Source organism: Echeneis naucrates, chromosome 21 (assembly GCF_900963305.1).
Source record: "Echeneis naucrates chromosome 21, fEcheNa1.1, whole genome shotgun sequence".
Classification (NCBI taxonomy): domain Eukaryota; kingdom Metazoa; phylum Chordata; class Actinopteri; order Carangiformes; family Echeneidae; genus Echeneis; species Echeneis naucrates.
This window is the reverse complement of record NC_042531.1, coordinates 9659577-9723957: the sequence shown is the minus strand read 5'-3', so window position 1 is coordinate 9723957 and position 64381 is coordinate 9659577. Positions and strand designations below refer to the sequence as shown.

The window sequence follows — 64381 nt, the reverse complement described above, 5'->3', positions numbered from 1 at the left end:
AATTGTCCGGAGGGGATTTTTAATGTTGTACACTGAGAAAATGTTACACCAGGAGATTATATTTACACCGTGTGCCAAGTCTTCCAGGGTTATGGGCTGGGACTCAGCTGCTGGGAAGACGCAGAGAGAGAGAGAGAGAGAGAGAGAGGGGACAACTTGATCACACTGCAACTGATGGTGTCGTGAGAGATGCTTTGCCTGACAGCAGCACATCTCCCTTCTGCGGCTTTCACAGTCCTAAAAGGGCTGCAAAGAAAGTGTGAGAGCACTGACCTAAAAAAAAAAAAAAAAAAAAAAGGAAAAAAGTTTTCTTTCCTACAAAACTCTTAAAATTCATTATTTGTGGAGTGTAGGGTGACTAATGTTAAGTGTGGCAGTGAATGAGGTACACAGGTGAAGTATATCATCACTTTTTTGGTTTTGTTTTTGTTTTTTTTGCTCTAGTAGAACACATAATTCAAAAGTGCACATTTTCATACTGTTGCTGTACTGACCCTGGATAAATGTGCCAGAGGTTTGGTGAGGACCTCGTTCCCCCACTGACAATCTGATGGGTGGACTCCCTAATGAAATCGGCCTCCAGAGAAAATAATCACATCTGAACTGGCCTCTATCACTGAACGGAAACCAGCCATGCTCTCCTTTAATGCACTATGGGTGAAAAATACAATGATGTTTAATGATGCTCAGGTTCAATGAGATAAATTACTCTTTTGAAAAGTAACATATTGGTGAAATAACAGGAAACTGTAATGACTGCCTGCTATCACCAGGTCAGGGAAAGACAATATGTCATTATGTTCGGAATAGGATTCAAATTTCCCTTGGTGAAAAGGAGCCGGGGGCAGCACGGCGCCATAGTGGTTAGTGCTGTTGCCCCACAACAAAAAGGTCACAGGTTTGGTTCCCGGCCTGGGGCCTTTCTGTCCGGAGTTTGCATGTTCTAGGTTCCCTCTGGGTCCTCCAGTTTCCTCCCACCATCCAAAGACATCATGTTTAGCTTGACTGGTGGCTCTAAAGTGCCCGTAGGTCTGAGTGTGATTGTGAGTGGTTTGTCTCTGTCTGTCTCTAAAATTGCTGCAGGCACAAATACATGCCCAGAGACATTAGCATAATTTGCATGTTATAGCAAAATTGTCAAGCATATGCCGTTCATGATGTTATCAGGTCTTCCGAAGAACTTCTTAACTGTGATTATAGAAAAGAAAGATGACAAGCCTTCTCATGTAAAAAGTTCATCTATGTCACACTGGCACAAACATGACGATCGCTGCCGTTCCCATCACAGTGTTCACCTCATTTGTTTCTCCCAAGCAAAAAGCTGTGTGCCAGTACTGGGAGAGCATGTAGATAAAACCCATTTGGCCAGCAAGTAATCACTCACAACAATGCCCGAAGCCACAGTCCGCAGCGTATCAATGTGCGACAAGTTTGCTAATGGTTTCAAATCTCTTCTGAGAATCTTTTCCTGTTTGTCAAAGTAAATACAAAGCCACATTGAAACATTCTCATTTGGAGGTCACCAAACCTGTAAATGAATAAAATATGAGAAGGTGCATTTATGTGTAATTAATATTGACATTGTGTTTGGGAAAGACACAGCAGGGAAATTATGTTCAAGGCTGATGGAGAGTAATCAACCTGCAAATGGACGCTATGATGCATTACTTCAATATAAAACTTGAATGAACTACTCTTCACTTTGGTATAATTGCCTTTGGGAGCAGTTATAGTTTCAAAGATAACAAGTGTTTACAGAGCAACCATTAAAGGTTGTCCATCCGCTGACTTTTTCAATATATTGACTTGTTCACTGCACACCTTTTCAGGCAACAGCAACATCTCGTCTGTCTTCTCAATACGGAAGCAAATTCTTACAGCTCCACTACAGGAGCAAACAGAGAGAAGAATCTGCAGTAATAGCAAAGGCTATAAAACTGGTCACACCGAATATAATGAATTATTGAGAAACTCTCATCAGTTCAAGCCAGATGGACTTCTATCTATTGCAGCAGTTAACTCTCCATTACAAGCATTTAAATCCTGTTAAAACCTTAACCTAAATCAAATTCTCTTTTTTATTAGCCAAGTTATCTTTCATTCTGCCATACTTTTCTAAATATGATCAACATATCAAACTTAATTTCTATCTAAACTACATGACTGAAATATCCAGCAAATTAAATAAAATATCCAAAAACAGTACAAGTACAGTAACCGAAAAATATTCGTGGCATAATTAATAACTTGAAATTTGTTAAATATCATGAAAAAAATGTCTGTAATATTAAATATCTGACAAATATACCCCAGGGAAAATGTTTCAACAATATTAGTGTACAAAGTGGAGAAATAATCATAACCATAATCCATTAATTGAGTCCTTGCACTGTGGATTTATATATATATCTATAAAAAAAATTAAAATCTTAAGATTTCAAAGGGGACACAGATGTAAAGCACGCACACATTCACATGCCAGACCACGTGCTTTCATCTTGGACTCGGGAGAGTCAACAGGAGAGCAGCTGCTTGGAGGTGATACCATTCAAATAACATAAGTCGCCTGTCATCCATGGAGTAGATAATTTCCCTCAGGTAAACTCAAGTGCTCTTCTTTCTTAATCTGTCAAGTAACATAGCAGTGGCCCTTTGGAAAAAATGTGACTTTGAACATTTGTGATAGGAAGAAAATTCCCATTAATGCCATTGATTAACTGAATTGGTTGTATTTCCAGCCGTCTACTTCTGTCAAGCTCGAAAACAAAGCCACTCATGAGTGAGTGAGTTGTTCGTTTGCAAATAGAACACCTGCAGTCAAGCTTTGTACTAATTGTTCTGCAGGCTGACGCTCTGTACTGCTTTCTCTGTGCTGTATTATCATTGCAGGTAAAACTTGACCATACCTGCAGCAGGTCATTGGGCGTGTCATGGACACAGTGCGGCTTCCCCTCAGAAGGACCGTTTTACATGATCACACTCTAATACAGCACCACGAAGGGCGTATGTGGACAGTGAATTTATGCTTGTAAAGGGCTCATCATTATGTTGACTTTCTTCCGGTGACAAATTATTCAGAGGTTGAATACTGTGAAGCTCGAAACCATGAAAAGTTAGGCAGGGGAAAATGATACACTAGATGGCAGCATAGCACAGATGAATGTATGAACTGCTATCAGTGAGGTTACAATAACAATTGACTTAAGGGGCTCTCTTCCGGTTGAAACACGCTTGGCGGGCCACGTTGCTCAGTGAAAGAGCTACAGACATGCATGTAAAAAGGAGAAAATGAGGTTCTTCCCTGTGATGTGTTCCCTGCTGCCAGGCGGTGAGCGAGCGTTTACACCGGTGCTGGGCCAATGTTTGCTTTGAGAGCGTGATCCAGCGCTGCAGAGTTTCCTTCCTGCCATACCTCTGTCATCTCTTTGCTTTAAATGTGCAGGACTCAAACGATTAACCCCTGAGTGTTCACCACTCAGCTGATGGTTTCCTCACCGTGCATCCGTTGCAGAGAGGAACAGACTTGCAGTGACCCAATTATCTCTGGAGGCTGAGTCAGGAGGGTGTGCATAGTTGTTCTTTTGTTTTTTCCATTCCCAGAGTTAGGTTTTTGTTGCTTTTATTTTTCCCCCCTCCACATTTGGCTACTCCTCACTCTTTTCACTCTTAACTCTGGCAGAGATGAGGGGCAGCAGAGGCAGCACATTTTGTCGCCCCGTCCACCATGACCAACTGTGATCACTCAGTCCATTTCACACTCCAGATTTGAAAAAGTAACACCAGCTCTTCTCTCATTCTATTTTTCTAATCACCCGTTTTTTGCTGATGGACTTGAGGAGATAACTGTGTGTGAATCATACTTCCTGCCCACTCCAGCGCCCCCCCCATTTGTGTGTGGTGCTGTTTTGTGCCTGCCCTCTTGCCTGGGGGCCTTGGGGCAATAAATTACATGAGCTCAATGCTGCTTGTATGTTCATCACTCCCCTTGAACCAGTGGAGTTGGAGGCCAACTTTTCATCTCTGTCTGTTTTGACTCATAAGCTCCGGTGATGCTGTGTATTTGCAGAACCTCCAACGGACACTGACTTTTATGAAACTCCAAGATCTGATGATTGTTTTGGTTAATTCCATGGAGAAATTGTTAAATTAAAGGCCGTTTGTGAGCTTCAATGAACGCTGACATAATCAAACACTGAGCACAAGCACACTTTGTCCCTTGCTGGCATATGTTTTCAACTCAAGCAGGATTTAGTTTTATAGGCAAGTTGCATCGATTACACTCTTTCGATAGCCTTTGGGGATAGCGGTAAACAGCGTTCTTTTCCCTGCAGTTCCCCAACATGAAACATTGTTTTCCACTTGTTCTCAATTACTAAACCAGATGTTGATTCCAGATCTTATGGAAACATCTTATGTGCTGTTCCCTTCACTGTGAGCACGAAGAATCAGGACCAGTTGTACTCTTCACATTCAAAGGGATCAGGTTCTAGATTGAGCTACATTTATTTTAAGACCATCTGTTTGCATATGTTTGTGTGTGAAGACACTTTTGACGTTAGTCAGTGGGGTTCCTTATGACCTTATGAGTTGAGAATTGAAGCATAATCTGATTCTGCAGCAATGTTGAATATTCACTGTTGTTTTACTTCATGGTAACATGATGCTGCATTGACTCCCTCATCATTATTATGGGGACTCCTTATTATCCATAATGTACAAACACAACGTCGCCACATTGAAGGATAAAGATATTTATTTTCAGGATTTTTTCTGGCCTTAATTCAAAAGGACAGCTTGAAGAATGACAGGAAATGGGGGAGAAGGAATGAGGAATGGCATACATCGGCTGGAACCAAATCAGTATCCCCAACGAGGACCTTGTTGCATCTCACCTTTTCTTTAAGATGAATATTGACTAATCTGTTTCTTTTAGTCAATTTAAAAAACTGAATTCAATTATGCTTAGCCCAAATTACTTACTTCATGGAAATGAATATTTTGTATTGTTTTGTATTATTTCGCAACTCTACTCGTTTTATTTAATCTCCGTTTAGGACCCCCTTCCGTACTCAGTCATGTAAAATTCAAACTGCTGCCAACTACACTCTGAGTATGCCTTAAGCAGCCTCTCCTTTTAAGTCCATTCACAACCTCTGCCATTTTCTCAGTGGTTTGTAACCATGGTGGCTGTTGTGTTTGGTGCAGCGCTTCAGCAGCTTTGCTTTATTTGCAATTAGACGCTGCAGGATTACCTTAGTTTGCCTCTCTGACTGTGCCTGTTCTTGATTAGAAACACAACATAGATTAGACAGGTGAAAATGACTGGCTGTAAGTCCTTACATTGCCGCTTTGGTTTGAATAACACCAAAGGAAGGCAGCTGTGCTGTACTGTATCCGATGGTTTAAACCAGTCAAACTCTCTATGAATCAGGACGATGACAGCTCCAAACAGCTTCCCCTGGGGCCACATTAAGAGCCGGACAGCTACAGCTGCTCCAGGTGCCCGTTTTTATTCATGAAGCTTTTCCAGCTTCAATTTCACCTGCCAATTATTTAAATACTCGATGGCATTTCAGCCATAAAGATGTTGTCAGGGGTGATCTTGTCTTGTGGTCTTTTCTGTAAAGTAACACGACCATATGTACTGAATAATGTCAGATGAAAAGGCTTTGTCTGATGTGTTTTGTTTTGCCATGGGCCAGCCTAATAACAGTTGCGTGCCTGCTGTCTGCCAGCTGCCGTGCCTGCTGTAATAGCCAGCACGGTGCTGGAATGTTCCCATCCAGAACCTCTACACACACACACACACACACACACACACACACACACATGCAGCTCATGCACACTGTCAGAACGAAAGCCAGCGCAGAGCAATAGTCTCACCTTTAGTTTATGCAGATGCAGTTTACCAGTGATAAACTGTGGACGCATCGGCCAAGTGTTCGGCACACATGAGGAGAATAATTAAAAAGTTGTTGGACAGTTGCATTACTGACACTGAGGGATAAAACGTAGACATTTATGATTCAATGTAGGTCATCAGATATACGTCTTAAAACGTGAAGTGAGCGGGGCTTTTCCAGAGTAGAACTTTGCTGGAGCTGCAGATCTGTATTTTTGAGGATTTGAGCAGTGCAGCTTTTAAAAAATGAAACCAGATTTAGCGGCACCCACAGAATCACTTCCCAAAACTGGCTCGAAGAGGAAGTGCATACTGTGCAAGAATAAGGATAAAAAATGTATATATTTGAAAACAGGACGATGTTTGCTTTGTAACTCTGAATCTGACCAGTTCAATATTTGTCTTACAGAGGCTTTTGTGTTTGCAATGTTGGGCAGATGCCCTGTTTGACCATGAAACAACCCATTGAGAATTGCCCACTTGGCCACTAATGAAAAGACTGGGTTGGATTAGGGGGTGCTCAGACCTCCTTGGAAACCGGATACCAGTGCACTGGATTGATGATGACTGGCATTGTTTCTGTAAAGGGCCCATCTTTGTGAAAGACCTCCATTTATCACACGTCTCCACAGAGGTAATGCCAAGCATGAGATATGTCTTTAAAATCAGAGACCTTGCAGGAAAAATGGTTACTTGTGCAGTTTTCACAAACGCTGTAAAGCTCTAGTTCCAATCCACGTGTGCATATAACAAGAAGCCAGTAATATAAATTACCTTTTTTTTTTGGGGGGGGGTTGAACAGATCTTTAACAGATGGGATGGAAGAACTCTAACATTTGAATTTACTTTTAGTATTTAGATCATTCAGATTAAACGTTTTATTTTTGCCCATTTTCCTCTGAGAAAATGATGCCAACTCCAGTTTTCGTGTGTGTTACGATCGGCTTCCAAGCCGCAACAAAAAAAAAGAGGGTGATGCACACGCACTGATCAAAATTTACAAAACTACAGTATTTTCTTGTGCTAAAGGTTGAAAAAAGAAGTGGTGTGTGTGTGTAGGTATGCGGATGTGCTGGATCTTATGTGTGGTGCATGTTGTCTGTGTGTAACAAAGGATAAAAGAGGAACACAAAAGGAAAGCGGCGGCTGTGGTGGAGGCTAAGGAGAAAGCTGGTGTCGGGGTAGGCGGTCCTAAATGTCTTGTGCACCAGCCAGCTGCACCTGATTTCCAATCAGCACCTGAAATCAAACACACACACCAACACCAACAACACCAGAATAGAGCCCAAAGGCCCCCAAGGCCGTAGTGGTGTCTAACGTACGTTTGACTCACAGTGTTGAGCTTTTGTTTTTCTAAAAATGTTATTTCCAGTGAGCTTTGAAAAACACCAAAACATTTTTTTTTAACAAACTTACCAATGTTCTGAGGGTATCATCCAGACACCTGCATGATGGAAAGAGTGATTGTTATACCTAACCGCCATGTTTGCCAATGCAGAAACAAACACAGATGGTAGGTGTTGCATCGAGTTCCTTGACAGTGTAATTTCTCACAGAGCAGCAGTAGTGTGTGATGGTCATGTATTCTTCTACAGCTGCTGTCAGTGTGACACACAACCTGAAAGCACGTCCTTCTCCATAACAGCAGCCTGCAGGAAGAGATGCCTTCATCTATCTGCCTTTCTATCTATCTATTCTCTGCTTTGTCTGCACGATTGTTATCAAACTCAGGACGACTCCAGTCAACTTGCTGATAGGCGCTGCAGGAGTTGGGTGGATGGATGGAGGGGTGGGGGCGGGGATGGGCCGCCTGCTCTCCGTCCGTCCTCCCGTCAGTCTATAATCCTCTCTCCCTCTCTGCTGAGGACGTCACTCAGGGCTGTCTCCAAAGGGACGCGGCGTCGAGTGGTTGAGCAGCCGGGCGGCCAGCGCGCATCCCAGGACCGCGACGTCAGTGAACGCAGCTCGGAGGGGCTCAACTTTTCCGTCGGTCATCTGAACTTTTTTTCTGGAGGAGAACTTACGAAACCAGAAGAGAGAAAGCAACCAACAACAAAAAAACAAAACAATGGGTAAGCAGCTTTTATCGAGGGCATAGTTGGACCGATGCGTCGCGATTTCCCGATGACAGCAAACGCTTCACGCTTTTGTTATTGTCGCACTAACTCTCCTAACTCGCCTGAACGTAAACTTTTCCTACTGCTGCTCATAGAAATAGGCTGCTGCCATGACCCGGTTTGACGAGAATCTGTATTAGAGAAGGGAACTGAAGCAACCTGAGGAAAGCGATTAGAGAGATTAAGTCCATCAGGATTCCTTCAGTCCGGGTGTTAAGTCCAGATCAGCCTGGTAGCTCCTACTGTCACTCCGTCCACGTCCTTACGCATGAGTGACTATTGGCTGTTATTGATCATCATTGTGACTTAGAGGTGAAAGGTTGTTTACTCATCAAGCAGGCAACATGTTTTAGTCAGATGCTGTGTGTGAGTGGGCTGAGCTGACACGGTCTCATCTCTAAATCAGCCCCCAAGTGTTAGCCATCTGTGGCCCACCCTCCGGTTAGAGGTGCACTGGAGGATGCCATGGATGTTTAGTCACTTTGAGACCTTAAAGCTGCAATGAAGTGTGAACCAGATGGGAAATTACACTCAAGTTTCGCTTCCCATCTGTGACTCATCCCCTCCTTGGGAACGGGGACCATTTAAGAGTGAGGAGGCTCAGAATGGCATCTTCAGCTCTCTGTTTTGGCTTTGGGCAGCATTTTGAGGGATTGTGTGTTGTTTGCGGCGGTGCAGCTGAGGCCAGGGAAAAACACAGTGTGAGAATGTGTATCAGTGCTCATTAATTCGCTCTGAAGCTCTCACAGAGGCGTCTTTGTGTTCCTAATTTGGAGCCACTCTTTTGTGCAACTTCAGTGGCTCTTAATATAGAGATGGAGAAGTCCAGTGAATTGCAAGTTTCAGAGCAGATGCTGTGTGAACAAATTCCCCACAGATCCTTTCCCACTTTCTCACAAAGGATATAACTCTGCATGGCAGTAGACCTTTGTGCATTGTCCACTCGCCAAAGCTCCTATTCTATATTCAAAAATTCTTTATGGGCCTTTCAGGAAATATTGTGTTGCCTGGGGCTACGTTGTTGCTGTAAAGGCCATCTTTTTGTTGTGTCAGAGAGAGAGAAAGGGATGTTTCACTGCTTTGCTTTGATTTGCTATTTTTCATTTGAAATCTCTTTGAAAACAGATTAGCTGTGTGTATGAGCCCAAAATAAACAGGATGTCTCCAAGATGATTGTGTGCGTGTGTGTTTAGCTGTGAAGAAGTAAAGACGTCATTCAGACATTCTGTAACGTATGTCTGATTAGATTTTTACGGTGACCTTTCACCTTGCAGAGGGGGTGCTGTGTGTTTTTCCGAGAGGTTCTCCTCTGTCCTTGCAGTGAGCGATTTAACAGTGCATTGGCCTGTGTTTGGGATGTGGGAGGATAACTTGGCCCCGGTCCACTGAGCTCAAATCAGAAGGAGACAGCAAGTCATTCTCCACAGATATCTTGTTAAGTTGCCTGTGTTAGTCCTGTGACAGTTACCCAACAGACAGAGCCTCTTTGATAACAACGTACACAGGTTTCAGTCCAACAGTTTTATATTTTACCACTGAGTCAAACATCTGAAAGGAAAGTGTTGGCCTGAAGATCAAACATTTTTTTTGAATGTGCTGGTTTTAACAAGAAAAACACAACATGGGGCTGCAGAAGGAGAGCGATCTTTTGTTATCCCTGGAGCAGGTTGTAGCATCTAAACTTCAGAAAACAAACTCGTCAAACACAATCTCAGCTTTTTTCCCCCTTGACCCTCTTGGAAGAGAAAACAGTCGTATCTTTTAGTTTCCCATGGTGTGGCAAGTTAACCATCTTTTTAATTTATGCCCTTCAAAGATACTATTAGCAGCATAATGGAAAGCCACAAAACAAAAAGGTTGCAGGTTTGATTCCTGGGACTGGGGCCTTTCTGTGGGGAGTTTGCATGTTCTCCCTGTACTTGTGTGGGTTTCCTCCAGGTACTCTGGTTTCCTCCCACCGTCCAAAGACATCATGTTTGGGTTAAGTGGTGACTCTGAATCGTCTGCAGGCCTGAGTGTGAGTGGTTGTTGGTCTCTGTCTGTCTCTGTGTGTTGGCCCTTTGACGGACTGGTGGCCTGTCCAGGGTGTACCCCGCCCTCACCCAGTGAGAGCTGGGATTAGCTCCCATCGACGGCGACCTGAAAAGAAGTAAGTGGTAAAAGATGAAAGATTAAATGGATAGTATTGAATTAGGCTTAATATTCATATCCTATGACAGGAGATACAGCTAATTATGGACATGATGGCAAACACTGTCTATTCTTCTTGGAGGCAGATTTTGATTGGGGAGGAAAAAAGGAAAAGATTGTTGTTCCTTATGGAAACGTTTGAACTTCTGCTCAGTGTTTTGTGTTCTCCGTGGTGGTCCTATGGAAAAGGCGGGATGCAAACCAGATCCAAATATGACATCAACCTTTTTTGAGTATTTCAAGAAAAAGACACTTGATCACAGCTGACAGTTTTAAACGTGTCTTTAATTAAACATCTTGCTGCAGCCCAACAGCTCAGCTGTTACTGCCCCGTGGTTTGGACATGAACAGACACAAAACATGGTGTCAAAAGTTAAATACAGTGAGGACCAAATGATGAAATCTGATCAATCTGGTTTTCAGTGACCAACACACACAGATGTGGGTTGGTCAGTGTTGCTGATGATGTTTTTTTTACACGTGTCTCTGAGGTGGCAGCTCAGGTCTTTCATGTTGTCCTCCTCCAAATGAGGATGTCAGAAAAGTGTCTGATTATTTACCTCACACAACAGCAGTGATGACTGTCACTGGCACACGGCCGTGGACAGCATGTGCTGTGACCCCCCCCCCCCCCCCGCATCCCGAGTCTGAGCCGAGGAAGGGAGCTCAGGCCTTCTTGCACTTATGGAATCATCATCTTGTCGACGTATGGCAGCGCAGTAACAGACAGTCAGGTCATTTTCCCTGTACTTTGTGCTTTAACTTCTCCTTCTGTTATCCCAAGAGATGCGGAGGAAAAACAAGAATGGCTTGTTTTTCTAAAATGTGATTTTAATTCAAGTATGCCTGAACATTTTCCATCTGATCCCACAATTTTATGTCACCATCTATAACCCCATAAATTGCTTTTCATCTGCGATTTGCGGTCATTAGTTACAGTGAATATCATCCATAATGAGGAGGCTGCTGTCATAGCTACATGATTTCTGGGCTTTACTCCATTTGGCATAGGATATGACTAAGCATCTTTGGTAATTATACAGTAGATGAGGCCCATCCAATACTTTCTGCAACTGAGAATCTCTAAGAGACCCTTTTATTTCAATCAAGACTTTATTCATCTCCTGCTTCCCTTCCTGCTCCACTTTGTGTCCTTTGAACTCTCTCTTTCTTGGCATCGCCTTTCCACTCTCTCATTGTCGCTGTTTTCCTCTGCTGTTTTGTATATTCCTTTTTTTTTTTTTTTTTTTTTTTTTTCTCCTCAGCACTGCTGGTCTACTAGAGCAGTCATGCTAATTTGTTGAGCTTAATAACTCCTCCAACAACAAAGAGAGCCTTTGAGTATTGTGACATAAAATGACAGGAATAGAAGTTCCTGTGTGGGGATGCCTGTTGGAGCATGTGCCTCGGCCGTCACTCTTACTAAAAGCCCATTCACAGTTGAACCAAAGGGATGCAAGTGGGTGCGTGGGTGACTCTTGTCTTAATGTGTGTGCAAGTTCAGCCCAGTTAGAGAGATGTCATAGTTCCACACTGCTATGTGCTAGAAACAGAATGGCATTTAAATATCTGAAAATACTTCCCTATATCCAACAGACAGCAGCTTCTCAGATATCCAAAGGCGGTTGAACCCTGAGGTTGTATAAAATATGTCTGATACAAGTTTTCCTTTGTCTTATCTGCAAGCCTTCTCGAAAAAAAAAAAAAACCCGATTATCAAGGTTAAATCGCCACTTACATGCATAATACGGACTGATTTGAATCTCACTTTTTAAGTTTTACAATTTGTTGGCATCCACGCTTGTGCATGGTGCGCCAGTGGAGCAGCAAACTGTATCAATGCTTTGTTCACAGTCAGATGACTGTTCCAGAAGGCCTGTGGGACATAATGGGCCGGGGAAAGCAAAGAGCCGCTGCATTAGATGAACATTCACCAACTCATTCAACAGGCATTAGGCGGGGTTTTCAGCAGTAAACCAATCTGCAGCACGACCTATGATTACATTTACTACACCATCTGTTCTGCGATCCACTCTCTGTATCACGGGACCGGAGCATATTCATGAAAGAGCCAATAATGTTTACCCACAGTGACAAATTTTCTCTTGCCAGCATTGGGTTAATTTATGAAATGGATCATAATGCATGTAAGAGACGCCCGTTTAACTGATGCTTTAGCCTGTGATGGACAGGAAGTGATGAGCCAGGGGGATTAGAGCAATGGGTTGACCACCAGAGTGAAGCCAGGTGCAGAAATTTGCTTGGTTTCTGTCAGTCCAAGAACTGTTAAATGCAGTTTTTGTCAGCCTTTGAAACTGCTTTAGGGATTATCTGGGTGTTTGTGGGTGTGTTGGCAGGGTCTGGAGTTATAACTAAAGTTCTTGTCTTTTTTCATTCTTCAGTTCACACAACAGCTTCTGTCATGTGCACACGAGTGCGACACTGTGAATGCCTTTAAGGCAAGATTGTCTGAGACTGTGAGTCTTTATCCCAATTACTGCTCCACGCCGCTCTCTCCGATGGCTGGATTCTCACCCCGCCTTTGAGTTTGGCTGGTCGGAAGAGCTACAAACACTTTTTATGTTTGCCTTTAAATGCTCTCAGATGCCACATCACACAGACTAACTTGTTTTGCTCGCCCTGGTTTTAAAGGCCACTAAATGTTTCCCGACTTGTTGACAGCCAACTATGAATTTGAACATCGCTCCATTAATTTGAGACAAATTGGCTATCTTTGGACATGTTTGGCTTATTGACAGAGTCATGTCGCAAACTAAGGAGAAACAGTGCTGATCTGAATTTCAAAAACGTATATCGAGATGATTATTTGGCTCGATGTGAAAGTAGTTAGGTGAAATGAGAGGAAATAATAGGGGCTAATTTCCGTGTAAGATCATCTGTGAGGAGTGAGAGCAGAATGTATTAGCCTGCTTTTCAACTGTGGGAGCCTGTAGGATTGAGCTGTGGGCCCACTGAATGTATTCAACCCTTCACAGATAGGTCTTTGTCCTCGGCGCTTTTACGCAGCTGCTAAACAACCGTAAGACAAAAGCATCTGGGGTACCCCAGCACACTATTGAGAAATGTTCACCATATGAAGAGCTGAGCCAGACCGCCTGAGACCATTTGGATACAGCCAGCTACGCTTGGAATGAATTAAACAGGAATTTAAATGAATACCCACGTAACCCCTCATGACTTCTCTCCACTTCTGACTTCAGTATCATGTAAAAACTCTACTTGAGCTATCAAGATAGCCGTATCACAAAAACAAATCTCACAGAGGCTTAGTTCTTCACAGCTTTGCTGCGCTGCTTATCTAAGATGAGGAAGATGCACATGACTCTTCTTTGCTGTTGTTGTGCTGGGGTGCCACACGTGACACAGTGAAACTAGTGCTTGAGTCTCCCGGATTCTCTCTCGCTCTCTTTCTCTCCGACTCCTGCCAGGAATAATTTTCCTGCCCAAGAAGAAAGTTTCCAAATAAGAGTTTTCATTGTCTGCTTATTATCCTCTCGAGGAAGGCCTGATAGGCAGGAAGAGGTACTTCTGCCAAGCAGATGAAAATCTGCAGTCGCTGAGCTTGTATAAAGCAACAGCTGCAGGAAACTCAATAGCTGAGGAGACTGTTTGGGGGATGCTGTGCTTACTTCAGAGCCAGATCATTTTGGGGTTTAAGACGATAGATTTCAATTTGAATATATAGCTGAATGCTGGATTTTGAAAGATGTTTATGTTCAACTTGGGATCCTCTAAGCCCGCACAACTGGCTCATTCTGCAATGTGTGATGCTTTTACCATTTGTAAATTTTTCAGGCTTTTGTGTCGCTTTAGTTCAATTCATAGAACAGGAGAAAAACCATACCGGCAACTGTAGTTTCAGGGGAGAGGAAATCCCAGATGTTTCTGCTTGAAAAACAGCTTGACACCGTAACCACACGCAGACCAGAGGAGAGGCCAGCGAGCAGTATGAATATTGCAGCTACAGCACCGAGTGGTCTCATATGTCATCATAGCTTTTGACCTCTGCTCGATGGGAAAACGATGCTCTTACAACAGAGTGGCAACAACTCACATCTGAAAATGTATAAGCAACGTTGGGATGCAGCAGAGCGTCTGGAATATACTAAACAAACTTTCTGCATCCAATCCCACATTGTGAGTGAGTGCACGTGTGTGCATGGATCTAATGTCTGGTTGTTCCATGACTTATGAAGTACAGAAAACTTTGGGCAAGTTTTATATTCACAATATATGGCAGTACAAGAATCATCATTTTCTTACTTTGTTTTCATAGTAATATGCAAATAACTTTCAATTTTCTATTTGCAAAAAGAAAGAAAGAAAAAAGTAAATAGTGTTTTGTTTTTTGTTTTTTTTTATGCTCAGTGACAGCCACTCTTTTACAAATAGTTTTTAATCACTTTCAAGGGCCAAAGAGATCTGAGCATGTAAACGAAAAACTCTTGGGGTTAAAGGAAAGGCACTTGTGTTTTCATTCCAGCAACATGATTTATGAAGCACTCTCCTTTAGTGACTCATCAGAGTGGTGATTGTGTTTAGGTTGTGTTTGCGGCGTACATCATTTATTTTCATCTATGGAGACCGCCACATAATTTGAAAGTTGGGAGTGCGCTTGGAATCGGTGTTTATGTAGAGACAGTAAAACATCAGCTGGTGCCATAAACGGGGTCTCCTTGGCACAGGACATGCTTTAAAATACCCAGAATGAGGGGAAAAAATACCAGTGGAGTCTCTGGTTTCAAAAAACTGCCTGCAAGTGCTCAAAGCAATAATGTAACGGATTAACCCGCTCCTGCAGAGGTCAGTCAGGGTAGGATGTGTAGGACAGGGTAGGATATATACTGCACTAACCCCCCAGAGAGAACAGCTTCCATTTTCTCTTTCTCTGTATTTGTGGTGCTTCTTAACACTTAGTCTGCCTGTGAATCTGAGCACAAATACATCCCTGGTGAACAGAGGTGTCAGTTTCAGGTTAAGGCCGACTCCAAGTCCTTCCAGGATCCAGCCCCAGGACACAGGACTTTGACCGTGTTGTGGAACAAAGGCATTAAAAACGACCCGAGTGTCGGCTGCTCTGTTGTCATAGTGCTGACGGTGAATCCTGACATGGAGGGGTCCGACCGGCTCGTCTGTTGAGTAGCACCAGCTGGGGCTGAAAGGAGGAGGCTTCTGCTCCTTCCAGTGGGAGTTTTGGGGGAGGTTTATGTCAAAAAAAAAAAAAAAAAAGGGGGGGGGGGGGGGGGGTGGTAAAGTCTTGGGTCAGGGGTGTGAGACTGGCAGCATGAGGTGGAGGACAATAGGACCGAGCGGGAGCAACACAGAAAGAGATCCCAGCAGCTGGGGGAGAAGCAGGGGAGGGAGGGGGAGGGAGGGGGAGAGAGGGGGAGCTGTTCATGGGAAGTAACCCCAAGATTAGTCGGAGAGTCTCATTTGCTGTCTCCAGGTCTCTGTGCTTCATTATGTCTCTATTGTGTGTGTGTGTGTGTGTGTGTGTGTGTGTGTGCGCGCGCTCTTATACACTGTGCAACAAGTAGGAAAATGAAAGTCTGGCTCCTGGGATGGCAAATAACACGGGGCTGCAGACAAGCGAAGTGTGAGAACTCGAATGTTTTCCGTCAGACTTCTAAATAACAATTACAAACTTTCATGCTCTGCACACCTCAAAAGATGTACAAGCAATTAAGTTTAAATTTCAAGGGCAACCATTTTGGGTTTTTCTGGCTTGTGTTCTTCATTTTCCAGCAGAGTAGCCGTGATTCAATCTAATGGTGTGCGAATATGTAGCAGTTAGAAGATTATAGAAATAACCTGGCCTCCTCATTACTTTTCACGGTGATTCAAACTGCTGTACGGTCACACAAGCAGCATAAAAAGAAACTCAGCAGCCTTTGTGTCAGGCTAAATATAAAAATGCTTATTGTGATAGGTGTTGTATTTAGAGGATTAACACCGCTAACAGAAGTCCCTGAGGGATTTATTTGTGCTCTCATGGCACTTTAATGGCCGTCCACATGATTCATATGGCCTTAGAGGTGCGTGGTGTCAAAGTAACTGCAGAAGGAAGTTTGCAGTTCGCAGCTAATGAGCACTGAGAAAGATGCATTAAGTGAGTAGATGGAGTTAATTGAATCGTCTCATGCTGCTATGTTAAATTAGAAGAGCATGATTAAATGTACATCAAGAAAACAATAACGCAGTCATAATTAATGATTTTCTTCAACAATAGATCAAATGACCACTCTCTCTCTCTCCACTTCCTCCCAGCGCTGCAAAGCTTGAGAATGTCTTTAAGTGCATTGTTTTGGTTTTCATTGTTCGGCGGCATTGTTATTTTTAGTGGAACAAAAGTCACTGTGAGCACCAAATGATCAGTCGATAATCAGCCAGCTGATGAGCACACCAGATGTTTAAGTCTTATCAGTGTTTTAAGTTGAAATGTTGTTGCAGTTTATTTCAGCTGCTCCAAAGTTTAAAAAAAAAAAAAGAATTGGTACGTTTAAAACTAAATGTTAATGTGCCACCTTAAATGGGAAGTGTTACAGTATACTGTTCTAAGGACACAGATTTTTGTGGCTGTCCTTGGTCCCATTTGACAAGTTGATGAGTTGCATTACTGCGAGTCGAAGGTCCTTAGGTCCATTTACTCCGGAGAAACTGCTGATTCTGAGGAAGAATAATGGTGTTTTTAAACGCCCCGGTTATTTCACAGACTACAATTGAGGGTTATCTGGATATTTTTATTATTCTCTGCTTTTGGCAAAACACGATATAAAAGACACAAGGTTATTATGGGCCATTATCCTAAATGGATAATGGAGAGGTGTGTTTTTGCAGCACCTCTTGGCTGGTTCATTGGCTCGGCAATGTAAGCATGGCGGACCACAAAGACGGCAAGGCTTCTCCCAGACCAGAGGCATCAGTCAAATATTTAGTGGATGCTGAAACAAAAACAAACTATGCTGTTTATCTCTAAAATGGCTGACGTTTTTGGCCTTAATAAAAGGTGGCGGGCTGCAGCTAACGTCTATGCCTCGTTTCTCTTTCCCTTTCTGTGATACTATGTCACTCTTTTTCAGCTTTATGTTCTTCTTTCCTGGCAGCAATTTGATCTCCAGACTGAAATTATGAAATTTTTCGTCTTTAAGTTTTGATATTGCACTGGTTTTTCTGTCCGGCCAAGCCATGGTGGCCGTTTCCAAGGTAGTATAAGCATGCAAGCCTGGATAATATGAAGCATCTGTGTCTCTCGTGCACTTTGGCCAAAACCACAGTGGCTGTGGATGTGCCAGAGAGTCAGGGTTGTGAAGTCATTTTTAGAGGAAAACCATGGGTGCCAGGCGTCCTTCAATGAATGTTGTTCCATTTCCAGACCTAGCAGGATACTAACACAAACATGCAATTACAGAAGAGCTGAGTCAGACACCCTGGCCATTGTTTGGTTGAAACAAATTCGATCTGGAAATTATTCAACGCAAGAAATGCTAAGACTTGTCTTCTAATATGGCCGTATTCGAAATGGCTGTTGCTGAATAGCAGCGTTGGATGCACGTTTAAAGATTGAAAATTTTCAGGTAGGTCTACAGGATCTTGGGTACAAATGAAATCTCTGGATTGATAAGCTCTTTGCTGAAGGAACGTCACTGAATGAATCCTCTTCACAAAGCTCAGTTTCTGCCGAGAAAATGATTCAGCAGCTTTTGGTATGAAATTTAAATATAATTTAAAATGTCCAAGGTTTTGTAGTTTAAATGCCATGAAATGGGTATTTCCAAACATTGTTCAGTTCAAATAAAGCTTGGATTTACTTCTATTAAAAAAAAAAGTCATAATAGTTCATTTTACAGGAAATTGTGAGGGACATTTTAACCTTTTTGTGACATTTAAGAGAAAAAGGCCATTTGATAAAGAAAATAATCAGTAGTTGGAACTATAAATGTGACCTCCCTGTGAATTTACAGGTTACAGTTGCCTCTCGCTGAAAAGGAGAGATATTCAAAGCACTCATTCAAGTACAAAGGTTGAAAAGCTTTTATTTAAATGATGCTATCAGACAATGAAGTCCATGTGAACGTTTTCTCAGAGCCAGGGGGAAGCACCAGGCTTATTATAAGTCCATTTTGATTTATTCTCTCATTCTCACATGTCTTGCTGTAGTGAGTATGAATAGTATGCAAATTCCATTTTTCCATTGCAGCCAGATACTTTCTTTTCCTTGTGAATACAGCTAAGAGCCTTCACCTATATTGACCTGTTCAGCCTGAATTGATCCATGGCACTTTTATTTAACCAACAGGATGAGTTTGAGCCACATCTTTTAATGTATTGTATGTTACAACAAATAACATGTTGAATTGTTCAACCCATACCGTATTTGTAACGCTTTTGTGTTACTGCAGACCCACAGAGAAAATGGGTCAGCAAACATGTGCATGGATTTTTACAATAGGTTTGTAGTGCGGTGCTTTTTCAAACCAATCAATGACTTGGATTCAGCACAGTAAAGATGGAGGCAGATGTACAGAGCAGAGTGACCCTAAATTCTGGGTCAGTAATCCCACCACAGTGCGCTGAAATGATATCCAATGCATTTGCAAGAACCTCCATTGTTTTTATATGCGAGGATTTCCTGTCAAGTGAATGTTACACTTTTTTTTTTTTTCCCCACAAGATAAGCAACATATCGTGGGATATTTGGATGATCAGCTCTTGACCTCTTTCACCTTTTCTACAGACTTTCACAATCAGGCATACCTCGCATGAACCACTCCTCACACCCACTTTGGCCGGAGCGGTCCCCCTCCTCTCTGGTGTCGTGAGCCTTCTTTCTCAGACTGTTGTTAGTGTTTTTAAGTGGTGCTTAGGCCTTGACACAGACCTTGCTCCTTTCCTCACTGTGAGCCAAGCCGGGTGCGGGTCTTCATGGGTGACCAAACACTGAGGAGCTTTCAGGGCCCCTCAGTCTCACAGCGTGAAAGCTTGACCCACAATGAAGCCTCCCCCATTTGTATGAGCTTCATCATCATTCAGATTGTGTCCTCAAGTAGGGGAGTGGTGATGTCTCGCTCTGAAGCTGAGCATGTAGCACTCGGGCCTTACCTCCTACGTTCACATGATTATTCCCACAGTGTTTTCAGAAACTGACAGGGTGATGTCTAAGTTTACTCAGTCCTTTGCTCAAAAGTGAAGGTTCCTGTGTTGCCTTATTCATTTCAAATGGCTTTGGTAATGACATTGCCACGAAAGCTCCACTATTAATAACTGGCCACATCATATGAAATTAAGTGCAATATATGACCCAATGGTGCAGCTTTACGTTGCTTTCTGAGCTTCTTTTAGTTCAATGATTTAGTTCTGTGAGCCCTCTTATCTTAAATTTCAGCATCTGAGAAATCCCAGCATCTAAAAATTTTGTGAACGTCTGGTGTAGAAAATTGGAAACTTCTGTACAGTCAAAAATGAAATCTAATAATTAATTGACATTTAGAAGCTACATATTTGTGTCTTTGTGACTACCATATTTGGCCTTATGAGAATATCTTGATCTCTCACCCATTTGTCATTAGTTGTAGCTAAATAAATCCCTAAACCAGGCTGTGGTGCACTCAGTAACTTGGGTTACCACGCAGCGCTGCCTATGTGTTTAATGTGATGCACGTAGTCCAGTTTGGAGCTTCACTTGAGCTCTTTAGAGCAATTAATGTGGAGATCACAGACGCAGCTACCTCTACATCAGTTGTATAAAGTGACAATATATGTCCCTGTTCTCCACTTCACAAGGATGATGTCACTTCTCCCGGCATTTTAGAGCTGATGGTGAAAAAGCTTTAAGATCACTGCGCCACTTGTTGTTGTGGGATCCCTGCTAAGTTCACTTCCCTGACCCCTGAGGCCCCCCTTTCCCCCCGATCCCTCGCCTCTCTGAAGTCTGGTATCCGTGAGAAGCCCCCTCTCCAGCTCAGCTCTGACAGCCCCCCTCCCCGTCCATCACCACCCCCACCGCTGAAAGGCCTTTCTCTCATTAGCATGCCCCTGGGGACGCACAGCCTGCTGTTGCCAAACAAACACAGCCAAGATTTTCTTCCTCTCCTCCCTTGCTGTCTATTCCTCCGGTCGTCGCCCATCATCCACCCCCCCCCCCCCCCCCCCCCCCCCCCCGTCTCTGTCAGTTTACACAAGTTGTTTCTCTCTATATCATCTTTTTTTCATGCGTCTGTTTATGTAGCATTCTCTAATTTTCCTTCATTAACAAGGTCCTTTGTTCTTTTTCAACACCTCTCCTCATTTTGTTCTCGGGATCTCCCCATTTCGCTGTTTCCTCTTCTTTATGGCAGCCTGGGGGATACTCTGCCGCCCTGTTTAGGAAATGTTGATCTGCCCTTCTTTCCTGTGCCCTTTTTTTTTTTTTTTTTATATGAGTTAGAAGTCACCAGATGGAGGAAAGACAGCAGTCAGAGGTTACTAATGTATGCTGCTGGTGCACGGAGCATATGGTGCAAATCAGGAGATCAAGGGCAAATTGCTTGTCAACTTTTACAACAAGCACACAAACACACACGTCCCTCTCTGTCATACTCCGGTCAAATGGGATTTTGTGGCTTTACAGTATGCAGCGCACAAATAAAGTGGAAGTCCTCTAGCTCGCTCATTCTCACCAGGCAGCTCCCTCCTGCTGCTCATGGCGCTAAGAGAGGAGGGACTGTGAGGATTTTTATACCATTTGGGTGACAAATTCATTGGATCCAGACTGTATCCCAGAAGAAACAGGTCTACAGCCTGCGAATGTCATTAATATATGACTTGGAGGTGCAAATAAGCTCAACGCAGTCCCATCTGATGAGACCACTGCATCAGGGAACTGTGGCACACAGTGGAGCGGTGACTTCGTGAGGCAGGACGAAGACAAGAAAGGCACGAAGGTGGAGGAGAGAGCAAGTGCGAGAGGGAGAGAGCGAGAGAGAGCAGAGACGTGCAGGAAGGAGAGGGCGCGAGAGAGGAGAGAGTAAAGGGGGAGATAGGAAGGGAGAATTTGCTGAAAGAAAGCATTTTTGCTGGATGGGAGAAAACCAACCATGGAAACTCCATCAGAAGAAAACCAAGACCAGAGGCAGGACAAAAGAGGTACCAATGGGTGCTCACAAAGAGCCGGTTCAGTTCTTTTCACTGCTGTGTTTACTGGGGCTTTAACCTACTCCAGACTGCCTGGTTTCACTCTGCACAATAGTTGGGTGGATTTTTTTCTCAGCAGGGACCTTTTTAATGTCATAGCAGCCCCCTTGTTTCAGTGTTACTCATGCAAGAAAAGTGTTGATATTTAATTGGAAAATTCTGCATCTCTGCACCTCCAAAGCATCTGTCGCAATCATGCCTTGAGTGCTTTTCTTTTTTCTTTCTTTTTTTTTTTTTTTTTTTTTTTTTTGTTGTTTTCCTTGTGTTCTCCGTCTCCTTTGTTTTATGATCTAATTAGTTTAAGTCTGTGGGATGTTTTCAGCAGACCTTGCTCTGGCAGCAGGAGGGATGCTGCCTCTGGTCATCATCATGCTAGTGTCACTTTTAAGGACAAAAAGCTTGTTGCAGAATGAACAGCAGATCAATCAAACCTCAGGGTGCGTTGCGAGGGGGGCGGGTGGGTGATGATTAATGAGGTGAATGAGGGGCTGGCAAGGACAAAGATAAATGAAGCAGACATTACCAGTCTCACAAATATACACCCGTGAGGGTTGTGTACACTAAAGCAACAGAGTGTCATTAACTTGCCCGCTTCCTTCTCAGCCTTATCAGCTGGAGTCATTGATTTTTCTTTTGCTCTTCATTTTGCACGTCTGTTCAATTCATGTCAGCCCACACAATAACAAATGATCTGTCAGGAAATTGATTCCCAGAGGTGGTTGACAAAGTTGTCAACCACAGGTTAAAATCCAGAGATGACATACAACAAATAAAAATAGACAACATTCATGTTTCAGGAGCCAACTAATATCCAAAAAATTGATCTCTTTTCAATTCATAAGCGGTTTGTTGTGGTTTGATTTGTGCATCTACTACTCATGGCATGAACACAAAGTGACGCAATACGCCCCCCCCCACATTTTTTTTTTTTTTTTAAAAGAATGATTTTTACTACCAGGTACTCATCTACAGGGAGACTAGTCTTGGTTTCATGTTTACCATACACACTTAAATTGTTTCTGTGGCTCTCTTTTAATCTTTAATAGGAAAGCCAGCGTTATTATAGCCATAGGACTCTAATCCCACTGCTGTATGCCTAAAATGACTTTAACAGCATGTTTATCTTCAGTAAGTGTCAGTTTCCCACCTACAGCTCCAATTACAGTACACAGTACACCCTCAGCCACCCTCATCTTAGCTTTAATAACCTTTTTCAGTTCATTTTACTGCTATGAATCCTGTTTTTCCTACTAAATTTGCAGGAGTATTTTTTTCTTTCTTTTTTTTTTTTTCTTAAAGAGCATATGGTAAAATCTAACAGGAAACAGAGGAGTGGAAGGTGAAGGTGGGAAATAACCTGGAACAATCGTACTCAGCCAGATTTCAAATGGGCTCCAGTGATGCTGCAGTTACTTTAATCCTGAGGCCTTTGTGTTGTCCCAGTCTCTTTCTTTTTGCAAGAAACTATTTATTGCACCAGGTTGAACAGTGTTAGCTGCTGTACTTAGTCTCCAACTGGACACTAAATCTGCATTAATCTTACTTATCACCGAAGACATACAAACATCTCTCTCACCTTCTTTCACACTCAGCCATGGGTGAGCTAGAGTCCACAGCTATTGGTGGAATTAGTATGCATTTCCATTGTTAGAGAAGTAAACAACAGGTCCACTTTTGACAAATTTGTGGGCTCAGATCTCCCCCTTCTCTAGAGGATGGCCATTACAGCCATTATGGCATTTTTAAGTATCGCTTCTCTCAAAGTGGAGTGTGTGGAAAATGAGACCATTTCTCATAAATGGTGTTTTCCTTGCTCACCCTGAGAGAGCAACAAACAGCAATACTTAGCATGAGGTGTAAACAGACACATCTGTTGGTAATGAGTCGAGAGATCAGATTAAAGTGGGGTGCCGGTTTAATTGAGCTGGAGGCCACTTCCGTCTCCTTCAGGACTCGTGGATGAGATGGAAGATTTGCAGCGCCTTTCTCAAAATGTGTGTTTCCAAGTGTGTTTGTATGTGTGAGAGGGATACTGATGCATACTTTAACCACAAGATCTTGCATGTGTTTTTTTGCTTGGGTGCGTGTCTGTTCCTGTGACTTGATTTGGACATTACATGATGTTTTTCTATGCAGTAGCAGGAGGGTGGTTCATTGACTATTTAGGCTTTTCCTTTCTTGGAAATCAATCAAAACAATTTACAATGCATCCCCAATTTACACACACAGACACTCATGCACTGATGAAACAGGGCTCAGAGTCTTACCAAAGGACACTTCAACACTTAAACTGGAACTAACCAACGTTGTATTGATTGGTAGATGAGCCACTCTACCTCCTGGGCAGACATTTCCACTTTTGACCCCAGCTGTTGGAAGATTTCTGCCTTGTGATGACAGTCCCGGTCCCTTAATGGTTGTTGTTGAAGGATGCAAAGGGGTAGATGAAGTAGGGTCTGCTGCAAGGATTAGTTAATGATTAGTCAAGCTGACTGTGGTGAGGCATGAGCGGGTGAATGCGTTTGAAGGCACCGAGGCGAATATTTGCTGTTAAGCTCTGCTTTCTTCCTGTACACTGAGCTGTACAGGAGGAAAACAGATGGAAGGCAGAGATGACGGCTTCATTTAAATTTGCACACCAGCCAACCTGCGTGCCAGGTAGTTTGTTGTTACTTGATGAAAACACACATTTACTTCAGAAAGGTGCGCACACAATTATAGACTAATGGAGGTGCAAGTTGTGTTATGTAGTATGCACAAGAAACTGCTATTTTCTTGTTTCGCATCCTGGCGCATCCAAGAGGTCATAAAATGCCCAAACGTGACATAAGGGAGTACTAAACCCACAGGAAACTGGGGCTTGTTGGGCGTCTTGAGGTCTGTGGCTTCAGGGCAATTGTCTGCTTTCTAATCCAGTTCTGTGGTAATTAGACGAAGAAACCCCTAAGCTAAGAAACGCCCTTGTTTTTTCTCTTTCACTTTGTCTCGCTGTTCCTCTGTCCTCCATCTGCCAGCAGGCCAGTGTGCCATCTTACCTGCACCTTATGTTGATCTTGCAGACGCGTCTCTTTTGCACGCTCGATGACTCGTGATGCTCTGACAAGCAGGATTCTCTTGGAGAGCGACGAGTCAGCCAAAGCCCATTGGGGCTGAGCTGTGCGCAGTGCTGGAGGGGCACACAGGATGGAGCTCAGCGGTGGGCTTGTCCTGGGCCTCCAGCCTGTGAGCCGGAAGAACAGGGCTGTGGTTCACTGCCATTCTGAATGGGCCCCTGAGAGCCCTGTGTGATGGACAGTCTAGGCCTTCACACACTGGTTCTTTGTATCAGGGCTTCTTGGACTCTCTCTGTCTGTTTTTTCCTTTTCTTTTTTTTTTTTTATTCTGTCTCTCTCACAGTGTCTCACATGTAGACACACACTCTTTCTCACACTAGCTTCTCTTTCTCCTCTTCTTGTAATCGCGATGAGGCAAGTCTAGCCTCTGCTCTAAGGCCTGACATTGTCATTATGAACAGTCGGTAACTTGTTTGTTTTTCTCTCTCCAATCCATTTTTCATTCTGTCTGTCCTCCTCCCATTCACGCACTGTGGCAATGTGATGGAGGGTTTGGTTCTGAAGTGGTTGGGGGGGGTCTGACCAAATGTATTAGTCAGGGAGCATGTGAAAGTCATCAGAAGTAAAAAGGACCAACGTGATTTTCATTTATAGTGTCCCACTCAGAACAAGCAGACGAGATCCCTTTAGTACCAGCTTGTTGTTAACGAGTCACCAGCTCCTGCTGTTATTGCCTGTGGAGGAGGATGACGTGGGCTAAAGTTTACAGCTGCAATTTTTAAAAGGCTCAAATACACATAGCATTATTATTATTTGCAGAATTTATCAAAGCAGACTGCTTGCCATTTGGAAATGCCCTTATTTAATTTCCTGTCAGTGAATCTTAGTGAAAATATGATGAATTTCCATGTGATCAGCATGGCGGCTCACAGAACCAATGTAAAACCACACATTGTGACTGTAATGTATCTATTTATATTTCTTCCACATTCGTTATTTATAAAAATGAATAAGATAGAATGGATGACATGTAGTGAATTAAGCTACTGGAAGTTCAGTCCAGGTGTTTACGTCTGCTGTGACCTCATATTTCATATTTTCAAACTCTTCTAACATCTGAATTGCATGATGTTGGATGTAAAATTTAGGTAAAGTCCCTTCTGTTGCAAGTGATTGCTGGAGACCAAAACCCAATACAGAGCCTTCGTCAAAGTCAGCAGATGAGGATGTGCGTAATACTTCACAGATCCTATGATCAGGTTTCTGCCTCTGCTTTGAATCCATCCACTGTTTTATTTTTACTTTACTGTCCCCATTTAAATGTGTTGGTGTGCTTTGATGTTGTTTCTGTCTCCCCTGAAGTGTAATACCAAGACCGAAGCTTTCACAGAGGCCCTTCTGGAGTAGCGTCCCTGACTCTGCTAATAGTTGAAGCATGGCAGTGGGTCTGTCCTCATGCCAGCGCTATCTCAGTCAGCCAGAACAGAGTTATACTAACCTGCCAGCATGTCGAGCACAGTTGTGAAAATATCCCCTTTTGATTTATTGTGTGATTAACTGTAGCGCCTAATAAGTGAGATGAGATTTTTCCAGTGACAGAAAGATGATTAACCAACAGTCCCTCTCCGGTATGAGCACAAATCAAAAACGGATTATTGACAGGGTTGGCGGATTTCAAACTAAGTGCACATTTTCTCTCTCTAACTGCACCAAGTTAGACAAGCATGGCAGACCTGGGTGGGTCAGGCTGACCTTCTCCACCGGGGAGGGGGGTTGTTACATGGTTTGTGTGGTGGTGTGAAATATTGAAGCATTTCACAGTAGATGAAGGACCTCTCGTATTCCTTTAGGCTTCCCTATTTGTGTGTTTATTTTATTTCTTTTTTTTTTTCTTTTTTTTTTGGCTGCCTGACTCATGAGTGATATCACAAGATCCATGATGTTGCTACCAGTTTTAAGAAACTGTAATCTAACAGGAACAGTGTCACATTTCAGAGCAGGGTTTTAAACCAATCGGTCACGTCGGCTGCAATCAGCTGTGATGTGTTGCGGATGAAAAACAGTCAGATGAATTCAGGATAAACCGCAGGGGCTGTTATCACTCACTGCACAAGATATTTCCTCTGCAACAGCGATAAACCCTAACCTCACCATTTCATTGCCAGGAAAGTATGTCGTGCGGCCGCGGGAAGAAGTCTTCCACTGCAAGGACAGCTAATGAATTCATGGCCAAGATATTGTCTGCTTTTGGATCAGTTACCTGACAGTGACATCCACCGCAAGAGCTGCGCTTCCTTTGAGCACACTGTGTTTACTCTGCAGCTGAGTTCACTATCCTGTGGCTCCCAGCAGCCCACACTTCTCCTACCCAACATGCTCATTACAGAAATGTGGGCTGCGGTAGAAGTTAGCGACTCTGCTGCGGGCACACTCATTGAGTTGTGGTTAACTCGCTGCCATGGTAACTCTTTCTCTGTCCCACCATGGGACAAAAATGTTTTCTGTTCCCCTGCACTACACGGACAGTCAACATGAGGCGTCCCAGCAGCAGTATATCTGTTGTAATTTCCTCTGTCATTCCAAAAGAGCACAAACGCAGATGAACTTTTCGGGATTCTCGCCTCACAGAAGAAGCATGCAAGTAGAAAGGAATTCTTGGTCTGTTTTCCGCAACACAAACACAAAGCTGTGCTGAGCTAAGATTTACTCAAGCTGTCTGCGACGCAGTCTCCTTGGCTATGTTGTCCCTTTTCCTATTGCATACAAGAAATAGTTTCGAATGGCGATTGTATCTGAATTTAGATAGAAAATACACATAGACTTTTCTTAAAGCTTTTATAAAGGTGACTTCTGATTTGCAAATGCACCTTTCCTTGTTCACGTTGTCAATTTTTCTACAGGACTTCTTTCAGCTACTGAAGTTTATTCCTTTCTTGCATTGTAAATACTTGAGAAAAGTAGCATATGTGTTTATGTGTAAAGTGACGCACATCGAGGCAGGTGACGGCACACACTGACTGACGTTCTCTGAGTTCCTTGCCTGTTTTTTTTTTTTTTTTTTGAACTGTTGCTCAGTGTTTGTTTTCGGTTCCCTCTGAATAAAACTATAAAATGAAGGTCAATACCTCCTTCATTTGAAGAGTGCTCTTAAATAACATCTGATGTGAATTAGTGCTTTCCAAACTTGACTTGACCTGTATGTTAATTGCAAATATTATCGGCCAGGCAGTGGACCGCTGGCGTATCAGAAACAACTGCTTGAGCTCACAGTCTGATATCAGGCATATTTGAAAGCTTGAAAACATAAGCAGCCATTGAGCTGGTTCTCCTATGACTCTGTCAAACACATGTGGATCTGATTGGAAGCACACTGAGGTTTGTTTCCGTGCATCCACAAACAGTGCATTGTGGTGACTGGCTCCATTTCACAAGGCATAAGAACACATTTAATGAGACAAACCCATCTGGGTCACCTCATCCCTTCAATGTGAGCTGCCATTGATTTCCATTACGGCTTGGCAGACAGCCATTGTTCTGACCTGCCGGGTGGCCATTAGTGCCCTTTAAGTGCAGTGATGAATTATCAAATGAAACATTAAAGTCAGCGTAGACTGTAAGTGACACAGAAAATGAAAAAGTTCCTGTTGATACTTTGCAGCAAATACACTGCATCATCTGGGATCACAGACAGATTCAATGAAGCCTATTTGGAACGTTTTGTTTTTAATTAAAAAATTTTTGCAGCAACAATTCAGAAAAAGAAAAGCGGTTTTCCTCACCGTTAGCTTTAAAATGATTCTTATGGCACTGAGCTAAACTGGGGATTTGTCCAGGGTGCAACCTGCCTCTCAACCAGTGCATGCTGGGAGTAGCACAAAGGATGATTCATGTGAAAGACTGAGATCATTTCCTGACCTACAAGTGAAACACAGTTCTTTAAATATGAACTTAGGGTTTATGATAGAGAACAACACTCATCACTGACACAATTTTTCTGTTTTGTTTTGTTTTTTTTTTTAACAGGCTGCTTTGAGTGCTGCATCAAATGTTTAGGCGGGGTGCCGTATGCGTCGCTGGCGGCTACCATCCTCTGCTTCTCTGGTGTCGCCCTGTTCTGTGGATGTGGCCATGTGGCTCTCACTGGCACTGTGACCATCCTAGAAACCCACTTCTCCAAGGTCACCAGTGATAATGCCATGCTGACTGAAGTGTAAGTGACCTCACACTCTATGTATGTACGACATAACTGTGTGTAATGCTTGCTGAAGCTTGAGAGGAGCAAATGAAACGAATGATTTGCGCATCTGGTATCTGAAATGTAAGTAAAATCCGCTATGCTGGCTGGAAAACGCATCCTTACATAACCATCAGAATGATGAGTGAACCAGACTTAAGGTAGATGACACGTTTAATGAGACTTGACTTTATGTGGGCTATTTTTAAACTGATAACATCTCTCACAACCACCTTATCCTGGAGAAAAGTCCTAATATGGAACTTTTTTTTTTTTTTTAAACTGTGTATCCATTAGTTCAGGCTGTAAAAGAGGGATGACAAGAGGCAGGCCTGCACATATGTTTTATGTTGCTGTAGATTTGGAGAGCACTGTTTAGTTTTAGATGTCTACAGAGACAGGCTGTCTCTTGGAGGATGATTTCCTGAGACGTGCATCACCTGTTGTATCCACATTTGGGCTTAACTTCTCTCCTCAATTCTCTCCTCAAGTTTGTGAGGCTCATGGCCATCTGTTTACGATTAATCAGCCAGCCCGAGTTACTGTTGCTTTAAAGACTGCATGCAAAATATTACAACACATTACCAACAGTCATTTTTCACACCAGACAGCGGTATGCCGCACTATTACTTTACCTGTCATTTTTAGTGGGTGTTTCCAGGTGTTACATTGGAAGGTGAAAACATGATAGTTTTTGATGTGCGCTTAACCCACTCCAGCTTTTCTGCTTGAACTAATGTGTGACGCTGTTCTTAAACAGAATACAGCTGATGCAGTATGTCATCTATGGCATCGCTTCATTTTTCTTCCTGTACGGAATCATCCTCCTTGCTGAGGGCTTCTATACAACCAGCGCAGTCAAGGAGCTGCACAGCGAGTTCAAGACCACCATCTGTGGACGCTGCATCAGTGGAATGGTATGTTAATACAACCACCCTGCTGGGTAATCCCCAATTTTTAAACACGGGGTGCTTGAGGACATTGCTATCATGCTATCGTGTGATGAAAATATACATTTCGTGCAATGAATGAGACATGGGGAAAAAAAAAAAAATGGATGTGTGTAATTGTTACCATTTTGCAGTTCTCTGTTAGCTAACACAGCACCATCTCTGCGTCCTCAGTTTGTGTTCCTCACATACATTTTGGGCATCGCCTGGCTCGGTGTGTTCGGCTTCTCCGCTGTGCCAGTCTTCCTCTTCTACAACATGTGGTCTACCTGTGTTGAGATGACCACGAAGTCTCCCATCGGCAACATGACCAACATTGACTATATGTGTGTGGATGTTCGTCAGTATGGTGAGAAAACTGCACTTTGTCCTCGAATGACTTACTTGCGATCAAGAATAGACCTTGTTGGCCTGTTGTCCCTTAAAAATATAGCAATGTCTCGCTTGTGAGCCTTTATCACATGCTGTGTATCTTGTGATTGTCAGCTTTTTAACCACAGGGATTCGTATTGTTAAAGGCCCGAACATTGCTTTCCTTGTCTCTTAACGGTCTTGAGATCTCTCAGATTTAATCCTATCCAAATTTTTAATAAATAAAGCACGAAACCACATCTGTTTTCTTTTTCCAGCTTTAGTATAATAGAGATAAGAGTGGTGGGAGTTACTGATGCAGTGTATGCCAAGATAGCCCGAAAGAGTCAACCCCTAACCTTGAATTTTCCATTTCTCATATTTTATCAGCATCATTCATTAAACCGATGCGCCAGATTGTTACACAGAAAGTTTCAATGGAAAATATTTGTGTTTCCAAAAATATGTGGTGTCTATCATGATGCTTCAGTTTAATGAGTGGTGTGTAAAAATGTTGCTTTGCCCCTTTAAACGTCTGTGGGCATCAAAATGGCACATTTTCATTTCACCCATAGCAGCTGATTGGTTTGATTGCTCTCCACAATGGATCTGAGTATATTTGAATCCTTTGGGTTTCAGGAATCATCCCATGGAATGCCACACCAGGCAAGGCCTGTGGATATACGCTAGGGGACATCTGCAACACCAGTGAGGTAAGATCCCGTGTCCTGTTTATACACACACCACCGGGGGGTGATGAGGACTTTGCATTTTAACAGAAGAATAACCATTGTTGTGTTTCTTCCAGTTCTACCTGTCCTATCACCTGTACATCGTAGCCTGCGCCGGTGCAGGAGCCACTGTGATCGCTCTGGTAAGTTTCCCCTCCAGTCTCTCCATCCTTCTTCCTTAAGCCCATCTCTGCATGGTTTGTATTGACAGATCATATGTCCAAGTGGTCCTCTTGTCATTCCCATGTGGTTTTATGTTAAGGACTATTGCACAGACTTTTCCCGAGCTCCTATTCCATTTGCTGTTTACCATCTGCTTAGATGCACTTGGCCATGTTCTTGTCTTAGGATGGATGAAACGAGGTGCATTTTGGGCATCATAAATGTGCCAATTGAAATTTGTAATCCTGAGTTTGAACCACGGAAAACAAATAGGATTGAATAAAATTCGTGGTCTTTAATATTTTTTTTCCTTTACTTCTCTTTCCTCTCACTACTGGAAAATGACTCGTGATGAGGACGTCACTGGCATGTTCTCTTACTACCTTCTCTGTTCTCTTCCACCAGCTGATCTACATGATGGCAACCACTTATAACTTTGCGGTTTTGAAGTTTAAGAGTCGAGAAGACTGCTGCACTAAGTTTTAAACTGCTTTTTTTTGTTTTGTTTTTTTTTTTTTAAGAGCACAGCACAGCATTTAAGGCTGTACTGATTAGAGACAGTTGCCACTGACAACAAATCAACTAAAAAAAACAAAAAAAAAAACAACAAAAAAGCAAAATGAGAATAGAAAAATCAACATCTCTTCATTAGCAGTCACATGACGTGTAAATAGCTGATATGCTTCCTGTAGCATTTGGTATCCAGGGATGTTGCTTGTCTGAGGACATCTGATGAGAGTGGCCTTCGAGTGGGATGGTTTCTATTTGACTGGTTTTGTTCTGTTTTTCCTTGGCACGCATAGCAACATGTCACCGTTTTATTTTAGAGAAATGTGCACAGCTAGAAATCCACACCAGTGTTATTTATATATTCCTAATGTGCAAAACTGATTTTGGCATCAACTGCATGAGAAAAAGGAAAAATCAGTATTAAAGCATGCAGTACTTCAGAGAATGCCTAGACAAAAGCTGAACTCCTGAGGCACATTCATAAAAGCTAAGTTTTGTTTGCGGAGGCTGTTACACGCAATTTTAAGGACAGAAGAGAAGGAATTAAAATCATTTTCAGGTCTGATCTCTGAGCACGAAGCAGAAATTAGTCCATGTGGACATCTGATGACAAGTATTGAAGATGTTCTCAAGCTCAGGTTAGTGATTGCCAGATCAGTCGTGTTGCTGAGGGTGAATTCTAATGATAGGTTTGTATGGACTAGCCCGGGAACAAGCTGCGTCCTTCAAGTTCTTCAGTTTACTTGTTAAGCCTTAAAATTTTTTATGTGCCAACTCATGCAAACCATGACGTTCTACACAACAAAAATGCAGTATTATTTCTAAACCGCACTAAAAACCTTTCATCGACGAGTAGCACGGTGACCATTTCTGTATTATAGATTTCAGCATAATTGCATATAGCTAGCACAGCACGCTATGAAAGGTTAGGCCAGTACCAGATCTATACTTCTGTATGAGGCCGTATGCCTCATTTTAATTTCATGTATTTTATAAAAAAAAACAAACCAAGAAATTCTCCTACTTTAGAGTAAATGTATTTTCTTTTCTAAGAGCGGCTGATGCTGGTATGGCCTCAGCAAGGAAGCTGATGTTCTGTTTCATTCATTTCCTTTTTATTCTTTCTCAAAGTGCCATTACAGAGCCATTTGTTTTTATCTTAACTCTGAGCCTGCATGCTTACATTTCTCAGATTCTTCGATTTATAGTTACTTATACTCCATATTTCATATATTTAATTTTCTCTCAAGTTTTTGAAGACTGTAGCATTTACTTTCTACATAAAATAAACAATCTTTGTTTACAAAAATATCCCCACTTGGTCTATTTCTTATCAGTCATACAAAAACAGTGTTTTGGACAAATAAAATGGAGATGGACATGTTGCAGGGTCACTATCTCATGCTTTGCACTAACCTCCAGCAGCGTAAAGCTTGCATGCACAACTTCTGGCTCTCATCCTCTACTCTACTCATCCTCATGCCTTAAAAGTGTCATTTCTGTAGTAATGTTAGTAAGTCTGGTATTAGTATTAATTGTAACTACGTTACAATGTTTGTAACAGTTAAGTCTTGTCCAGTGATGTCTTGTCTTTTTTTTTTTTTTTAAAAGCTTAACTTCACATTTGTGTTTGTCTATGATGTACGTACTGTAGCTCGGACACCTGTAGCTTGCTTTGCATCTCTGACATGCTTACCGGCCATCCACCTCACCCTTCTCTTCCAGATCCACTTCCTCATGATTCTCTCAGCAAACTGGGCCTACCTTAAGGATGCCAGTCAAATGCATGCCTACCAAGACATCAAAATGAAGGAAGAGCGGGAGCTGCAGGACATCACCTCACGCTCAAAGGAATGCCTCAATTCCTACACATAAGGATATTACGCTTTCACAGTCTGCATAAATCGAAACTCACACTTACAAAAATACACAGATGCTGTGGCCAGTCAGTGTGGCTCCTTTTTGGACCAAGACAATGCTCAGCTAAAATAACAACTGCCCTGACACTGTGCAGTACTAACCAGGCTCCTAACAAACTAATGCATCAGTGTTGCTTTCTGCACTAACTCACCAGGAAGTGTTTTGGAACTGCTATGTAAAGTTTCATTCATACTGATTTATATATTTCTAGAGGAAAAAAAAATCCATGTTGTCTTTTCATTTTCTCTAGCCCTTTTTATAACAAGCTGGTCAAGCTTGAGACATTGCACTATTCTTATACAACACATAACAATTACTTTGTTTTACCATCTCGTTCTGTCTTTCAACTGAACTGGTGCTGCCAGTTTTCAACAAGGGAATGTATAACTTTTTGTTTTTGTTTTTCAAGATTTTCAATCAAAAATGCAGACAAATACGCGTGAAAGGCCTTAACATCCAGCGTGTCACAGGGTGTTGACACGAGAGCATTTCAAATCATGCTTTACTTTGCTATCACAGTAAGGAAACAAATCACCTTCTGCAAAGCCAGAGCCCCTTTCTACTTCAGTATTTCACTGCATTCATGTCTGAATTTGTAATTTGATTGTTAATTATTAGCGCTAAATTCACATTTTCATAGTACAGCTATTTAAAAGTCAGAAAACTTTCATGGCCTACAATAACACTACCTCAGGTGTGCACCAGAACCTCTGAACCAATTTAACCGGAACACTTCTCCGGAAGTGTTGAACCGGAATTTAACTGGAACACATGTGGTTTGAAAATCCCCCTTAATTGCAAAAGATGCCTCGCAGTATATATTTAGTTGGCTTCAAAGTGAACCAAACACGAACACATACGCTGGCTCTAGGAGCACTTCTGCTTCAGTGTTTAATTTTATGGTTAATCCCATATGAATAACTTGCTTGCTAAATGTGGACTGCTGCCAATAATGAGATAGAAATATTTAGTGTATTTGATATCTTAAAAGTTTGATCAGTGTGCTTTCCTTTAGGAAAATGGGGGAAAAAAAAAACAAACAAAAAAACAGACAGACTTGCCAATGAACAGAGCTCTCTGATCTCCCATGAACAGGTTATAGCCCATTGTCTAATGTAATGTTTGTCCAACATGATCAAAGAAGACTTGATTTTGAAAATTGGATGCAACAAGCTGAACTAAATCCCATGTGTATTTGTACAATGGAGGAAAAAAAAAAGTATTGATCTAAACAGATCTAAAGAGTAGAGTGAAGATTGTAAATGTATTACAAGTCAGGAGTTTATGTTTTGCTATTATTGAAGACAGAACCACTTTTTCTTAATTTTCTATAAATGCATCTTTTTTGATGTGCAGTTGTCATAATGCTGACATAATTACTTGTGTAGTCATTTATTTCTGTTAGTTGAGTTACAGGGATAACTTGATGTTTCTTTGTTGCATGAAGAAATCTGTTTCTGCATCAACATGCGTGATGTTCAGTCATGTATGCTGACATCAGTAGTAGGCAGTGTTTGCCTGTTTTCTTTTTTTTTTCCTAACTAATTACAAATTAATCAGTTTTTATATAGCCATTTAGTTCTAGATGTTTTGTAGGTTCAAGAGTTTAAGCCCTACATTATTTTGTTATCTGATAGCATACTTGTATTTTCTATGTCAAGGGCTTCCTTGTGAATTACTGATGCTTAACTTTTTCCATTCTTATTCCTTCCAAGTAACAATTAGCTGCAACAACAGTCGTTTATAAAACTGTACGGCAATCTAAAAGGTAGATTTAGCCAAAGTATCAATGCCATTGTGACTCAGTGTGCCCAGTGTTTTCCACGTTATCTGTGAGATATTCTAGCACCAAACTTGCATTTATCTCCTCAAGACTATTAGCCACAGGTCTACAGAGGCAAAAGATCACAGAAGCACATGAGGCTGATATATCACGTCTCATCTTTGTATGCTACGTTTCCTGTTGAATGAACCAAAAAAAAAAAACAAAAACACTAAAGATTAAAGGCTACCTATCAATCACCAGAAGGACAACAATCCAACATCCTGTCTGACTGGAAACAACTTTATGACAAGACTCAACTGGCCTGTTGACTGTTTTTATGAAAATAAAATAAAACAGAATTCTGTCTGATTTGGTGTATTTTTCTTTTGCACGAAAAAACATTGGTGTACATGATTTTTAAAAAAAAAAGTACCTCAGGATTTATTTATAAATATGTAGAGAGAAAAGGTGTCAAATACATTTTGAAAATTTAAAATTAAAATTTTAACATCAAGTTTCATCACACTTGAAACAGTATAAAAAAAAAAACTGGAGAGAAAAAAAATGATTGATAAGCAGCAGTCAAGGACAAACAGTTCACCAGAAGTCATCGTCTTCATCCTTGTGTGAATATGCTACGATGCTGAAAAACAAAAATCGAGTTAGTAAAAGATGCAGCAGACAGGAAAAACAAAGCCTAAAATAGTAAAGCATTTCACAATTAACCCAACCTCAGGACAACCTAACTCCAGAACAAATAACGACATTATAAAAACAAGCAGATGAGAAAACAGCACAGAAATGAAATTTTTTTCAAAAGATCATGTAGGCTTACACTGCATGCAGTCCAGAGGGCAAGTATTTGGACACTTACCGCTTTTGTTCTGAAGCCTCTCTGTCAGCACATTCAGTTGGAATAAAACTAATTTACACTAAATCAACACAGTCTGAATGTGTGAAGCACATACCTGTCTTCGTTTCCCTCAGACAAACTCTTGGCCTCTGGGCTTATATGTCCCACTTCTTCTTTTCCAGAGTGCTGGAAGAGAAGTGGAGAGAAAAAAAACGAAACAACATGTTTAATGGCTACAAGTCTGTTACCAAAGCACATCAGGTCATTGATTGCAACTCACCTGCCCCTGCTCCCTCTCTCTTGCTTCCAGGACCATTTTCATGTATTTTTCCAATGGATTTTCACCTTTAGTCTCCTCTCCTTCATCCTTCTGTTCCTTCTCTTCTCCTTGGTCAATCTTGGTTATTCCTTCTTCTTTTTTTTCCTGTCCTGGTGGCTCCACCCCCTGCAAAGGCTGGTCAGACATGTCTAGTCATTGATAATTACTTTGTCTACTTTTTCTCAGTAGACATGCACATGTTAGGATATGGAAAGTTCAGAAGAACCTACTGTAGTGTCACTATTACCATCTCTTTTTCCAAGCGTTCCAGTTCTTGAAGCTCCTTCTCTCTGGCTTCCTCTTGCTCCCTTTGCCTTCGTTCGTGTCTTTCTTTTCGCTCTCTTTCCCACCTCTGCTCCTCATCCCCTTCATCCTCGTCCCTGACATATTCAGCTGATGTTTGTGCGACTTCTGCAGAACATATTCATACACATGAGGCTGGTCAGTTGCAATGTGAGCCTGATCATCTGCAGTGTAGATTACAGCAGTACAATTGAGATTCACAAGACTGATGACCTTGAACGGGGTGTTTGACTTCATCCTACAGCAGAAGGTTACCCTTCTTGTCATTTGGGTCTACCGAGATTATGCATCAATAATGTGGGGACTAAAGACTCACCCGCCTGGCCCTGCAAGTCTATTGGGTCTTCTGGGAGGTCCTGTGGGTGGGGGACAGCGGGGCCGTCAGGGGCCTCCTCAGTGAGAGGGACAGCAGTGTCCAGGAGAAGCTCTGGAATGTGGCCGGGCTCTGGAGGGAGACATGCACAAAGAGATCTTTTATGCTGCACCATAATGCAACAGGGCTAGAGGACCAGCACAGAATACATAATCAGCTGCCCTTCATCTTTGCCATTGTGCGGGGCCACCGAAAGGACACTTTGGAGGCCAGTCACACGCTCATTAAAATACAGCCATTCTAAAATGTAAAACCTCCTGACTGGATACACTATTTGCTGTTCCTAGGATGTGTTTTAATTCATCAACAATTAAAACTGATTAAAACAAAAAATAAAAACCCTCCCATAGATGATCATCAATAAGAAAACTGAGAAAAACTGCAACAAACTATAATGCATATATAACGGATCGAACAGCACAGTGGCATAGTGGTTAGCACTTTTGCCCCACAACCAGAAGGTTGCAGGTTCAGTTCCCGGCCTGGGGCCTTTCTGTGTGGAGTTTGCATGTTCTCCCTGTGCTTACGTGGGTTTCCTTCAGGTACTCCAGTTCCCTCCCAACGTCCAAAGACAACAGGTGTAGGCTAACTGGTCTAAATTGCCCGTAGGTGTGATTGTGAGTGGTTGTTTATTTCTGTCTGTCTCTGTGTGTTGGCCCTGTGATGGAATGGCGACCTGTTCAGGGTGTATCCTACCAATGTGAGCTGGGATTGGCTCCGGCAACCCCCATGACCCAAAAATAGATAAGCAGTATAAAATGAATGGATGAATGGTAACAGAGCCACTAATGTCTGTACATAGCAATGGAAATGGAAAATAAGATGTATTTAAAGTATAGACCTTCCAGGATACAGCGTAAGACTCTCAGCATTAGACAAGACAGAGCAGGAAAACCTCACAAGGGGAGGGCTTGTCATCTTTGCTCCACGTCACACGTCATGCAAGAAACTGTAAAAGTACTTTGTGTGCAACCTGATTAAAAATTCCACTTCGGTCATATTCTGGTTCACGATACTTCCACATTAAAAGCAATGAAATGAAAAGCTTATCCTTTAAATTGCACAGATTGAATTTATCCAAATTTGGTCTAAGTCATGTACAAATATGGTGTAATTACTTCAATACAGTGTATTTCTGAGGGGGAAAGAGCCAACGACCACTACTAGTCTGTAGTACTACCTGACATGTGCCCTGTGAGATCTTCCAGGCTGATCTTCTCAGGCTGTGGGGAAGACTCCGAGCTGGAGAGGACCGGTTGGGCGTTAGGTGGACTGAAGAAAACCGGAAAGAAATGAGTGCATTACTCTCCAACTCCAGGTGCACATGAATAACAATGACACAGTGTTCTTGCCAAAACACCGGCAGATGGTACCTGGTCTGGTCTCGTGCTGTGCTTTTCAGCTGAGGACTGTGAGGCGGACTGAACTCAGAGGAAAGGTCAGCTGAGGTCATTACCTCCTTGCAGGGGGCATGAGGGAGGGGTCTGTCAGAAGACAGTTCCAGAAATGCCACTATAGACACAAGAGCCTCTATTAGGGGCAAGCACTTCATGTCCGATGAGAGGAGAAAGATAATTGAAAGACTGATGTATAAATATCTCAATGTACTGTTGTAAAAGTCAACATTTCTTTGCACTTTACAACATTAACATTCATATAGTTAAATGTTAAATGTGGAGTTTCAGAGTACTAACATTTCATTTATTTTCTTGACAGGCAAAAAGAGATGGTGTAACTAATTCCTTTACAGTGTTTTCACAGGATGAAGCATTTTTTAAAAGTACCTTCTGCAGTCTCTGTTTGAAGCTTTTTCCTGGAGGACGAGTGTCGGGTTGAGGACAGACGTCTGGACAGAGAAGAGCTGTCATCCTCATGGGGTTTATCTCTTTGAAACAAAGATTGAGCAAGACTGTGCTCTGGGAAAACTGTGGACTCAGGTTGTTTGTGAGCTTCTGAGAAGGTCACTCTCGGCTGTGCTGGTGCAAAGATGTTTCTGGGGTCGTACGATATCAAGGGAGGGGGTTGAGTTATTTGGGATGACAGCGGTCTGTGCAAATCCTTTGGTTTATAGGGTGAGTGGGTGTGAGAATGGTGAGATGTGTGCTTCCTCAGAGGAGACGTAGGGCGATTTGAAGGATGTGGCTGTTGTGGGGAAAGGGGTCTTGGGGGAAGCATATGTGAGATGGTGGAGCGCACTGCCCTCTGCTGGTAATTCCTGTAAGCTTCCTCCAAGGTCTCAGCCTCCTTTGTCAGCTCCTGGATCCGAGCCTTGGCTGTTATCACCAGCTCCATGTCAGAGTCTTGAGAACTCCTCAAAGGAGACTTGTGTTCTCGGAGGGGCCCACCTGCTTCATAAACATCATCATAACCCACCCTGGCCCTGAGCAGAGCTCTGTCCACATAGATGTCAGGGGGAACCAGCCTGTCAGCACTGAGCTCCAGTACTGAGCGATCAACAAGAGAGGGCTTGGGGTTACGCAGCACTTCATTTTCAAGAGCTGGCATGAAATAGAATAGAAGGGGAAAAAGGAAAAACAAAGACAACCAAACACAGGAGAGCTTAGCACTAATACAGAAGACCAACCACCATCAGGGAGCAAAAGATGTGAGAAAAAAGTTTGCTAACTAATCTCTAAGAACTATTTACGTGCATTTAGACCTAGAATTCAAATGGTGCTACTACAATATGGCTTTCTTTCTTGTAACGTTTTTATAAAAAATTATTTAAACTAAAAGACCATGTTTGAGCTCTTTAAAATGTGTTGAGATTATGTTTATGAGAATCAGTGGTGCTGTAGAATATCATGATCCAAAAGAGAAAGAAAGCCAGTATATGAAAGAGGGAATTACAAGTTATGGCTTACTGATTGTATCAATTTCAAAGCGACTAATTACACAAGTATGCATGGAACAGGGTACCTTGTTGTGTTTGGCGAAGCTGCATCTTGATGTCTTCAACATGGTTTGTCATCCACTGCAACTTTTCCTCACACTCTGTTAGCTGAACCTTTAGCTGAGCGCAGCGCTCCATCTGCAGAAAAACACAGCACAACAGGATGTTGCACGTCATTAACACACATCCCCACTTACATGAGTAAAGGCTACACAAACTCCAGACAAAGCAAAAAGAAATGAAGAGTAAAAAAGCTGAACACATAGTTTCCCACACTCAGGGAGAGGATGTAATCACTGACCTCACTCTGGAGCTGTGCCTGCAGCACCTGTCTCTGGTTGTCAAACTCTTCCTCGTCCACTCTGCGGGCACTCTGCAGCCTCCGAAGCTCCATCTGCAAGGCCAGCTGCTCTTTGGATGGTTTGCCCAAATCTGGGAAAGGATTAATCTGAATCAAAACATAATCTAAAAGTGCAGTCAATTTCCCAATCCCCCATCTATTATGGTGAAAAAAATTGAAGCACGTAATGAATTACAGAAGTACTTGTAACTCAAGATGTCATGTTTAATACTTCAACTCCAGGATGGATCTGAGCAAGATGAGAGTTGCACACACGAGGCTAAAAACTATATTGTGCTTTTTTTTCCAGTGATGAAGAGGCAGGGCCACTGCTTCCCTGCTCAATCATCCCTTAGCTGTAAGAAGTCTAATTCTCTGCCATGGGCAATTTTAGGGCTCTGCCTCCCCTTACTGCGCTTTCTGCTCCCCACCCCACCTTTCATCCCTTTCAGCCTGTTTTCTTCAAAGTTACAAATGTGGCACAGAGGCCCCATATTGGCAGGCAAGACACATCCAAAAAGACTGAGCCAGAAGCAGTGGGACAGGCTAGCATGAATGCTTCACAGTACACTGCATCTCCCATAGCTCACAATAAGCCCACACTCAAACACTCAGAGGGAACTGGATTTATCTTGAAAGAATAAAACTGCATTTTACTCTTAAAAAAACATGAAATAAAATGGATAGGGAGATTGAGGCATACAAGGACTCCTGGGAGGTACTTGGGAACAGCTCCTCACCTGCATGGAGAAGCCGGTTCTCCTCCTGGGCCTCATCCAGCTGTTTCTTCAACAGTCGCAGCTGCCCCTGAAGCTCTGCTTTCTCTCTTTTCAAGCTGGGATAGTCACTCATGGTCTCCAGTCTTTCTCCTAACAGGTCTTTCTGTTGAGTCAGCAGAGACACTTGCTGCTGTGCTGTATCTAGCTCAGCCTAGAAAACAAAAAAAGAGCAGGCAAATTGAAGCTGATGACTGAATTAATCAATTATGTTGTGTGCTGTAGAATTATCATAGCACCATTATCACACTGCACTAAAGTATGGCATGAATTATTTAGTGGGATTTAAATATTGTGCCTGTTCTCACTGAATAGGCTGGAGTTGCTGGATGAACAAGGTTGCGTTGTTTACCTGCAAGCGTCTCAGCTCTGAACATGCTCTACTGTGCTCTTCTAATTTGGCATCAATTATAGCTGATTCCTTTTGGATACGAGTAGTTTCCACTAAAAGAAACAAAATGAATGTAAACATCACCTAAGGCAGTGCCAAGCTGGCCAGTAATAAACAAAACAATCATTAAAATACTCACCTTTGTTTCGATTTTCATTCTCATTTAATTTCTCTGTTCTCCTGTTGAATTCTTCATTCAATTCAAGCTGATACCTAATTTTATAATGATATGAAATTAATGATTCAAAAAGGGCCCTGGAACTCAACCAGGATCATAGACAAAATGTCCCCTTTTCCTATCAGCTGGGAACAAAGTAATGTATTTTTTTAGTCAGCATGACATTTTTTTAAACACTATGAACTTTCACAATCCCTGCAGGTTGACCAAAACTCCAAGAACTGCTTTAAAAAGCTATTTAAAATTTTAATAGATGTGACAATCTCTGACCACCTTTGAGAATATTCTTTAAACAAATATGGAGAGGTGAGATGTGTTCTGTGTTCATCTTTAAAATACCTGTAAAGTTCATTCTGCAGTCTTTGGTCATGTGTGTCCTCCATTGTCTTCACAGCCAGTTCTCTCCTCCTCAGAAGCTCCTCTGTGGTCTTGACCTTCTCTTTGTGAGAAGTCCTACTCCTGTTTTCACAAACACATGACATTCTCTGTAAACCAGTAGCCAAGAGTTAAAGGTGTCCCATACATGAATAGTTTACACTGAAAAGCTCTTACTCTTCAAAGGCCTCTGTTCTCATCCTCAGCTCATGTTCTCTGTTTCGCAGTGTTTCAATTTCTTTCAGTAATGATTGTCTCTGCATATATACATTTTTTTCTTCAATCTAATGAAAAGGAAATAAACACCACAGCATGGATTAGACTGCCCAAGAATTATGCAAACAACAATGATACTGATAAAAAGCCAAACAGACCATCACATGATTTGTTAAAGAAAAACCAGAATCATATCAGCAGATAGCCACCTCTTGTTGTTTCTGTAACCGCTCAATAGCATTTTTCTCCCGGTCCATCAGGGACATTTTCTTCATTTCATAGGTCTTCTCCAGGTCTTGTTTCAGCTTGTCAAATTCCTTATGAAATTTTGATTTTTCTTCCAGCCGCACCTTGGCGATCTCAACATCTTTAAAGTGCTGCATCTTAAAAACCAAAAAAAAAAAAGGAAAGCTCAAACAAGTGCTCACATAAATTCATGATTCATTTACTTTGGAGATAAATATAGGTACCTTTGTGTTCATTTCGGCTTGCATCTGTGCTTCAATTTCTTTTCTATATGCAGCAAGTTTTGATTGGAGAGGAAACCATTTGTCTTCGCTGCAATTTAAGTTCTCATATTCCTTATCGATCATTTTCATCTTCTCAACTGTTATAGATGGCAGGAAGAAATCATTATAAATCTGTACAGCAAACATGTGAATATAAATAAAATAATAAATTAACTGTACCAAGAGACTCTCCATGACTTGCTACACTTGTCTGCGTGTCTGCATCATGGCACAGGTCATGTGTATAATGGTGTGTTAGCTGTGTTAAAAGGCTGACGAGGAAACCTGCTAGTCAAAGATAAAATGCATCAGTGAAAAGATGTGAGAGCAGAAGCAGCTATATTAAAAACAACATCAAACTGCACGCACCTTTATCGATGTCTTTTTTTGAAGACTGCAAAAATAGATAAACTTAAATTACAACCAAAGCCCATTTCTTATTTCTTCTTATTTTGAGAGTATTCTTCATACTAATTCATATAATTAGTTACCAGGGATCTGTAAAGGCCTGACTGAGGACTAATTTTAAGAAGATGAAGGAAGTCCTCTTTGGTGAATACCTGTTGATCCAGATGAGAGCAAAATCATGTGCATTCATGTGCAACGACTTTCCTTACACATGAAGCTACGGTGAATTAAACACATGCATAAATCAGCTCACCTTTTCTTTGCATAGGCCACTTTCAGGGTAGAATACAGAAAGGGTGTACTCATACCCCGAGCTGCTCAGATGATCAGCAACCATGCTGTTACAGACTGAGACCAAGAGGGGTTCAGATTTCGCAGGAACTGGTCTGGGCACCGGTTCACCGCCGGTCAGAGGTGGGTGTTTCAACTCCTGGATTAGCTGATTCCTCAGCTGTGTCTGCATCAGAAGTGGAGAACGATGCAGACCACACTCAAACTGAGAAAAGTAGACGTGAGCCAAAAGAAACAACATTGTCACCAGTGCGTCTTACTTTAAGGGTATCGAGGACTCCCTTGTTTTTAAAAGTTTGGTAGAGTCTTCTCCTCAGCTCATCTGGGGAGAGGGATAAGGTGTCTTCCTTGGTCGAGTACATGCCTGTTTGACTTTCCCTGTCAGATGACAAAACAAAGGTTGACAACAGAAGCTAACATGGCGAGCTAGAGAACAAAACTTCGGATTTCACAAAACTTTCGATCGCGCACACCTGGTGTTAACTTATTATTACGCCTTTTTCCCCAAAAACACTTGTTGCAGAGGTTATAAAGATGACTATTTCACTTAGTAACAGCCTGGCGATCAGACAGCGTCCCTTTCCCAGGAGGCGTGTCTAGTCAACATTTAAACTCGTCAACGGAAATTTCTGTTCCAGCTCGACGCACAGATATGACGTAAGAACAATAACAGTAGTTTTTTTAAATAGAAATTTATTAACTGTAATATGCTCGAATAAATAACGATATTTACATGCTATTTTATTGTTTCAAAAAAACTATTATGTAAGATCACAAGAAAATATATTTTTTATTCTGTCGTAATCAGTCCGCGACTACTGCCGCTGCTCTCCAGGAAGCGAAATTTACAGGTAAACAAATGTCCATCTATGAAACTGTCTGGTTTTATTTCTGTGAGCATTTTATTATTATAACGTATCAAGCTAATTTTTCCATAGATAAAGTTTTACAATAATTGTTTAAATACACGAAAGCTGTGAAATGTCGAGTGCTACTGCTAACGTCAGTTTGAGTATCGCTTCGGAGATTTTGGAAAGATATCATTGCTTAATGTCTTTCTTATGTTTTTAGTAGATGTCAGGGTTTTGCTGAGAAGAAACCAAAACTATGTCCGGGAGTTTTTATTTTGTCATGGTTGGCCATCATGACAACCCTGTGTTTGAAATGGAGTTCCTGCCAGCTGGGAAACCCGAATCAAAGGTACAGTGGCCTCACTGATAAAAGAGCAAAGATCATCCCACTGCAGCTTATCTGCTCCAATAACAGTGATAAAGCTTATTATCATACGTGTTACTCCCTAAACAGAGAGAACAAATCAAGACTGTGAGACAAATAGCCAAAGTCATGATGTGTAACAAGCGAAACAACGCCTTTTTCAGCTGTTTTACAGAATCAAAGAATGTCTCGGTTGATAAGACTTGTTTTCTTGACCACAGGATGACCATCGTCACCTGAACCAATTCATTGCACATGCAGCCCTAGATTTGGTCGATGAGAACATGTGGCTGTCCAACAATATGTACTTGAAAACTGTGGACAAGTTCAACGAGTGGTTTGTTTCTGCCTTCGTCACTGCAGGACATATCCTTTATTCTTCCATATTTTCACTGATAATTGTATTCATTTATCTATTAAAGTAACAAAGGTTATTGTCATCACAAAAGCAAAAGCAAAATATTGCCACACTGTAGTATGCTGATAAGAAAATGTTTATACAGAAAATTAATCAAAGTTTTGATAACTAATCATCGTCATTTTTGAAGCAAAACTGCCAAGGGTTCTTTTCACTCTAGTTTCTAAACATACAAATTTGTTGCTTTTCTCGCTTTTTGCGAATTACAATTTAAATGTATTTGTTTTAGACTTTTGTTTGTTTTGTAACAGGCAGGTTTGAGATAACACCTTGGGCTCTTGATGGAGTTTTTCTATTATTTTCATCCATTTAAAACTGTCAAAATAACAGAGAAAAATTAACTCCTTAATTAGTAATGCAAATAGCCATTCATTATAGCCATGCTACCATTGTATTATTATTTTAGTAGTCATTCAGATCATAATTTGGTATGACTATTTTCTTTAATCATTTGCCATACATATAAGATTCATCATGCTGCATGATGTGCGACAAGAGGATGGAATCAAAAACTTTTTTAATGATGTATATGACTTGTACATTAAGGTAAGTTTCTTTCCATGTAAAGAGAAAAACTTAGCATGAAGTTGCATTCTTTTCTTTTTTTTAGTTTTTGATGTAATCATTTGGTTTCTTCCAGTTTGCAATGAATCCATTCTATGAAATCAACGCACCGATCCGCTCAACAGCTTTCGAGAGAAAAGTCCAGTTTCTTGGAAAGAAACATCTCCTGAGTTAATCATGTGCAGGGATTTGATCGTCCTGTCTGCTGCTGTTCTGTACATATAACTGTTTAATAATTCTCATGTTTGTTTGTCTTTTCCTGTTTAACAGTTGTAATACAAATGTGGATTTTCTATAAAGCATTTCCTTGTCTTATCTAGTTTCTAGGACCATTGTTAGGCAATTAATTTCATGGAGTGGACTGTGGATGCAGCCCGCTTCATGCTATTGATCAACATTTGACTTTCAGACTCAAACTCCAAGTTACCCTAAGAATGCTTGACTGATAATGAATAAAGAATCTTGACTAACAAACACAGTTCTGTGCTTTAACTTAGTAACTTTTGTTATCTGCTGGTTTAGGTGTGACAGGTAGCTTAGAAGATCAAATCAAATTTTGGAATAATTAACTGACACTTCAGGGTACAAAAAACTCCTTCAAGCAACACTTCTCAAGTAGGTTTATTTATCATTTGACATACCACTTGTACAACTTTAAATCGTAATCGAATTTGGATGAGAAGCAAATAAGGTAAATGGTTTAGCATTTTAAATATTGAGGAAAACGTAATGCTAAAAATGTTAAAATCATTCTTTCAAACAATAAAGCCAAAACATGCAATCATCATCACAATTTAATTTACCTTCCTTCAAGGAAATGCTGAAATGTCATTCAGTGTTTTTTTTTTTTTCTTCTTATTTTTGTAAGTAAAAACTTTATAAAATACAAAAGTTTCCAGAGATCTAAATGCAACATATGCCATGCTTGTTAATTTGCTTACATAGTTATTTTCTGTTAAGGAATCTTCTCCCTAAGTGCTTCCGGCACATAGCCATGTTCTATTTACTATGCAGAATGGGCACAAACTGCATGTGAAATAATACCCAAAACCCTCCCTCCATTTGTTAGTCACACAATGGTCACTTGGTTACTTAATTATCTCCCAAAATAATGTTATTTGTTCTATAAGTTATTTTAGTTATGCAGTTATTATTATTTTTTTTAATATGGAGGTAATCACTTAATCTGCATCATCACATTCTGGAGGAAATTTCTGATGACAAGTGCACTGCCCAGGTAGTACACATCTAAGAATCTGACATGAAACACGTGATTTACCTTTGTGACAGGAGAGCAGTGAAGCTTTTAAAAAATATCACCTTTGTTCTGTCATAAAATGCTTTATTTCCCCACAGCTCGGGTGAAATCAAAATATCATTTCCTCTTGTCCTTTTAAAGCCTGGCACTGTGGCACAGCTGATTGAATGACTCAGTGCTTTCATGTTTATTTCACTGTGATTAATTTAGTGTTCCATCTCTCTCTTTAAACGGAAGTCCAAATATAAGCATTATTAAATTTCATCAGTACTACAAATCATAACAGCAGTAGCATAATTTGTTTAAATAATATGTTACTACAGTATTGTACACAGGGCTTCGTCACATAACAAGAAAAAAAACAGCAAATTAATGTTAGTGATAAGTCCTGAACGCTATGAACAACAAGTGGCAGCAGAGCGAGGCTTTCTGTGAAGCTTGACTGTGTCTGTAGGGATGAGGTGGTCCGTTCTTTCATCCATTGCCAACACTCTACGCACTGCTTCCTCAAAAGCTATTGCTACATTGGTGGAATCCTTGGCGCTGGTCTCATAATAGGGGTAGTCGCCATTCTCCTTGCACCATTGCTGAGCCTCCTCAGTAGACACCTGCCTCTCTGTCACATCCAGTTTGTTGCCCAAGACTACAAATGGGAACTTCTCTGGCTCCTTGACATCTGCGTAGTAGATGAACTCCTTCTTCCAGTTGCCCAAGTTGAGAAAACTCTGGTTGTCATCCACACTGAAGGTAAGCAGACAGCAGTCAGAGCCGCGATAGAAAGGAGTCCTCAGGCTGCGGAAGCGCTCCTGTCCAGCAGTGTCCCAGATCTGCAGGGTAACCTGGTGGCCATCCACCTCCAGGTCCTTGTTGAGGAATTCAACACCGATAGTGTGGAAGAGGTGTGCGTCGAACTTGTTGGTGACGTAGCGATTCATGATGGAGCTTTTTCCTACACCACCATCGCCCAACAGAATCACCTTCAACAGGGACGTCTTTGTTGTCATGGCTCACTCCTGGTCGTCTCCTGCGAAATAATTTACCTGATGGAGAGATGCAACGTGTCTGAATCTGTACACCACAATAATGTGACTATCACCAATTTACTTTAACGTTCAGTGTCTTGTTTTCCTCACCCCTGAATTCTTTTGGCCTCTTGTCCTCTTGGTCCAGATCATGTGCTGTAAACCCTTGTCCTCAGTCACATGCTTATCTGGTTAATGTTGTTGTGAACGGCCATGTAGGTAACTTGCAGCCAGCTGGAACACAGTGACAGTCAGTTTCCTCATTAGCACAAAGCCCAGGTCAGTGTGTAAAACCGAGGCCCCGCTGCAATGAACCCGATCTGCTATCTAACATTCACTACGCGGCTTGTGGCCACTGGGAAAATGTATGGCACACACACCAACAAAGCAGCAGCTGCTACAGTAAGCTAAACCGGGTGTGTCGGCTACCTAAGTGGTTGTGAAAAACGTGTAAAATGAAAGAAGGCATTGATGGCACATAAATCAACACGCTCAGGTTAACCAGAGGCAGCTAGGAACGTACCTTGAGAGTTTGAGTCCTGAAATTACGGGGGAGGGAAAAGAAAAACACGGCAACCAAAACACGAAGCGGCTGCAACGGTGTCAATACGTGTGTTTGACAGCTAGACGCGTCGTCGTGAGTCGGGACAGGTCGCACCGTTTCCTGGTGAGCCTCGGCGCTAACGCGGCTAGCTGCTAACAGGCTAATAACAGCTAGACGGACAGGAGCGGGTCACGTGATCCGGTCCGACAGAAACAGCCAACGGGGGCAGCGCCGAGGTAAAGTGTCGGCCGCTGGTGTCGCTAACTTCACGTTCCTCAGGATACAATCACCGATCACCGGAGTCGGCTTTCCAGCGGCTACCGGTTCACCGGCTACAGGGGGGGCGGCTAGCTTCACTAGCATGAGCTGGGCTAGCTAAGGTGCGGAGCCGCGTAAATACGTGTGTCAACTTTCTATGATAATATTTCATTCTTTAACAACCATGAAATAAGAGACATAAAGGACAGGTAGACAGGGGTTAGAAAAAAACACGTTTTAATGTAATACAGTATAATATGAAAGCAAAATTTACAGCAGTTATGCACTAATACTTTTTTATCATTTAAACTAACCAGCCTTCAAAAAAGGTGTTTGTCTATGATTGAATTTCAGCAATAATTCACCTAAGAATTCACATTTCATGTCATAGATTATTGTCAGTCAACTTCAGCAATGCACTATCGCATACGCAACAGGACGTAGTAAAATACTCTCACTTTGCATTTCCACCTTTTCCTGAGATCTGAGTCACCAGTATTATATTAGACTATTTTAAAGATCACAATATGATATCAGGATGTGCTGATGCGGCAGCATGGTGTTAAAGTAAATATGCATGCACTGGTAACATTTAATCTTCTGTTAAGACCACGTATCTGTATCTTTGTGTGAATGTCCTGAGGCTATGCCATGAAGAAAAACAGTGAGAAACTCCAAAATCCAGACAGGAAATGGGAACTTTGACATGTCATTTAGACGGGCTTTTGAAATTGTTGATGTGCGGTGGAGAATCCTAGTAGACTGGGCTGACATCCTCTTGGCAGGGCCCTGAGGTCAGGACCACATTGTCCAGCCCTATTTCTCCTCCAACACCTGCCCCGCGCTGAGCTTCAAAGATAATCTGAAAGACATTCAAAGGCACCAGCATGTCAACAGCATGTTTTGTTTTTTTTTTTTTTTTTTAGAGGAACAATCCATTATAACTTTTTACACAAGTATAATATTTGTACTCTTGCCACTTTTGGATGAGCTATTAGTAGCTACTGAATTGGTTTAACAATATTGTGACCATTTCATAAATGACTCACAGATCCTGGGGCCTTCTCTGTCCAGGCCACAGTAAGGAGCTCTGTCTGCCAGGCTTGGTCTCTGCTTTGGCTCTGCTCCCACACTGGGTAATCATTGTTATCCAGCAAGACCTTGAGAGCGCCCACATCGTGTCCCACCACACGGTAGTCAAAGGTGAGACAGAAGCTTGCCTTCTGTGCCCGGTCACTGAGAAGCAACTTCAGCTTGGCCACGTTCTCTCGCTCTCCTTGGAGTCCACTCATGGCCATGTAATACTCAGCACCTGCCACAATAAAGCTTTTATAGTTGGTCATGTTAAACTAAACTGTGAAAAAAGTGTAACCCTGCTACAAATGTATAATTTTGTCACCTGTATCATGGTAGGCTACACTCCAGTCCATGTCATCAGCCTTGTCTTGGACCCACTCACACGCTCCCTGGTCAAAGTTGCAATCCACGATAAACTCTGATGAGAGGAGAGGGATACATGGGAAAATTATTAATGTGAAAATTATATGATTATCAGAGAATGACCCATTCAGATATTTGATTACCCTCCTGATCTGGTGCTATTTGGATTTCTTTGACCTCTGTGGCTGGACCGAACACTGATTCGAAGTCTTCTGATACTGTAATTAGAGAATAGAGGAAGAAATCAGCACATTAATTTTAAATTAAATCTTGCAAAGAAAATTTTACGATCGAATATAAATGGATAATAGATAAATGCAGCCACAACAACATTGGGTTAACACCATTAAAACATTTGACAAGTTTTTTGTCTGAATTCCTTAGAAAATATGTGCTCTTAAAAAAACATTCCAAAATTATGCAGCAAAGGAGATTTTCCCCAATGAAACGTACACCAGAAAGGGGCTTTTAACCAACAGGTGGAGACCTGCAGTGCTGTCACTCATGTCTTATGAGATGGAACTACAACCTTAGGATGCAGCCATCCCCCCAAACCCCAAACCCTTCAAGCATTTTAACGCTCTTGAAGCAAACTACCCCCACAGCAAGAAGCCTTAGACAAATGACAGCTGGGGTTATTTAACCTGTTCACCCAAAGTGGGTTAGTGTTGGAGAGGTCTAAAGGGCTGATGACAGACTTTTGTTCTAGGAGTCAAATCTGTTTGCACAACAGCTGTTTTGGGGAAAACATAATAAAAGGCTTGGGGGCTTCGTAACCTCCCTCTCTTTCTCACCCTCCTCCCAGGAGATGGGAAGCAGGCCTGGGATGACTTTTATCCCTTGGCTCTCACATGCCAACAGAGTAACATTCCTCCCTGGAGGTGATGGATGTCTTGGGGCCTGTCCCCTCTTGCTACCTGAGTTCTTGCACAGACTCTGCGTTGCCAAAAAAGATCAAGATTGGTGGTGAAAAGTAACCACATTTAGAGTTTGTTTTGTTGGGATGCATACCGCTGCATGGCCACACTTCAAATCTGTTTAATTTGACCAAACTGTCTGAATCTCTTCCCTTGTGTTTATGATGTGTGCAATAAGCAACTCCTTAATTCCTTAACTTCTAATTATATTTTTATATTGATTCGTTCTAGTTGAAATCTTGATTCAATTCAACTGTGGGTTTCGTATAAAGAAAGCATTTTTAATTCCATCTTATAGTTGAGTTGTACTGAAAGATGAGAAATATCTATGCATCTATGCATGTGTGTGTGTGTGTGTGTGTGTGTGTGTGTGTGTGTGTGTGTGTGTGTGTGTGTAATATTAGACCTAAGAGGCATTTAGGCCATAAGGCCTAGGGACATAAAATCAACAGGAAACATGCTAAACCTACTTCATGCCTATTTCAGCTGCGTATTGGAGCTATTGTAACTGTGTACACACAGAAGCCAAATCTCTACAGAAACATGGTGTGTTTATTTAGTCTGTGTATAATTAATGAATGACAGACAAACCCAGAACACTACAAAAAGAAGTACTGCATGACAACCACACTTAACTGAAAACATCTCCTCTTGGATTGAGCTGGTTGTCCACATCTTCCTCTTCCTCTTCTTCCTCCTCCTCCTCCTCCTCCTCTTCCTCAGGAAATACATCCACTGGTCTCTCGTCTGTCTGGCTGCCAATGTAGACTTCTCCATCATAGTCAAAAGGCTGCTGGCGGATCTTAGGTGGTGGCGTTGCGACCGGTTCAGGGATGATATTTTTGAGGTCCTCTTCCTCCGGCTTACTTCCCAGAATGCTAGTCTTCACTTGGGAGTCTGGAATGGCTGCAGGCAGGAAAAAGAATCAGATTAGACGCATGGAATAGCAATCAGGAGCTGGAAACGCAGTATCTTACCAGGATTTGGATGCATTTTCGTTTCCCTGTCGTATATTGCAGCTGTGATTGTTAATAATCACTTCCTTGCAGTTACTTACCGGCTCACAGGTGAAACACATAACTTTTTTACTAAGGCACTAATGTATTAAATGAACATGCTAAAACAACAAATAGGATTGTTGATTTCCATGCATTTGAAACATGAAAGTGACGTTCATTGCACGTAATCTAAATTTAAATGCACGTATTAAGCGTATTAGGCGTCATGCTGAGGATTTCTGGTCTCTTATCCAGCTCTGCGTGTGTGTGTGCATACACACAACCTTTCCAGCCATAAGCAAGGGGAATCAGGGGAAGTTTTCTATTCTACTAGATAAGAGCAGGGGATGAATGTGATTGCGGGGCAGGGAGTGAGCAGCGGAAGCACAGTCACAGGTTCCACACAGTCTCACCATTGAGGAACTCATCTGCACTGCCTTTGTCTCCGTCCCACGATCTCTGATAAAACGGCTTGACTACAAAAAAAAAATAAAGGCATCTTCATTTATGCTCAGACCTCTGGCCTATATTTTTCTACTCAAGACTTCACCTGTTGTTATATGGCCCCGTCTCAAAACACAACCTGTTTTTCCATTCTACTTCAGATAGTTGGCTACCATACAGTGCTGTATTTACACAGGTGTGTTTTCAATCTGTAACTCCCAACCCCTCCTCTCCTAACATCTGCAAAGAGGAATGGAGTATGGAAGCAGGAAACTACCTTTGGCAAGACTGCCATTTGCTGATGTTCAAAGAGTCTAAGTGAAATATGTGGCTGTAAAACTGCCCCTGACCTATCTGACTGACTGCAGTTCTCTGGGAACGGCCTGAAACAAAGGCTTTTGTGAATGATTTTACTACCATACTATTTTAAATTGATACACTTCTACAATTAAACCATTTATAATTCCATGAAACAGATCTCAAATCTCACCAGAGCATTCAAAGCCATTGCCTCTGAAGCCAGACTTGCACCTGCACTTGTGGGATCCGTGAGTGTTCACACAGACAGCGTGGTGGCTGCACTTGTGGGTGCCGGCCGTACACTCATCAAGGTCTGGAATTGGAAGAAGCCTATTTGTACCTTTAGGAGCAGAACTGATCAGATATTTCCCTCCACTAAACTTGTATACCTTACCTACACAGTCATATTTGCCGTCAACATATTTCAGATCGTAGCCCTCCTGGCACTTGCAGTAGTAGCTGCCGAAGGTGTTCACGCATTGTCTGTTGTATGGGCACAGGTTCTTCCCAGTAACACATTCATCAATATCTGAAGGGAAACAAAAATAGGGGATAAATAAAAGGGGCTGTGGTTTTAGTATATCACCTACCTGCACATGTCGGTAGTTTTTTGTAACGGATTATTCAGGCAGCTGTGAGTCCTTGACACTTCCTGCTGACTATTGACCTGGGTGGGATGTAGCCGACTGTGCGCTTCCTCTAATTCGCACAGAGTCATCAGCTGCTCTTTTTCATCTTCCAGCATGGAGCTTCACCATCCTGGTGTAATGCATACATCATGAACATGATCCTCTGGCATTCCACTAGCCCACACTGATCATTTATTTGATGTGGTAAATAGCTAGCAGCTATTGATGTTATTATGGATGCAACTAAATGTAGCGTAAATGAAACACAGGAGGGAATGTGTACTATTAGTAATGCTTCTGAACATGATGCCTACTGCTGTAGTGGCAGCAATTTGATAGATAAATTAATCTTTGTATTGTCATGTATGCTGTTGTACATTTGACTAATGTCCATGTACACTATGTATTCATGTGTTTTCACATAGTCAGCAATTTAAAGACCTAAAGGGCCTAAAGCAGTTAGTTCTGTTTTCTTTCATTTTGGCTAGAGGAGATGTGTGTGTGTGTGTGTGTGTGTGTCTCTTGTGATGATCTTTTATTTGTCTATGTATAGTTGTTCTAAAGCATGTCTGGGAACAATGTCTTTGTCTGAATATTTTCAGTTCATTTTTGAGTTTCTTGCCGCTCCAGTAATCATGAAACCAATTGTTCTAAAGCTAAAGTTTGAAGTGTTCGGTGTGATCCGTATAACAGACTGGCTCTTTCACAGGTTAAACACTTTGGTGGAAAGCTTTAGAATTTAACTGCATCTATCTGATATGCAGGCCAAACACACAAGAACCACAGGATGGGATTTTTTTCAACTATGCAAAAAAGAAAAGAAAAGAAAAAGAATCCAAGCCAAAGTCACTTTCTCTTCACTCGGTATTGTATGCTGATGTTAAGGATTACTTCTGTATCTAATGTCTTACTCTCGCTATAGAGACTGCATTCTAATATTATATATTACATTTAACAAAAGGTTTTCTTGCATGCCATCATATCCCATAAAAAGATTTGGAGTCACAATGTTAACAGTCCCTCATTGCGTTAGTACAGTTGCTCACCTACACAGGTCCTCTCATCTTGCCCAAGTTGCAGACCTGAGGATGGGCAGAGGCAGCGAATTTCCCCCTGAACTTCCTCACAACCATACTGACAGTGAGCAAGGGAGCAAGTCCTGGAATCTACACGCATGGACACAAAGAAATGAATACAATTTTACAAATGCAATTTTCTTTCTATCCTGCAACTCAAAGCATTAATGGATAATAACATAATGAAACTCACTCGCACAAGATCCATCTGGCATTAAGGTGTATCCATTGAGGCAGTAGCACTTATAACTGCCGTAAGTGTTCATGCAGCGATGCTCACAGGGACGAGGCTTCAAACCACACTCATTCAAATCTAGAAATTAGAGTCATATAATTGTAAGTCATTAGACAAGTAATTTACTGATATAGCGGATGGTTATACATTCATGAAAGCCACAAGTAAAGGGGGTTAACAGCTGGAGTTAGATTCACCTCTACCCAGTTTGACCCATATTTCCCCTCCTCACTGACCACAAATACGCACCTTGATTACATGTCTTGCCGGTGTATCCTGGGAAGCACTTACATTTGTTGGGGCCAACACATTCCCCATGCTTGCAGCCGTGCTCGCACTGAGCTGGTAAAACATTTAACGTCAAGAAAAATACCATCAGATATATTAGTGGTTTGAGAATCTTGGGCCGCAGTTAAACCGCACATCCTAATGTGCAGGAGAGGTTTTTCAATCTAGACTTTCCTCCACATTTTCTGCATCAGGAAAATATCTATCATGAAAAGAATAACAATTGGTAGGATAGAGTGCGTTGTGGCAGTATATTTAGCTTCTTTTCTCTATTTACTTGCTCACCAAATTGCAAAAAGCAATGCATGCAAACAAAGAAAAAATCTATAAACTATTATTTATTGATTAGAAAGAGTCTTTGAATCAATATTTTCTTACCTTCACACTGTCCTTTGCCGTTTTTCCTCCAGCCATAGCAACACTCGAGTCTCCTGCCATAGCGGCACACACCTGGTTGGTTTCCAGTAAGGACTTGTCGGTAGTGCCTTTGTAGAAGAGGAGAAGAGTGGAAGGTAAGATCTGTAATCTGGTTGCTTTAGCCGTATCTATTGCCCAACCTGCTAATGCCTGGATGGAGAAAAGCATGCTAATCAGGCACTTCCTGTTTTGCTCACTGACACTTAATCCAAGACTCAATTTCCTCTCTTTACTTTAATCTCCATCTGACTGTTGTTACTGGAATCATATAACAACCTGATGTAAAGTTACACTAAGTTGTGGTCATCAGGTCAGCTTTACACTCAAAGTATCCCATACAGAGGTTCCATTGCATGTCTTCATTTAGAAACTGTCAATTAGATTAAGATGTTCATGTCTCACATATGTAAATCGAACTCAACAGCTTTCGCCTTTATTATTTCTATCCACACGATTATCTTTTGTGCTCAGGGCCATCTAATATCCCAGATGTTGAGGGTAGCATCCTAAAAGCAGCATCGTCTCCAGCGGGCCTGAAGGAATCTGAGACTTGATAGAAAACCAACCAGAATAGCTGACAGGCCGGGGACTCTCGAGGGTGACAGGTGCTCTTCAGTCTATAACAGTTGCTGTGCCACATTTAACTGGCACACTGTCTTTGCTCTCATAGTGTGCTGTCTTTAATATGTACATACCATCAAAACAACAGATTTCCCTGTAGACATTTAAAGCACATATTTCAGTGTTGAAATAGTGGCTTTCAGTTTACTCATAAAACTTCACTTAGAATTAAAGCAGCTGGAGAAAGTAGCAGTTAAAGCAGTAGCATTTTTGCCACAGGAAGCAGGCCAAATTCCATATTAGGGTTATTAACATTTCACATTTTTGTTCTTTTTTATTGGTATCGGTCTTGCCAGCATCACTGCATTGTGACAGTACCTTTATAATACATAGAAACTGTCTTACACTACATGGGAGCATCTTTTTTTTTCTCTTAACTAAGCAAATATCCAAGTAAAGTTTACACCTGCTGCACGTTTCTGGGTGGAAACACGCCAATGCAACTGTGACTCTACTTCATTAGACTCACTTACCTCTGAGCTTCTGCGCCACCGGAGGAGACGTAGATCAGGAGAAAAAGGGCGCCGACCCAGGTGAAGGGCTGCATGTCTGTGATTGTGAGCAGCGGCACTGTGATTCCCACGGTTGACTTTGTTTCCTGTGAGCTCCGACTATTCCTCGTGGGGGCTTCCACTCATTAAAATACTTACAGCCTTTACTCCAAGCACACTGGACTGCATTTACTTCCAGAGCACAAAGTCAAAGTCTCCTCCAACAGGGGGGAAAAAAATCTCTCTAACTTTCTTCAGTGCAGCAGCTACTCTCTGCATCCCATAATTTGCTTCCTATTCGTCCTCCCTAAAATTTCAGAGGTGGGTTGACACTCTGTGAAATGCGACTGCACTGTGAGGGATAGGTTGTGACTTTGAGAGGTAGGAGTGTGTTTGTAAGGGGGGTGGAGATTATGTTTAGGGGTGCTGCTCCAGTGAAACCCTATATAGGAGCACATGAAACTCTACCTGTGGAATAGGAAAGATAATTCTGTTTTGCAAATGTCAGATACATTTTACTTTGACAGTTTCCATAAATAATACACGTGAGACACGCATTTGCAGTTTGACAATACGCCTATGCTGTATTTTTTTTCTTTAATAATTGGCTGTATTGGCTAATTGTGGAACTCAGACAAGCGTAGACTTGTCATTAGCAGCTGCAGTGCTCTTTGATGTCTTGCTCACATAAAGTTTTGTTCTCCTGCACATGCTAATTCCAAGTTTGGCCGTAAAAATGTTTCATGAGTTTTTCATGCTTTCAAAGTTCGCTCCAACATCTGGTCCTGCTCCCCTGTTCCCCCTCACAAATGGACAGGTGATGTTTTCTTTGGGAGAGTCAGAGGTTTCAGTTGTTGTTGGAATACATCTCCCTTGTTTTGGGATGACCGAGGTCATTTTGTGCACTGTTAAAATCAGTTTCATTTAAAACTTTCCAGTGCCACGCCACCAAAAGAGGTTTAAAATGATTACTTTAAAATTGCAGTGGAAATGCCTAAAGGATGAGAGGGAAGTTTGATGTTAAACACTGTAGTTGAGCTCAGCAATATAGGTCTGTGATTATTTCGCCAGACGTTCACTGTTCACATCAGGAAGCAGAGTTGTTTCAGCTCGTTAAATGTTGGTTATATCTTATTTTGTTTAGCTAGTCAGAGGTCAAAACAAAGTCAGTTTGGACCCTCCCATTACTGGACCAATTTATCCCCACAATATTACATATTTGGGTTTGGTGTGGCTCTGCTTACAGAACAAATCAGTGTTAACACAGATGTGCTCACAAAGACTCCTCAGCAGAGCGGGCGATACACAACAATAATTACAATGAACCTGCACTCATATTGCTCGGTCCACATGCAGGAGGGAGCTCGATAGGTGGAGGAGGTTAAGTAGAGGGAGGCGCAGAAAGTGTCAGAAAGTGTGTTAGAAACAAAAACCGTTCCATCTTCTACCATAATGAAAATCCCTATAGTCTCCATTCAATCGAAACAGCTTGTCTCTGAATGTTTATGAGACAAAGAGAAAAACCCAACCTTATGCCAGCAGAAGATACAATCTCATCCAAGATCTTTTAGTTGCCTAATTGTAAATTTAGTTGGAGTGATGTTTATTGTAGTTGTTTGAGTTGGTCTATAGTCACTGTGTGTACAGCATGTATGTAGAATTCCAAATCAGTTTCCCCAATATTCATGACACCAGTACTTTACCTACAATCACATGTCTTATTTTTTTCATGAGATTGGTATGTTGACACAAGCTCTGTGATTTTCCGGTGGATTATTCCGGGATAACGTTGTTCTGAATCATTCCAGCACAGTTATGGGACTCATTGAAGGTTACGACATGTTTCATGTCTAAAACAATTTGCTAGTTTCATTTGACGCATGATATCCGTACCACATCTGGCCATCCTCAGAAAACTATGTGCTGCACACACACTCTCAAGTCTGCCATTTCTAGTTCGCAGCTTGACTCTGGACATTTTCAGCATGTAGGTCACGTGTGCTATTGAGTGCATCAGAGCTGACTCCTCTGTGCTGCTGTGCGGAGTGACTGTTTGGGCTCTGTGCTAGATTAGGTGTCAGGTGAACCTGAGGAAGACATTATTGTCACAGAAACAGAACCCAGTGTCTAGGCCCTGCCCTTTAAGTCATGACTAAAACCTCGAACAGGATTTCAATGAAGCGCCATGAGGTTTTAGCTCCAGTTAGCAAACATTCATTTTAGACGGCTAAAATTCTGTAATATTTTTGCACGAGTGAAAAACACAAGGATTCCTTCATTTTTGCTGTTTGTGTGGTGAGTGATACAAGCACGGTTGTAGTATTTACATTATATTATATACAAATATATAGAACTTGTGATAAAGTGTATTTCTTATATAAATTTTGAGTCTAAATAATCCATATTTCCTTTTCTCGGTTATTCCAGAAGGGGGAGACATAGTTCAACATTTGACAGTGTTATTATAAAGCCAAGCATTGGACAGGATATTGTGTGCTACTTTAGGTTTAGTCTGTAGTCAACTTGGGATATAGTTTCACTTTCTTTCTTTACTGATAATGTACTTTATTTTGTTATTTCTTTAACCCGGTGTGTCTAGACCCAAGTAGAAAACTCAGCCAACCAATATTGATGATTTATTCTGTGCTTTGTCATTTTTCTGTCACCAGAGGTCCATATCTGCATTTATTTCTTTTCTTCTTCTTTTTTTTTTTTTTTTTTTTTTTTTTTTTTACTGAAGAGGGCTGCATCACATCCTGAATGAGAGGGAAGTTTGAGACAGATTGCAATGAGAGGTGGAGACTGACCAGTGGGTGGTTTACTTTGCTGTTTCCTGTAGGTATTAACATGGGCATCTAAACAGTGTAAGGGGTAGTGTTAGCATTTCTAAAGCATATGTCAGATTCAAGACTTACAGGATTCACATTTTGATTGCTTATGCTCATACATATTATTTACATGTGTCTGTGCCCTCGTTTCCTCTGTGACATTGGCACTTAATTTGGGCATTAGCAGTTTTTGGGACATGTGCCTGCCCACACCCTAGAATTTTCTCCTCATTGATTCCAAGCTTGCAGACATAGGTCGATCAAGCTATAATTTCATCATGCAGCTAATAGTTGGCATAAGGAACCCCAGCGGAACTGCTCTTAAAAGTGCATGCCCCTTACTGGTAAATCCAAATGCATCTCTATCCACTCAAGAGTTCCTCACAGTAGCTCATGGCACAATAAGCAAGCCTTTTACTATAAAAGGAGACACAAGGCTGCTGAGGAGTTATTTTGAAAGTGATGTGCATACACAACCACATCCTGCCATGAGTGGTAGATGACATGAGCAGCGATGAGCAGCGAATGCACAGCAAACAATACTGACTGCTGTGCAATGGACCACTGCTTATCAAAGCTACTGTGAGAGAGACATTTAATGCCATTTACCCAATATTTATCCAGATTAGGACAAAATTGAAAAAGACTAAAACTCTTTCAAACTATACTTCTTGTGGCAGTGAACTTGAACTGTCCACTGAAGTTAATTTTAACCTAAAAACCTGAAATCCGGGCAGTCATCCATTTCTCCATGGCACTTGCAGTTGCAAAAGGAGGGAGTTGTGACTTCCTCCTTGCAATAATAAATGCATCCTTGAGAAATCTGTGTGACTTGGCATGTGCAATTCTGACTTGAGCACAATATCCACCACAGGATCAAACAAAGTTACAGAGTTTGTCCACACGCCATCTAGTATCAAATCTTTAATGACTTAATTAAAAATCCAAAAGAGGCCTTAACTTTGATATTTCATTTTTGTCTTCATGGTTGTAATTTTACAGCTCTGTCCTTGTCATGGCCCAACAAAAACCTCCTATAATTCACACTTAGAAGATCTGATGAGTTCAGGTGCTCTTTATGGAACATCTGCTGTCTGCAGATTACACAGTGACGGGCTGAGTAACCAGAGAGCCAGTCCTTGGGGGATTCGGGCTGTGATCACAAAGCCACTTTCGCCTCTTGACATGATGGATGTGACAGACTAAACACAGGCTTCGGCCTCAGCTGGACACTCGTTCCCCTCTCATTAATAATACAGCATTGGACAGTGGTGTGCCATGCTGTGAGGGTGGCCTGATAGGGAGGTGCCAGACCTCTCAAGAGGGTTAATGAGTGCCCACGCATTGCTTATTAATGAGTTGGTCTGGTCAGAGACATGACAATTGTCTATTAAAGCTGTTGGTTAAAAAAGCTCTTATGCTTGTGGTGCTTACGCTGCAGAACTGATGAAGAGCTAATACCGTCTTCCTTTATTAGAGGAGACTTTATCTACTGCTCTTCATGCTGATTTTCAGTTTGGTTCATCCTTCGTGGCGGACCTTGTCTAGATCCCAAACAACACCAAACAACATTACATGCAGTTCACACAGGACATATATCTAAAGACGTTACTGTTGCATGTTTTTTGACTTCCATTTCTTCAAATCTGTGGCTGCTTTATGGGGAACTTCCCCTTTGCACTTCCTGCCACATGACTGTATCTAAATACATTTCCCTTTCGAAGAGCCTCTTTTATGAAGCTTTTTATCAGAGACAGTGCACTAGAAAATTCTTTACACGCATCTTACAATTGTCAACAGTTTGCAGTGTCTCTGAAGTGCATGACTTCGTGCATGTATAGCATGGAAATTTATATTTTCCATGCTATTATTATCAAAGCTAAAATTACCAGGACATGTTACAATGATAATGAAGCTGTGACTGTTCTGTAAATGAACTTCACATTGTTCTTTGATGCCCGGAGGGGTTCAGCTTGCTTTTTGACCTTTTAGTGGCGAAACCCCAAAAGGTTATAGTTTAAAGTACCTTCTATTCTTTAGAACTCGGAGTGTTCATGCTGGGTATAATTACACAACTATGTACCTAAAAAGGAGAACGATTCTCACCGTGGTGCAGTGGTGCAGTCATGTAAACTGCATGCCTAACAGGATAAGACATGCTGGGGTATCACTTTTACCTCTTACATTACATGTGTATCCTCACACTTTTTTTTTTTTTTTTTTTAGGATTATGGGTTCCTGGAAAGACATTTAAAAATAGTTGTTCTGTTATTACAGACTTTATAAGAAAAAGTCTATATAAATCAATACAGCCAGATTTCATTTCCTATTTCTTGTTATAATGAACTTTGTAGCTCATGCTGCAGGGGTACAGAAAATACAGGGATAAAAGATTTTGGTTGTGTATCATATCATTCAACTCTAATATATGGGAGGACTATGTGCAGCTAGGCCCTATTCCCTGATAGTCATATAACTTAAGTTGCAAGTTGTGCTTGGTTCATATTTGTATGATGTTTGAGGTCTGGAATGAGGTGTGCATGTTACACCTACAGGTTCCTCTGTAGCAGGGCACAGCATGAAGCTCAAACAACCTGCAACAAACGGAAGAGAGAAAATGTCATAAATAGCTGATGTCGGAAGCACCAGTTGGAAAGCTTTGGCCCATGCTTTGTCTTGACGGATTCTGACTTTAAGGTGCACACACACTCACATAAACACTTCCTTAAGTGCTTACCCATGTTAATTAAAGGGAGATTAGACCGTTCTTAGACCAAACCTGCCTGCCAAAGTTCTAGTGGTTTGTTTCACAATGAGCTTTTTAAACAGCTGCAGACATTAGTCAGGAACACACTAGATCTAAGTTCTATATTATAAATACAACCCTAACCCTTAGCTGCATGTCTTATTTCAGAGGATCAACATGTGAATCCCCAGCTTGGCCAAAATACTCTACATCCATGTTGAGACATGTGGGATCGAGCCAGGTCTATAGGAGCACTAGGAGCTAAGCACATTCCTCAGACGGTTTTCATCAAGCTGTCTAAATCTATCAGGTTTATTGTGTTGTTGTCTGAAGAGCTCTCCAGTACAGTTCACCTGGTGCATAGCAACAATAGTAACCTGTGGGAACGTGCTTTGTTTTTTACTGCCTTAGTATTTCCCCCTGATTAACGACAACGGGAAGTTATGATGGAATATTAAGTTGCCTCTGATAGATTAAAGATTAAATTTAGACAGCCATCATGCAGGAATTGTACATGCTTGTATAATATAATACAAAAACAAAAACACAAAATGCACAAATATACTTAAGTAACAGCTTCACATCTAACTATGGTGCGTTCTTACTCATGTTGTTCTGAGAATTGTGCACTTCCCAAGTAATGGTCATATCCAGTGCATGACATTTCAGACTATTTATAAATATGACCATTATAGAAGAAGCAGTCAGTCTGTTAATGTAAGGCTCTACTGAACAGTTGCTGAGTAGATGTGGAACCATTATACAGGCCGTTTTTGATCTCATATATAATCTTGTAATTTGTGTGCAAAATGATTCTTCTTTCCCTTCTGCCCTGCCTACAAAGAAAAAGAGTAGAAACTCAGCAACAAGGAATCAGCTCAGCAGTTCATTTCATGCCAGAGTTTTGCTTCTATAGAGGCGCTGCAGCTCTTTAACCACATCCTGTTACACATTTTTAAGCCTTCTGGGTTCAGACAAACTTACAAACAAGCTGCTGTAACAAACAGTGAAACTGTAAATTGCAGCATGGTAAGACGTGAAGGAGATTTCACATTGAAGGCTTGATTACACATATCGGCAAAGAATAGTTTTTAATGCCCTTTTCCCAATAAATAAATAAAAGATTGTATTTTATCAAACAGTAATACATATATGCAATAGGGTAGGAAAAAAATGCTGGATGAGATAAATCAGAAAAGACCGGTGTGCAGTCAGACGACAGCTGAAACTATTCACTAACGAGCTGCTGTGAAAACCATACTGTATCTTTGAGAAACATCACAATGACTGCAGCAGAGATAGGAAGAGAAACTGGCATATAGCGACGCGCTGAAGATTTGTCAAGAATATTATCCTGCTCTGTTACGATCATATATAGAGCCACAAGGAGCTTAACTACCGAGCAAGATCATTACTCAGGCTCTGTATCTTTGAGTCCAATAACAAAAATCACAGCTGTCAAGTCTCAGTGTCCAGTCAAATTACTTGTGGAGAATGATGCCAGAAAACTAGTGTGGAAGAATTCATATGAAACCAAACTCGAGCTTTGCCATTTTGTTGTGTATTGTTTTCTGTGTGGTGCTCAGTGGTGCATGTTTCAGGGAGCAACTGGTCACGACTACAAACTGAACTGATGTTAGAGTTGTGTACAGGCAGACAGACAGGCGGTAACCACGTTGTTTCCTGCAGTGCACACAGCTTTGCAGAATAATCTTGTGACTGTGACAAACCATAAAAATAGAAGAAGGAAATTCACCATATTGGCCTTATAACTGTCTGTCCACGTAGAGGTTGTACATGACTTTATGCTTGTCGGTGCAGGTTGAAGTAAAAGGATCACTTACTCAGCCTATCAGCCTAAAATGTCTGCACACCTCAGTCTTGTTCCCCTTCAGCTTTAACCGCTGTTAAACACAGCCATTTTGATGGAGATGTCACAGATTCATGCCTCAGCTGCAGAGGTCCAATATATTTGGATCATTTTTATTTTCCAACAGGTTTAATGAGCTCTGCATATTTTCCCCACTGTTTTTGCCAATCCGCCTAAAGCACTAACGGCCTACGCCGATTACAATCACTGCTGCTGCTGCCACAAATTCTGGCAGAAAAACTGGCAGACCACTTCGCACTTAGTCCTCTCACTTCCTTTCCTCCTGTCACACGTAAGCACGCAACACTGTAATCATAGCTCTATATCTAACCATTCTCTCTATACAACAAAGGCTTTGGGACTAAAATTCTATAATACTGTCAAAACTCAAACTATGGGGGTAATCTGTGCCAAAGGGGAGTGCTTCAATTGCCAGGCTCACACTTGGAGAGCTACTGTGCACACCAGGATAGCCCTTGCAGCTGTAAGGTTGAGTGCACAT

General features: G+C 41.7%; 5 protein-coding genes across 13 annotated transcripts; 2 read left to right on the top strand and 3 right to left on the bottom strand.

Annotated features, from left to right (window-relative positions):
- Window positions 1–7762: 7762 nt before the first annotated feature.
- gpm6bb (glycoprotein M6Bb) lies at window positions 7763–35348 on the top strand. 3 transcript variants are annotated; one of them, XM_029530021.1, is made up of 7 exons: window positions 7763–7974; window positions 28476–28662; window positions 29447–29603; window positions 29811–29985; window positions 30627–30700; window positions 30796–30861; window positions 33116–35348. In XM_029530021.1, the coding sequence occupies exons 1-7, from the start codon at window positions 7971–7973 to the stop codon at window positions 33263–33265; spliced, it is 813 nt and encodes a 270-aa protein (XP_029385881.1). In that variant the 5' UTR covers window positions 7763–7970; the 3' UTR covers window positions 33266–35348. The 3 variants fall into 3 exon arrangements, with proteins under 3 accessions (XP_029385881.1, XP_029385880.1, XP_029385882.1); XM_029530020.1 differs by lacking the exon at window positions 7763–7974 and adding an exon at window positions 21045–21351; XM_029530022.1 differs by lacking the exons at window positions 7763–7974; window positions 33116–35348 and adding exons at window positions 21049–21351; window positions 31286–32434.
- ofd1 (OFD1 centriole and centriolar satellite protein) lies at window positions 35336–43905 on the bottom strand. 2 transcript variants are annotated; one of them, XM_029530018.1, is made up of 23 exons: window positions 43774–43905; window positions 43561–43678; window positions 43263–43466; window positions 43093–43161; window positions 42971–42995; window positions 42782–42886; window positions 42563–42699; window positions 42302–42475; window positions 42054–42160; window positions 41841–41960; window positions 41463–41536; window positions 41285–41376; window positions 40897–41086; window positions 40118–40248; window positions 39843–39954; window positions 38708–39421; window positions 38297–38435; window positions 38104–38195; window positions 36867–36995; window positions 36495–36658; window positions 36209–36382; window positions 36044–36114; window positions 35336–35718 (listed from the first exon to the last, which is right to left on the bottom strand). In XM_029530018.1, the coding sequence occupies exons 2-23, from the start codon at window positions 43660–43662 to the stop codon at window positions 35673–35675; spliced, it is 3171 nt and encodes a 1056-aa protein (XP_029385878.1). In that variant the 5' UTR covers window positions 43663–43678; window positions 43774–43905; the 3' UTR covers window positions 35336–35672. The 2 variants fall into 2 exon arrangements, with proteins under 2 accessions (XP_029385878.1, XP_029385879.1); XM_029530019.1 differs by having other exon boundaries at window positions 35649–35718; window positions 38708–39268.
- A 141-nt stretch (window positions 43906–44046) lies between these two features.
- trappc2 (trafficking protein particle complex subunit 2) lies at window positions 44047–45971 on the top strand. 3 transcript variants are annotated; one of them, XM_029530320.1, is made up of 5 exons: window positions 44047–44151; window positions 44372–44500; window positions 44737–44881; window positions 45394–45479; window positions 45574–45971. In XM_029530320.1, the coding sequence occupies exons 2-5, from the start codon at window positions 44408–44410 to the stop codon at window positions 45670–45672; spliced, it is 423 nt and encodes a 140-aa protein (XP_029386180.1). In that variant the 5' UTR covers window positions 44047–44151; window positions 44372–44407; the 3' UTR covers window positions 45673–45971. The 3 variants fall into 3 exon arrangements, with proteins under 3 accessions (XP_029386180.1, XP_029386181.1, XP_029386182.1); XM_029530321.1 differs by having other exon boundaries at window positions 44108–44151; window positions 44375–44500; XM_029530322.1 differs by lacking the exon at window positions 44047–44151 and adding an exon at window positions 44171–44193 and having other exon boundaries at window positions 44375–44500.
- A 129-nt stretch (window positions 45972–46100) lies between these two features.
- On the bottom strand, window positions 46101–48605 carry rab9a (RAB9A, member RAS oncogene family). The gene is made up of 3 exons (XM_029530319.1): window positions 48301–48605; window positions 47889–48011; window positions 46101–47795 (listed from the first exon to the last, which is right to left on the bottom strand). Exon 3 carries the CDS (start codon window positions 47757–47759, stop codon window positions 47151–47153), a length of 609 nt encoding a protein of 202 aa, XP_029386179.1. The 5' UTR covers window positions 47760–47795; window positions 47889–48011; window positions 48301–48605; the 3' UTR covers window positions 46101–47150.
- A 194-nt stretch (window positions 48606–48799) lies between these two features.
- egfl6 (EGF-like-domain, multiple 6) lies at window positions 48800–56777 on the bottom strand. Of its 4 annotated transcripts, XM_029530315.1 has the most exons (13): window positions 56418–56777; window positions 55285–55391; window positions 54868–54960; window positions 54577–54696; window positions 54354–54473; window positions 53073–53207; window positions 52869–52991; window positions 52348–52410; window positions 51573–51842; window positions 50163–50237; window positions 49979–50074; window positions 49629–49891; window positions 48800–49441 (listed from the first exon to the last, which is right to left on the bottom strand). In XM_029530315.1, exons 1-13 carry the CDS (start codon window positions 56489–56491, stop codon window positions 49334–49336), a joined length of 1647 nt encoding a protein of 548 aa, XP_029386175.1. In that variant the 5' UTR covers window positions 56492–56777; the 3' UTR covers window positions 48800–49333. The 4 variants fall into 4 exon arrangements, with proteins under 4 accessions (XP_029386175.1, XP_029386176.1, XP_029386177.1 ...); XM_029530316.1 differs by lacking the exon at window positions 52348–52410; XM_029530317.1 differs by lacking the exon at window positions 54868–54960.
- Between the last annotated feature and the right edge of the window lie 7604 nt (window positions 56778–64381).

Excerpts from the sequence above, each read along its gene's own strand:
- gpm6bb (XM_029530020.1), top strand. The coding sequence starts at position 21,303 with ATGGAAACTCCATCAGAAGAAAACCAAGACCAGAGGCAGGACAAAAGA. Across the intron at positions 21,352-28,475 it reads CCAGAGGCAGGACAAAAGAG|GCTGCTTTGAGTGCTGCATC; the intron begins GTACCAATGGGT and ends TTTTTTTAACAG. Across the intron at positions 28,663-29,446 it reads AATGCCATGCTGACTGAAGT|AATACAGCTGATGCAGTATG; the intron begins GTAAGTGACCTC and ends GTTCTTAAACAG.
- ofd1 (XM_029530018.1), bottom strand. The coding sequence starts at position 43,662 with ATGTACTCGACCAAGGAAGACACCTTATCCCTCTCCCCAGATGAGCTG. Across the intron at positions 42,700-42,781 it reads AAGTCATGGAGAGTCTCTTG|TTGAGAAGATGAAAATGATC; the intron begins GTACAGTTAATT and ends CATCTATAACAG. Across the intron at positions 38,436-38,707 it reads TCAAACAGAGACTGCAGAAG|TGGCATTTCTGGAACTGTCT; the intron begins GTACTTTTAAAA and ends TTGTGTCTATAG.
- trappc2 (XM_029530320.1), top strand. The coding sequence starts at position 44,408 with ATGTCCGGGAGTTTTTATTTTGTCATGGTTGGCCATCATGACAACCCT. Across the intron at positions 44,501-44,736 it reads CTGGGAAACCCGAATCAAAG|GATGACCATCGTCACCTGAA; the intron begins GTACAGTGGCCT and ends TCTTGACCACAG. Across the intron at positions 45,480-45,573 it reads TATATGACTTGTACATTAAG|TTTGCAATGAATCCATTCTA; the intron begins GTAAGTTTCTTT and ends GGTTTCTTCCAG.
- rab9a (XM_029530319.1), bottom strand. The coding sequence starts at position 47,759 with ATGACAACAAAGACGTCCCTGTTGAAGGTGATTCTGTTGGGCGATGGT.
- egfl6 (XM_029530315.1), bottom strand. The coding sequence starts at position 56,491 with ATGCAGCCCTTCACCTGGGTCGGCGCCCTTTTTCTCCTGATCTACGTC. Across the intron at positions 54,961-55,284 it reads CGGCAAAGGACAGTGTGAAG|CTCAGTGCGAGCACGGCTGC; the intron begins GTAAGAAAATAT and ends ATGTTTTACCAG. Across the intron at positions 49,892-49,978 it reads TGTAGCCTACCATGATACAG|GTGCTGAGTATTACATGGCC; the intron begins GTGACAAAATTA and ends TTATTGTGGCAG.